We start from the raw sequence: 70202 nt of genomic DNA, 5'->3' as shown, positions 1-70202 counted from the left end.
CGGAAAAGTGTCGTTTCAGCAACTTGAAAAAAATGCGATTTCGCGACAGTGCCGGCACTGTCGAAACGGGTGAAAATCGACCCCTCGGAAAAGTTGGGTTTTTTGCCATCTTTGGGTCCTGCCGGGACCCCCGATGAATGTTTGGGGTGTTTGGCCCACCTCCCGGGGCGGAAAAGTGTCGTTTCAGCAACTTGAAAAAAATGCGATTTCGCGACTGTCGAAACGGGTGAAAATCGACCCCTCGGAAAAGTTGGGTTTTTTGCCATCTTTGGGTCCCGCCGGGACCCCCGATGAATGTTTGAGGTGTTTGGCCCACCTCCCGGGGCGGAAAAGTGTCGTTTCAGCAACTTGAAAAAAATGTGATTTTGCGACAGTGCCGGCACTGTCGAAACGGGTGAAAATCGACCACCTCGGAAAAGTTGGGTTTTTTGGCATCTTTGGGTCCCGCCGGGACCCCCGATGAATGTTTGGGGTGTTTGGCCCACCTCCCGGGGCAGAAAAGTGTCGTTTCAGCAACTTGAAAAAAATGCGATTTTGCGACAGTGCCGGCACTGTCGAAACGGGTGAAAATCGACCCCTCGGAAAAGTTGGGTTTTTTGCCATCTTTGGGTCCCGCCGGGACCCCCGATGAATGTTTGAGGTGTTTGGCCCACCTCCCGGGGCGGAAAAGTGTCGTTTCAGCAACTTGAAAAAAATGTGATTTTGCGACAGTGCCGGCACTGTCGAAACGGGTGAAAATCGACCACCTCGGAAAAGTTGGGTTTTTTGGCATCTTTGGGTCCCGCCGGGACCCCCGATGAATGTTTGGGGTGTTTGGCCCACCTCCCGGGGCAGAAAAGTGTCGTTTCAGCAACTTGAAAAAAATGCGATTTTGCGACAGTGCCGGCACTGTCGAAACGGGTGAAAATCGACCCCTCGGAAAAGTTGGGTTTTTTGCCATCTTTGGGTCCCGCCGGGACCCCCGATGAATGTTTGGGGTGTTTGGCCCACCTCCTGGGGCGGAAAAGTGTCGTTTCAGCAACTTGAAAAAAATGCGATTTCGCGACAGTGCCGGCACTGTCGAAACGGGTGAAAATCGACCCCTCGGAAAAGTTGGGTTTTTTGCCATCTTTGGGTCCCGCCGGGACCCCCGATGAATGTTTGGGGTGTTTGGCCCACCTCCCGGGGCGGAAAAGTGTCCTTTCAGCAACTTGAAAAAAATGCGATTTCGCGACAGTGCCGGCACTGTCGAAACGGGTGAAAATCGACCCCTCGGAAAAGTTGGGTTTTTTGCCATCTTTGGGTCCTGCCGGGACCCCCGATGAATGTTTGGGGTGTTTGGCCCACCTCCCGGGGCGGAAAAGTGTCGTTTCAGCAACTTGAAAAAAATGCGATTTCGCGACAGTGCCGGCACTGTCGAAACGGGTGAAAATCGACCCCTCGGAAAAGTTGGGTTTTTTGGCATCTTTGGGTCCCGCCGGGACCCCCGATGAATGTTTGGGGTGTTTGGCCCACCTCCCGGGGCGGAAAAGTGTCGTTTCAGCAACTTGAAAAAAATGCGATTTCGCGACAGTGTCGAAACGGGTGAAAATCGACCCCTCGGAAAAGTTGGGATTTTTGCCATCTTTGGGTCCCGCCGGGACCCCCGATGAATGTTTGGGGTGTTTGGCCCACCTCCCAGGGCGGAAAAGTGTCGTTTCAGCAACTTGAAAAAAATGCGATTTCGCGACAGTGTCGAAACGGGTGAAAATCGACCCCTCGGAAAAGTTGGGATTTTTGCCATCTTTGGGTCCCGCCGGGACCCCCGATGAATGTTTGGGGTGTTTGGCCCACCTCCCGGGGCGGAAAAGTGTCCTTTCAGCAACTTGAAAAAAATGCGATTTTGCGACAGTGCCGGCACTGTCGAAACGGGTGAAAATCGACCCCTCGGAAAAGTTGGGTTTTTTGCCATCTTTGGGTCCCGCCGGGACCCCCGATGAATGTTTGGGGTGTTTGGCCCACCTCCCGGGGCGGAAAAGTGTCGTTTCAGCAACTTGAAAAAAATGCGATTTCGCGACAGTGCCGGCACTGTCGAAACGGGTGAAAATCGACCCCTCGGAAAAGTTGGGTTTTTTGCCATCTTTGGGTCCTGCCGGGACCCCCGATGAATGTTTGGGGTGTTTGGCCCACCTCCCGGGGCGGAAAAGTGTCGTTTCAGCAACTTGAAAAAAATGCGATTTCGCGACAGTGTCGAAACGGGTGAAAATCGACCCCTCGGAAAAGTTGGGTTTTTTGCCATCTTTGGGTCCCGCCGGGACCCCCGATGAATGTTTGGGGTGTTTGGCCCACCTCCCGGGGCGGAAAAGTGTCGTTTCAGCAACTTGAAAAAAATGCGATTTCGCGACAGTGCCGGCACTGTCGAAACGGGTGAAAATCGACCCCTCGGAAAAGTTGGGTTTTTTGCCATCTTTGGGTCCTGCCGGGACCCCCGATGAATGTTTGGGGTGTTTGGCCCACCTCCCGGGGCGGAAAAGTGTCGTTTCAGCAACTTGAAAAAAATGCGATTTCGCGACAGTGCCGGCACTGTCGAAACGGGTGAAAATCGACCCCTCGGAAAAGTTGGGTTTTTTGCCATCTTTGGGTCCCGCCGGGACCCCCGATGAATGTTTGGGGTGTTTGGCCCACCTCCCGGGGCGGAAAAGTGTCGTTTCAGCAACTTGAAAAAAATGCGATTTCGCGACAGTGCCGGCACTGTCGAAACGGGTGAAAATCGACCCCTCGGAAAAGTTGGGTTTTTTGCCATCTTTGGGTCCCGCCGGGACCCCCGATGAATGTTTGGGGTGTTTGACCCACCTCCCGGGGCGGAAAAGTGTCGTTTCAGCAACTTGAAAAAAATGTGATTTCGCGACAGTGCCGGCACTGTCGAAACGGGTGAAAATCGACCCCTCGGAAAAGTTGGGTTTTTTGGCATCTTTTGGTCCCGCCGGGACCCCCGATGAATGTTTGGGGTGTTTGGCCCACCTCCCGGGGCGGAAAAGTGTCGTTTCAGCAACTTGAAAAAAATGCGATTTCGCGACAGTGCCGGCACTGTCGAAACGGGTGAAAATCGACCCCTCGGAAAAGTTGGGTTTTTTGCCATCTTTGGGTCCCGCCGGGACCCCCGATGAATGTTTGGGGTGTTTGGCCCACCTCCCGGGGCGGAAAAGTGTCGTTTCAGCAACTTGAAAAAAATGCGATTTCGCGACAGTGCCGGCACTGTCGAAACGGGTGAAAATCGACCCCTCGGAAAAGTTGGGTTTTTTGCCATCTTTGGGTCCCGCCGGGACCCCCGATGAATGTTTGGGGTGTTTGGCCCACCTCCCGGGGCGGAAAAGTGTCGTTTCAGCAACTTGAAAAAAATGCGATTTCGCGACTGTCGAAACGGGTGAAAATCGACCCCTCGGAAAAGTTGGGTTTTTTGCCATCTTTGGGTCCCGCCGGGACCCCCGATGAATGTTTGGGGTGTTTGGCCCACCTCCCGGGGCGGAAAAGTGTCGTTTCAGCAACTTGAAAAAAATGCGATTTCGCGACAGTGCCGGCACTGTCGAAACGGGTGAAAATCGACCCCTCGGAAAAGTTGGGTTTTTTGCCATCTTTGGGTCCCGCCGGGACCCCCGATGAATGTTTGGGGTGTTTGACCCACCTCCCGGGGCGGAAAAGTGTCGTTTCAGCAACTTGAAAAAAATGCGATTTCGCGACAGTGCCGGCACTGTCGAAACGGGTGAAAATCGACCCCTCGGAAAAGTTGGGTTTTTTGGCATCTTTTGGTCCCGCCGGGACCCCCGATGAATGTTTGGGGTGTTTGGCCCACCTCCCGGGGCGGAAAAGTGTCGTTTCAGCAACTTGAAAAAAATGCGATTTCGCGACAGTGCCGGCACTGTCGAAACGGGTGAAAATCGACCCCTCGGAAAAGTTGGGTTTTTTGCCATCTTTGGGTCCCGCCGGGACCCCCGATGAATGTTTGGGGTGTTTGGCCCACCTCCCGGGGCGGAAAAGTGTCGTTTCAGCAACTTGAAAAAAATGCGATTTCGCGACAGTGCCGGCACTGTCGAAACGGGTGAAAATCGACCCCTCGGAAAAGTTGGGATTTTTGCCATCTTTGGGTCCCGCCGGGACCCCCGATGAATGTTTGGGGTGTTTGGCCCACCTCCCGGGGCGGAAAAGTGTCCTTTCAGCAACTTGAAAAAAATGCGATTTCGCGACAGTGCCGGCACTGTCGAAACGGGTGAAAATCGACCCCTCGGAAAAGTTGGGTTTTTTGCCATCTTTGGGTCCCGCCGGGACCCCCGATGAATGTTTGGGGTGTTTGGCCCACCTCCCGGGGCGGAAAAGTGTCGTTTCAGCAACTTGAAAAAAATGCGATTTCGCGACAGTGCCGGCACTGTCGAAACGGGTGAAAATCGACCCCTCGGAAAAGTTGGGTTTTTTGCCATCTTTGGGTCCCGCCGGGACCCCCGATGAATGTTTGGGGTGTTTGGCCCACCTCCCGGGGCGGAAAAGTGTCCTTTCAGCAACTTGAAAAAAATGCGATTTCGCGACAGTGCCGGCACTGTCGAAACGGGTGAAAATCGATCCCTCGGAAAAGTTGGGTTTTTTGCCATCTTTGGGTCCCGCCGGGACCCCCGATGAATGTTTGGGGTGTTTGGCCCACCTCCCGGGGCGGAAAAGTGTCGTTTCAGCAACTTGAAAAAAATGCGATTTCGCGACTGTCGAAACGGGTGAAAATCGACCCCTCGGAAAAGTTGGGTTTTTTGCCATCTTTGGGTCCTGCCGGGACCCCCGATGAATGTTTGGGGTGTTTGGCCCACCTCCCGGGGCGGAAAAGTGTCGTTTCAGCAACTTGAAAAAAATGCGATTTCGCGACAGTGCCGGCACTGTCGAAACGGGTGAAAATCGACCCCTCGGAAAAGTTGGGTTTTTTGCCATCTTTGGGTCCCGCCGGGACCCCCGATGAATGTTTGGGGTGTTTGGCCCACCTCCCGGGGCGGAAAAGTGTCGTTTCAGCAACTTGAAAAAAATGCGATTTCGCGACAGTGCCGGCACTGTCGAAACGGGTGAAAATCGACCCCTCGGAAAAGTTGGGTTTTTTGCCATCTTTGGGTCCCGCCGGGACCCCCGATGAATGTTTGGGGTGTTTGACCCACCTCCCGGGGCGGAAAAGTGTCGTTTCAGCAACTTGAAAAAAATGTGATTTCGCGACAGTGCCGGCACTGTCGAAACGGGTGAAAATCGACCCCTCGGAAAAGTTGGGTTTTTTGGCATCTTTTGGTCCCGCCGGGACCCCCGATGAATGTTTGGGGTGTTTGGCCCACCTCCCGGGGCGGAAAAGTGTCGTTTCAGCAACTTGAAAAAAATGCGATTTCGCGACAGTGCCGGCACTGTCGAAACGGGTGAAAATCGACCCCTCGGAAAAGTTGGGTTTTTTGCCATCTTTGGGTCCCGCCGGGACCCCCGATGAATGTTTGGGGTGTTTGGCCCACCTCCCGGGGCGGAAAAGTGTCGTTTCAGCAACTTGAAAAAAATGCGATTTCGCGACAGTGCCGGCACTGTCGAAACGGGTGAAAATCGACCCCTCGGAAAAGTTGGGTTTTTTGCCATCTTTGGGTCCCGCCGGGACCCCCGATGAATGTTTGGGGTGTTTGGCCCACCTCCCGGGGCGGAAAAGTGTCGTTTCAGCAACTTGAAAAAAATGCGATTTCGCGACTGTCGAAACGGGTGAAAATCGACCCCTCGGAAAAGTTGGGTTTTTTGCCATCTTTGGGTCCCGCCGGGACCCCCGATGAATGTTTGGGGTGTTTGGCCCACCTCCCGGGGCGGAAAAGTGTCGTTTCAGCAACTTGAAAAAAATGCGATTTCGCGACAGTGCCGGCACTGTCGAAACGGGTGAAAATCGACCCCTCGGAAAAGTTGGGTTTTTTGCCATCTTTGGGTCCCGCCGGGACCCCCGATGAATGTTTGGGGTGTTTGACCCACCTCCCGGGGCGGAAAAGTGTCGTTTCAGCAACTTGAAAAAAATGTGATTTCGCGACAGTGCCGGCACTGTCGAAACGGGTGAAAATCGACCCCTCGGAAAAGTTGGGTTTTTTGGCATCTTTTGGTCCCGCCGGGACCCCCGATGAATGTTTGGGGTGTTTGGCCCACCTCCCGGGGCGGAAAAGTGTCGTTTCAGCAACTTGAAAAAAATGCGATTTCGCGACAGTGCCGGCACTGTCGAAACGGGTGAAAATCGACCCCTCGGAAAAGTTGGGTTTTTTGGCATCTTTGGGTCCCGCCGGGACCCCCGATGAATGTTTGGGGTGTTTGGCCCACCTCCCGGGGCGGAAAAGTGTCGTTTCAGCAACTTGAAAAAAATGCGATTTCGCGACAGTGCCGGCACTGTCGAAACGGGTGAAAATCGACCCCTCGGAAAAGTTGGGTTTTTTGGCATCTTTGGGTCCCGCCGGTACCCCCGATGAATGTTTGGGATGTTTGGCCCACCTCCCGGGGCGGAAAAGTGTCGTTTCAGCAACTTGAAAAAAATGTGATTTCGCGACAGTGCCGGCACTGTCGAAATGGATGAAAATCGACCCCTCGGAATAGTTGGGTTTTTTGGCATCTTTGGGTCCCGCCGGGACCCCCGATGAATGTTTGGGGTGTTTGGCCCACCTCCCGGGGCGGAAAAGTGTCCTTTCAGCAACTTGAAAAAAATGCGATTTCGCGACAGTGCCGGCACTGTCGAAACGGGTGAAAATCGACCCCTCGGAAAAGTTGGGTTTTTTGCCATCTTTGGGTCCTGCCGGGACCCCCGATGAATGTTTGGGGTGTTTGGCCCACCTCCCAAGGCGGAAAAGTGTTGTTTCAGCAACTTGAAAAAAATGCAATTTCGCGACAATTTCGAAACGGGTGAAATTCGACCCCTCGGAAAAGTAGGCTTTTTTGCCATCTTTGGGTCCTGCCGGGACCCCCGATGAATGTTTGGGGGGTTTGGCCCACCTCCCGGGTCGGAAAAGTGTCGTTTCAGCAACTTGAAAAAATGTGATTTCGCGACAGTGGCACTGTTGAAACGGGTTAAAATCGACCCCTCGGAAAAGTGTGGTTTTTTGCCATCTTTGGGTCCAGCCGGGACCCCCGATGAATGTTTGCAGGGTTTGGCCCACCTCCCCGCTCGGAAAAGTGTCGTTTCAGCAACTTGAAAAAATGTGATTTCGCGACAACTGATTTCGACAACTGTCGAAACAATCAAAAATTGACCCCTCGGAAAAGTTGGGTTTTTTGCCATTTTTGGGTCCTTCCGGGACCCCCAATGAATGTTTGGAGGGTTTGGCCCACCTCCCGGATCGTAAAAGTGTCGTTTCAGCAACTTGAAAAAATGTGATTTCGCGACAATGGCCGGCACTGTCGAAACGGGTGAAAATCGACCCCTCTGAAAAGTTGGGTTTTTTTTCCATCTTTGGGTCCTGCCGGGACCCCCGATGAATGTTTGGAGGGTTTGGCCCACCTCCCGGATCGAAAAAGTGTCGTTTCAGCAACTCGTAAAAATGCGATTTCGCTACACTGTCGGAACAGGTGAAAATCGAATCAATCTAAAATCGACCCCTCGGAAAAGTTGGGTTTTTGGCCATCTTTGGGTCTTGTCGGCACCCCCGATGAATGTTTGGGGCGGTTGGCACACCTCCCAGGTCGAAAAAGTTTCGTTTCAGCAACTTGAAAAAATGTGATTTTGCGACAATGCCGCACTGTCGAAACAGGTGAAAATCGACTCCTCGAAAAAGTTGGGTTTTTTGCCATCTTTGGGTCCTGCCAGGACCCTCGATGAATGTTTGGAGGGGGTATTTTACAAAGCGAGTTTAGTGGGTTCGCGAGCTGTGTTGAGTGGAAAGCAGGCTCGCGTGTTCAGCAAAGTTAGCTCGCTTTTAAAGCAGGTGTATCGCCATGGTAACTTTGGCTAAACTCATAGCCTGGTTGGGACCAGGTTATGTCCAGGCTATCATCTTAAAATCAGCTATAACCATACCACTGTTTCACTGTTTAACTTATTCGGAGATGGCGTCACCATATATTTAGAACCTTCAAGTTTCCTGATGGGACATGGAAAGAAAAAATTAAAAGAGCATTCCCTAATATTATCTATCTATACGTGAGATACATCAGCCGAGGCCATAAGCTAGATATGATCATGCGAGCACCTGAAATAAAATGCAATATGAAATATTAATGTTAGCAGATGTAAATGTCATAGGAGTCCTTGCATGAGTACTGAGCCTGTTAGTCGTCTTATATTACAATATTTGCTGAAGGAATAAACACTCTGAGGCATCAATCAATTGCATTAAAACACTTATTTTATTATAGAAAGGAAAAAAAAATTAAACGTCGGCACAAAATACGTCACAGGCAAAACACTTCCATCTCGTGGTCACAGCGAGATACAGCAGATTAAAATATTTAATGATCTTATGACACCAAAAACGAAAGTATGTATTTTTTTAATGAATAAGTGTTAATATGTCAAAGTTGTGCAACGTTGAGCGTTGATAAATGAAAAGACTATTAGGGTATAGTTCACATCATAGTCAGTGTTAACTTACGCATTCACACGCTGCATGCTGGCATGCCAGCTGTCCTTCCTCGCTGTATTGGCGGCGACAGTGTTGCTTTTAGCATTCATAATCTTTTGGGAAGTCCTCATAACGCTCCATAATAATTACGTGCTCATTTTTTGTAGAATACACTGGCTGGGATTGCTTCACTTTTCAGCGGAAGTAGAATAATATGACGTCAAACGCCCCCTTTTATGTCAACGCGCACTTCGCACAAAGCTGAAAACCGGACTTGACAAAGTAAGTTGATAACCACCGTCGCGGGACCAATTAAGTCTGATTGTGGATGTTTGGTTTTGTCGAGTTGTATCTTGAGCACAAAGCCTGGGTTTGTGGAGCCACTTTCGCCTTATACCCCCATCATCCCGTCATGACGTCAGGGTAAACATGAGAGCACGTGACACAACCAAGTAGTTTGAGGAAGGCTAGGCCGTGTAAAATCACAAGGCTAGTCGCCGCATGAGGAGGAGCCTTCGAACATCTCGCCTTCATCGACTGGGTAGGCTCTTAAATTGGACACAGCCATAGAATATTTGCTACATCTAGCTTGTTTCCTTCGCGAGACCTGGCAACACCGTTTGTATGGCGTCACGCTATATGTTTGGGGGTAGTACCGGCTCGTGAGCACTGCGTCACACGTACTTCCTTCAATTGTGGAAGTGTTGGTCTGAAGCGTTCGTACACTCCAGCTTCCTGCCGATACTGAGCAACATGAATTCCACCGTGAAGACACAGCCTTGTTGTTGTTTACTGAACTCTCCTGTTCTCTGATTCTCCTCCGTCAGCTGCTCCTCCACAGCCGAGATGTATAAAAAGGAGGCCGTGCTGCCAGATGAGCGCAGCTTCTGGGAAGAGTGGTCGCTTCTCTTATGGACCTTTGTGGCCGTGATAGTGCCGGTGGTCATCACACTGTGGTGTAGCGTCCAACGCTCCAAGCGGAAAAGCCACATGAAGGAGATCTTTCGCAAGAGCAGACATGGCTGGCACTACACGGACTTGTTCAACAAACCCACCTACTGCTGCGTGTGCTCCCAGCACATCCTCCGCGGTGCCTTCTGCGACTGCTGCGGCGTGTGCGCCGACGAGCAGTGCCTGCGCCGGGCCGACCAGGAGCTTCCGTGCAAGGAAATAATGGCCCCTTCCAGGGAGGACGAGGGAATGGAGCACCGCTGGGTTAGGGGTAACGTGCCCTTGGCCAGCTATTGTGCAGTGTGCAAACAACAGTGTGGAACACAGCCGAAGCTTTGTGACTACAGGTACAGCATAGTACGCTTTCAATATACGAGTTATTTCATTGTGCAGTCCTATTTATTTACGTTGCATAACTACAGATTAACTAAATGCGTCGCCAGAAGAGATTAGTCGACATCTGCCATGCAATGCTCTTTATTTTGCTCACGTATTTTATCATCTTTGCAATTAAGGTAATGTTGATAATGTTAGTGCCAGTGACGTGCGGTGTCATGATGAAAACAAAAAAAAAAAACAAATATTGTTAATTGAACTGTATAAATAAATTTTCTGTATGATTCCAATCGTTTTAAACAATTTCTTCTGTAAAAAATTCTGATTTTGCACATTTCTTTTTCAAATATAGGACAGAAACCAAGTGCAATTCACTGAGTTGAATCATGGCACTCCAGTTTCTGTTTGTCAGCATGTAGCCAATAATGTATGTTGCAGATACATTATATGCTATGACTTTCTACATGTGTAATGTCTTTAATGTAAGTGTGACATCATTATTGTTACTAATACAGTCATCCCTTGCTACATTGTGGTTCGAACATCGCTCCCACACTTTTTCACACCAATCTGTTACTTTTCCTTACAAAGGCTGCGACAGAGCAGCCTTTGTAATCTCGGTGGTACATTTATGGTGTTTATTGAATAATTGGGTGTGTTTATTGAATAATTGGGTGCTGATACAATTACAGCATTTCAATGAAACAGTATGAGAACATGAGAAATCTATAGTTTTATGTTATGAGACAATTCTTAGTGCAGTTCACATTTTCAAATTCTATCAATGTTTTAATGAGAGCGACAAGGTTAGCAAATGCTGAAAAATGTGGCTTCTCTGTGTTTTTTGGTTGTTTCCTGAACTTTTTTCCCTTTACAAAGGACTAGCATAGTAATAGGTTTCCAAAATACCAATTCGAGCGATTTCCACATTTGAGAACAGCATATGTATGGTTTTGCTCTGATTTTACATGACTTCTAGTTACTCGTGTGCTTATTTGCCCCCCTCCATCTCTTTGTGGCGGGGTTGACAACAACTGAATGTGCCATCATGTGAAGCCCTGCAATTAATTGGCACATCTTTATTTTGATTTTGTGGATTAATTGAGAGTATTTATTGTGCTTTCTATTTTCAAATTGGGACCAAATACTTTTCTCCACTACTTAAAATGTGTGCGTGTGTTCTTTTAACATTCCAGATGCGTGTGGTGTCAGACTACAGTACATGACGACTGCATGGAAACCCTGGTGGACGCGGTCCAGTGTGACCTGGGTGAATTTCACAACCTCATCATCCCTCCTCATTATCTGTACCTCGTCAACAAGCTCCCCCGCAGACACCCTGATGAGTACACAAAGGTGGGTCGTCTTTTGCGCTCATGCAGCAGCTTTAACATTCAAGATTGAAGATTCAAGAGTTTTATTGTTGCATGGCACTCCGAAGTCCCATTTGTGTCAAATGCTTGTAGCTGGCATCCTCATGTGGCTGTGGCTGGACTCCTGTGTTGGTCTTGGCGAACACGCGTAGTGGAAACAACATGGGGGAGGCTCTGCTGGGAGAGTTTCGTAGCCTCCTCAACCCCGTGCAGGTCAGTCAGCAGCTTCTAGTTGCCGACACTTTTTCAGTTTAGCTGTTTTTCTTAAAGCCCACTGGTTTCTTTCCTACCCCTCAGGTTTTTGACCTGTCGCAGCTAGCACCTGCCAAGGCTCTCCAGCTATGCACCCTGTTGCCCCCTGGTTGTGTGAGGGTGTTGGTGTGTGGAGGGGACGGCACTGTGGGATGGGTGCTGGATGCTATTGACACCATGAAGATCAAGGTGAGATGAGACCAAATTACCCAGCAGCTCTGTTAAAGGAAAACTGATTTTTTTTTTTATTATTTTGCCCATCAGCCACAATCCTTATGTGAGACAAGAACATTCGTCTGTCCCTTTTCTGTGCATTTTAAATATTGAAAAACTACATACAGGGGATTCACCTATTCCAGTTGTGAAGCCCTCTAAAAAAAATGCAAAACTTATTGTTTTGCATGTTTGTCACACTTAAATGTTTCAGATCAAACTAATTTAAATATTAGTCAATAACAACACAACTGAACGCAAAATGCATTTTTTAAATGATTTTTTTTTATTATTAAGGGAGAAAAAAATACAAACCTACATGGCGCTGTGTGGAAAAAGTGATTGCCCCTTGTTAAAACAGAACTGAGATTAAGATCCATCAGCCGGAAAAAGTTATAAAGCCATTTCTAACGCTTTGGGACGCCAGTGAACCACAGTGAGAGCCATTATCCACAAATGCCGAAAACATGGAACAGTGGTGAACCTTCCAAGGAGTGCCCGGCCAACCAAAACCAAGCCAAAACCCCAAAAGTCGCCTTTACACTATTATTCTTTGTTTACAACGCACTGCTCAACTAATGCGTAGGCTACAGAATCACTGCAGGGACAGAAGAGACAGTCATGTCTTTAAACACAACATGCTACTGAGCTAACTAGTTAGCCTCCAATTTATATATTCTAAACTTAAAGGGTTTAAAATGGAGTGGGGAAGAAGGACAAAGTAAGAAGCCAAAAATTTACCACATCCACACCAAATGTGAGAACTTTTTTTTTTCCACTATTTCATGTTGGACATGCCATGGCTGATGCCATGCAGTGTGAAGGTAATCTAATCTATTGTCATGCCTCATCAGTGTAACATTACTGCTGCCTAATAGCCAGAATACTACATATAACTTGTCTTTCAATAATATAATATATTTTTGACTAATAATAAATAAGTCCACAGTCAACAACAAAACAGCGGCCATTTGTTAATTAATTAATCTTTGAAAAATCACGACAGAGTGAGGGAGCAATTTCGGAAACGCGATGTAGCGAGGGACGATGGTACTGTATTTTCTAATAAAGAGAAGCGCAATGCAACATTTGTATCAATAGACACATGCAATACATCCACGTAACTGGAGGCAAACCAGTTTTAGAAAGCCAGAATTCAAACCACCAGCACTTACATGAGAAAATGTGGAAAACAAGCAGGCAGTTGGAGACAGCATATGTTATTAAATAATTTCATAAAACAAAACACTAGACACTTGAAAGCTAACACTTAGCCCATCCAACAGTGAAAGTAATATTGCCCTACTACAAAAACTAACTGAACAAGCAGCTTTATTGACTCCAATTCAGTAGGAAAGATTAGCACATGCATAGAGACTGTTACCACCACCAAGTATTACAGGAAATACCCTAATCAAAAACCTTGGATGAACTGTGATGTAAGGGCTAAGCTACGTGCTCGTTCATCTGCATTTGTCACTACCTGTTTTACTGTGCATGTGACAATAAAACTCTTGAATTGAATGCACATTTTCACATCCATAATAACCATCAAAGTCTCTTCTTTGATTCCAAGATCATCCATGTAGACTCTGTACATTCACACAAAAATACAGTCAAACCTGTCTTAGCGGCCACCTGTATATAACGGCCACCTGCCTATAGCGGCCACTGAAAAATCCCCCGCAGAAAATTTACGTGTTATAGACCCTCTGTATAGCTGTCACCTGTCTAATGCGGCCAGCGGCCACCCATTTTGTATCCCTTGGTCAATATCTGACCACATAATAGCGGCCAAAATACCGACTCAAGCAGAAGCTTCATGCATAATAAAGTTTCGTTTTTTAATCAATGAAGCCGTCGTGTGTAGACTTTAATTACTGAGTCCTAGCTCAGACACAATCATTCACAAGATCCACACAAACTGTCAGTTGTTTGACATAAAAAAAAGCCGTCTTCTTTGGAGCTTGTTGCAGACAGTGACACCGTTTATTTCCTGGGGTGAGACAATGTGCACTGGTCAATACTGTAACGCCCCTTGTTGTGGGGAAGGAGAGACTCACGTCGCCGATGCACTTTAATCGCTTTATTAACAGCGGAGAACACTGCAGGACTTTACATCCACGCCAACATCCACACACTTCCCAACTCTCTCAACACTCACAGCTAGCACTCAGCCTAGCTTTCCTGCTCGTGACGTCGCACTGTCACTTCCCGTCATTTCCTGATGAACTAAAGCTATAATGACACTCGGCCGTATACATAGTAGCACAGCTTTGTTCTGTGGGTGGTGTAGAATAACAAGCCTAGTTGTTATTTACAACTTTTATCCGCAGGCCCACAGTGCCCTCTACTGGTCAACATGTAACAGTATAATTATATGTATATGCAAACACAACAAGCTTCTAATCACAGACATGTTAATATGTGCGCGCACAAATTCAAAATGGCCACCAACCTGTCTATAACAGCCACCTGCCTATAGCGGCCACTTTTGCCGTTTCCCTTTAGTGGGCGCTATAGACAGGTTTGACTGTATGACTTATTTAGGATATTTTCTTTCTTTTTCTAGCAGGCATCTCAAGCCGAGGTTTTAAGAGGTTGGCTTTGAACTTAAGTAAAACTAAAATAATGTTATTTGGTAATAGCAGAAAGGACACGTACGACCAAATACAAATAGAGATTGAGTGGACATTGAAAGGGTGAACGAAAATAAAATTCTTGGGATCATAATAGATGAAAAAATGAACTGGAAATCTCACATAAAAATATACAACATAAGGTGGCGAGAAATACTTAGATATTTAATAAAGAAAAATTTGTTCTTGATCAAAAATCACTCCACACTCTTTACTGTTCTTTGGTATTACCATATCTAACTTATTGTGTGGAGATATGGGGTAATAACTATAAAAGCAATCTTGACTCGCTAAATGTACTGCAAAAAGGTCAGTGAAGATAATTCATAAAGCCGCGTATGGAGAACATACAAATCCCTTATTTTTAAAATCACAAATATTAAAATTCGCTGATTATAGTAAATTTTCAAACCGCTAAAATAATGCATAAAGTTAACAATAACCTGCTACCCACAAATGTCATGCAATACTTCTCTGCAAGAGAGGAAAAATATGATCTTAGAGAAAAACTAAACTTGAAACACTTATATGCGAGAACAACGTTAAAAACCCACAGCATTTCAGTATGTGGAATTAAATTATGGAACGGACTGAGTAAGGAGCTCAAACAATGCACCAAGATGAGCGAATTCAAAAAACAATACAAGCAGTTGATGTTTGCAAAATATAAGGCAGGAAATTCTTGAACTTGTTTTGTTGTTTTGTCTCTATTTTGTCTCTATTTATTATTATTTCTTTATTATTATACAGATTATTATATTAATTGGGGAAAAAAATCTTAAACCATGTTAGTTGGAGCATATGTATACAGAAATTGACTCTGTATCATGTTCCCAGTTGTTGTATTTAGAAGTAACTGAAATTGTATATCGTAATATTATCCCACCCTGTAAAAAGAACAGTTGAAATAAATCATGATCATATAACATGATTGAAAGACCATTCCCATAAAAAAAGCTAGTTTAGCATATCTACCCTGACAGGATATGCATCAATCGGGTAGTAGTTTGTGTTGCATCCTTCTTGTTTTCACCCACATGTCACCGCATCTCTTGTGTCAGGGTCAAGACCAGTTCGTGCCAAGGGTGACCATCCTTCCACTTGGCACAGGAAATGACCTGTCCAATACTTTGGGCTGGGGGTCGGGATACGCTGGAGAGATCCCGGTGGAACAGGTTCTTCGCAACATCCTGGATGCAGAGGTGGTCAAAATGGACAGGTGAGAGTATTTGAACGAAATGACCAGTACATAGCTACGTGCTGCATAATGATGCATGGTTTAATCTTAGGGCGTACTCAGACTAGGCAAGCCGTGCCATGCTTGGGCTTGTTTGACACCTAAAGTGGTTTGGCCAGTGGTAGTGCTTTAAGTTGGTACACTTTCCCTTCCGAATCGTACTATAGACATGTCATATGATTAATGCGATTGCAAGTTATTCATGAACTGTCAAATTGCACTCAACAAATACAAAAAACCTCCAGGGAAGACGCACCTCACACAGGCTGCATAAACTGTACAGTACTACTGTAGTGTGCCAGTAGTTTCTAACAACAACAACATGACTAGACATTGTGGTTGTGGCTGTGATTGATCTGTGTTTTTGCATTATTTCCGGTATGGATACAACTTTTTCAAAGCGCCTCTCTTTACGAATGCCTTCTCTGATTTCAGATCAACATTTGCAATAAAAATGACATTATTAAGTTCCAGTTGCAGTAACACTTCCCATCTGTATTTAATTACCACTGTTTGTGGTGTCCAAAGTGCGGCCCAGAGGCCATTTGGTTTTTTTACTGGCTCATGGTACATTGTAGAAATAAAAAAAAATGCTGCAAAAATGGGAATAGAGCAAAATGCATAATCCAATGAGAAAAGGCTGAAAGGATGACACTGTTATTTACCACAAAGCCATGTCTTTAAGTAGTGTATATACTGTATCATGTTTTTTTGTTTTTTTTTTGCCGTTATACAAAATAAAAAAACAAAAATGTCAAAGTGGCCCCAAGCATCTTTTGATTTTTCAGGGGCAGTACTCAAAATGTCTTAAAGGTTGGCAGGTTGATGACAAAAATTCTTATTGAAATGTATTTAACAGCCTACAATAGCTGAGCTTTGCATGACCTACACTAGTGGTTCCCAAACTTTTTACAGTCGCGTACCCCTTCAGACATTTGACTTGAAGCCACATACCCCCTACTCCTTGACACTTAAAAAACATACCCTTCTTTATCTTTATTAACTTGAAATATTGAATGTAATTAATTGGTTAATTCATTTTATAGTAATTCCGAGTCAAAAATGGGCATTTTGCATCATCACATTTTGATAAAGTTTCACATGAGCACTGCTAAATAGACAGGTTACCATCCTGCATATATTTTATTTTAGTTTGATGTTGGCATACGTATGTTTGGCTGTTTTGAATTTGAGCATCCCTTTTTTTTTGTCCACTCACAATGGCTAAGGTTTAAGTCTGTATATTAATTTAATACCAAATTGAAAGGGAAAGTTTTTAATAATCTTGACAAAGCAGTATCTGAAGTACAAAAATACATAAAACCAACGATATAGCCTCATTTTAGGGGGGAATGCCCACTCATAGTGACAGGTTTTGGAACAGCAATATAAATCTTCAAGATGGAACACTCTTAATGTACAAAATAATCATCAAACTTACTTATTTGTGCATGTGATGCACACAGAGCATTTACCAACTTCATGTTGTGTCTCTTTTCTGCTCGTTCTCTTTGCTCCGTGAGACGTTCAGGCGCACTCGTAATTGCGAGTGGCAGGCGCTAATTGTTTTTCATTTGTATTCATGTACTTCCTATTGCAATTGGCGTACCCCACTTTGGGATCCTAGAACCTACACTAAAGTGATTTTAGTGTAAAAAAAAAAAAAAATCTGCATCCTTTTATTTTTCTCTAAATTTGGACACCACCTGCTATAACTATGACATTGTGTCTATTTCTCTGATTATTGACTATAACCATTTTCAGATGGAAAGTGGAGGTATCTTCCAAAGGCCTCTCTATTCGAAAAGCAAAGGTGAGTTTGAAGCCTTGTTGTAATTCAGTTTCAAGTTTGGGGTACTTTGTTTTGTCAAACTAATGGATTCTGCATGTTAGGTTCATAGGAACTCTAAATTGCCCATCAGGGTGAATGTGAATGTTTGTTACATCTACCTTGTGATTGATTGTGAGTGCCCAGTCCAAGGTTTACCTTGCCTCTTGCCTCTCAAAGTCTCTAATAATAGTAAAAATCGGATTTAGAAAGCCAACTTTGCGGAAATGTACTTATCGCAGTCAGGTCTGGAACCAATTAACCACGATAAACAAGGGACGACTGTGTATATTATCATAGTCGTAAAAAATGTTGACAATAATATTGTTTAGCATCAATTGGTGGGACGATCAACATTTTACAATGCACCTGCAGTGTTGTGGGACTCAGTTAAATAAAAGAGTTTGTCCAAGCATATTTTGTCATTGTACTTTTTAAAAAATTATTCATTTTTAAGTAAGTCTCCTCTCGTGGACCCAATCCCATGTATCGTCTCGTGACACCCCTAACTATTATTGAAAAAATCAGTCTCATAAGCTTACATAACATGTGCAATAATGGTTCGTATCTAACTGCAGAGAAAATTCAAAAGATGGGACAGCTTTGATTGCCACGTAACCATAGGCTCCTTTTAAACGTTCAATCAAATTGTGTAATTTTCAGTGGAAATAGACACTGCAGTGGACTTTAATTGAAAGAAGAAGAAGAAAAAAAAAAGAGTCCATACACAGACTCTAGCTCACCTATTACCCTGAAGAGTGTAGGCGGTACAAAATTGATGGACGGATGAATGAATGAAGGCACGAATATCAGGGAGTGTCTGCATTGAATAGACTGCCTGACCTCTTCAGGTTCTGTCCATGAACAACTACTTCTCTGTGGGGGCCGACGCTCTGATGGCGCTCAACTTCCACACACATCGAGAGAAAACACCCTCCTTCTTCTCCAGCCGTATCATCAACAAGGTCAGAGCAGCCTCCACAAATCATAAACACATCTGAATGTGAATACACACTTAACACGCTTTACACGTCTTGCATTCATCTTTCACCAGGCTGTGTATTTCCTGTACGGCACCAAGGACTGTTTAGTGCAGGGATGCAAGGATCTGGATAAGAGCATTGAGGTACTGCTGCTTTGTTCATGCAATGAAATATCATGGTTACTGCGCTTTCACCTTCAGTTTTTGTATGGACTACAGAAGTGTATGTGTGATGGATAGATGGTTGAAGCTTACAGCATTAGGTACCATACACCTACGCTGCACATTCCATTGAGACTCAATACGAGAGCAATATGGAATATTATGCCTTCACCAAGACAATATTCAGTTTTGATATTTTGTGAGAGAGCCACAATATTAATACAGCCTGTTGTAGTGTACTGAGTAAATCTGGACAGACTGGAAAGAAAAAAATGTTTAATTAATTAGTAATTAATTAATTGCAGTCGTCCCTCGCTACATTGCGTTTCAAATTTCATGGCTTCACTCTTTTATCACGGTTTTTAAAAAATAATAAGAAATCATTGCTGTTTTGTGGTTGACTAAGGCCTATTAATATGTGTGTATGAGCAAATATTTCCATATTTTTGGCCTAAATTAAGCATTTTCAAGCATAAAAATGAGTAAATGAACTAGAATACAAATATAAGACATTCAGAAAACCCATCGAAAGACATGGTGATATGTAGTATTCTACATTGGTGACTCCCCCAATCACTCAGGTTAGCATTGGGAGACTCACTATGTCTATACTAGGTCTTTTATTCTTATTATGTCTACTATATTGGGTAACATGAGTATAAAGGTGACTTTAGAGGTGTTATTTGATGTCTAGAGGGCTCTAATAATGTTAAGAATCACATTTATAAGGTCGTAAATAGATTTTCTATGCTATTACTACAAAAATAGTACATTTATGAATAAAGCGGGAGTTGCATCCTGACCGGTACAGCACGTTACCACACGCACGAGCGCCGCAATTTTTGGGAAATTTGTTGGCCATGGCCAGCACGTAGAGGAAGTGGGGTATCAAAGGGGTTGCAAGTGTGTTGTACTTGGGGAGCAAGTGATTTGTGACACCCATGTGCTTGCCGCTCGCCCTCCGATGGTAACCTTTAGATTGTAAGTGCGGCATGCAACTCGTGCGTGCTAGTTGTGCTTCATGTAAGGCTGTCGTATGTTTCACTCACTGGGGACGTACCGTGTGTGGGCATCATACAAGGCTTGTGAAGCCCACTCACTTCGGTTGCAAGAAGGGCGTACTGGCTTCCTACGGTACCTATGACTGTCGTGACCGGGAGAACCAGACTGTACAGCGGGAAGATCTGCCAGGTAAGGCACATTAATGTCGGCTATGTGAGCAGCCGGCGTGCGTCCACAGAGGTTGGGAGAACCAGAGCGTTGACTGGAAGAAGCCGCCCACCGTGGCCGGGCAAGGCGCATTAATGTCGGACATGCTATGTGAGGAGCCGCCGTGCATCCATGGGGGTTGGGAGAACCGGAGTGTACAGCTGGAGGAGTCGCCCGCCGTGGGAGGAGCCGCTGCCGTGGTTGGGCAATGTACGCAATGTACTTTTAAAATTGCGACTCACGCACTCCTCCTCTGCCTTGCACTTGCAACCTGGCTGCGTGCAAGGTTTTCCTGTGTGCGCTCAAAAAATAATTTGCATCCCAATTTGCTTTGCATGCTGTCTACGGGTTTGAAAATCCATGCAGGCATTGTGCGTGTCTTTTGTGATTTTTCCCCATTTTTGCATGTAGCCAGCACGTAGCAGCATGTACCTCGGGATGTAACTCCCCCATAAGTAATCCTACTTCAAGGAAATTCACTTAAATCAACCAATTAACCGCGGTAAATGAGGGATGACTAAATAGTAATTATTATTATTATTCACAACAATATGTAAAATGTTATCATTTTAGGTATGAAAAAAATAAGTGGAAATATAAATTTTGAATATAAACATAGCAGTTCTTCATACTGTATCTTTGAAATATTATTTGTATTATTTGCCTGGGTTTTAACATTGTTTCTGCACACACGCTTGTGTGTGTGTATGCTTTTACCACAGCTGGAGCTTGATGGTGAGAGGGTGCCGCTGCCCAGCCTGGAGGGCATCATAGTTTGCAATATTGGCTACTGGGGGGGTGGCTGCAGACTCTGGGAGGGAGTGGGAGATGAACCCTACCCTCCCACACGGTAAGACAGACATACAGTAAACATATAACACTGTTAGCGCTAGCGCAGGCATGGGAAAACTACAGCCTAAACTTAAGCTTTTTTAATCCGGCCCACCCAACTTTTCTAAAGTATTTTATTAAAACCCATTGACACTGAAGCTGCTGTCAGTGACGGAATTAGCAAAGCTATTTTTAAATTGCCATAAATCTTGAACAATTTGCAAAAAAAAAAATATTCCAGATGTTTCTGAAACTAGATGTACTGCGCTTTCCAGTGATATACATGTCATTACGGTAATACAAGGGACTGCATCACGGCTGCTCGTACAAGACTTCCATACAAAGCAGAATTGGGGTTGTTTTACAAAGGAGTGTGACAAAGACGCAATTTTTATATGACCAAGTTCTGCAGAAAAGTGCTATTTTATCATACATTTGGGTGTTTCGTACTTTTCGTTTTCATTGCCGGGTTTTTGTTTGATGCAAACGTGTCGAGGAGGTCGACGCACAGCTGATTCAAGGAGGGAGGAAAGCATCTGAATCCCTTTTAAGATGTAAAGACTGTTGTAACATTCATAATAGTTCATCTGCTTGGGGCTAGGTCTCCCACCAAATTTTAGAACCCACTCACTTTTGGCCTATCACCTCTCCTCTTCTTTAGCTCACATGCAGTAGTACTTCAACATGGTAACTGTCTCTCCGGCAGGTTGGACGATGGTCTGCTGGAAGTGGTGGGTGTGTTTGGTTCCTTCCACTGTGCTCAGATCCAGGTTAAGATGGCGAACCCAGTCCGACTGGGACAGGCCCACACAGTCAGGGTGAGGCCACATCACACACAATGTTGTATTATCGCTTTGTAGTTCTTGACAATCTCATTTTCTGCTCATCAGATCATATTACCAGTCTTCTAGCTGCTAGCTTGCCTCAAGTCATCAAGAGAAGTGTAACGCTACATGTATTCGTAATCTGATTTTTTGTTACAGAACCTTTTGGTTCTTTACAGAGGTGTACTATATTCCCACGCGGCACACATTAAAAGTGACGGACAGGAAGGGTTGCTTGTGTCGTGTGTTTACTTGGTAATCAAATACGCATATCTTGCAATCTACTACTTTAATTTCTACTATGTTACACTCTTGTGCACTCTGTATGTATGCTACCGGCCCAGCCTCCGCCCACCAAGACAGAGAGAGTGTCTGACTGACAATAGGGTTCACTCCGTTCATGCCGTTGTTCTATGGAACAACCGCGCCAAGGTGCTGAAACTAATGCAAAGAGTGAACCCTCTTCCTGCCTGTTTGGAGGCTGGAGACATGGAAAACAGGCACGTTTGCACATGGCAGTATATTAAGACCGGCAAAATTATCGAGTTCATTTTCATTTAATGTGTGATTAATTTATTTATTATCGTCCGAGGCCTTTTCTCTGAAGGAGAAATCTTGTCACATTTTAATGTTGTGAGATCTTGTAACACCCCTAATGTATTATATTCTCATTCTCATCAACATTTGCCTCAGCAGCTGGTTCTCAAGCGCTCCACAATGCCAATGCAAGTGGACGGGGAGCCGTGGGAACAGGGCCCATGCACCATCACCATTACCCACATGACCCAGTCCCTCATGCTGTACCACAGCGCAGAGCAGACGGACGATGATGATGACGATGACGAGTCCAGCGCCTCTGAGGCGGAGAACACCACCCCTCATGACTCACCCAGGCCTCCTTTGGCAGTGTCCGCTCATGCTTGAACCATCACGTAATATTTTCATTTTTGCTTCCGATGGATTTTACAATAATCATATCTTGTTCGAAAAGCCTGTTTTTAGGGGCTCTTTCAATAAAATGTTAACTTTTTAAAGCGCCGAACCCCAGTACAGGGGGCAGCGTGGTCCCATTTATGTTGCTACGGCAACCACGGGCGCAATGCCTTCATCAATATACACTTGTTACACAGCTCCTTAACCGGAAGAATGTCAACTAAAAGCTCAACCAAACCACTTTTAGAAAAACAGAAAGCATTTCAAGCCACAAGCCACTTAAAGGGATAGGTCACATTTTTTGACATGAAGTTGTATAACTTACCCCCCACTTGGTCTACTAAGTCCAGTTCTGGTCAGATTTCTGTGATGAAGAACGTAGCTCCACTTACTTGCTGGGGACGATTAAGTAAGGAGTTTGACTTCTCAAAACAATATGAGTGGAAAAGATTAATACATTTGCATCACAAAAATGCCTTCTCAAAAAAATCAAATGCTTGGCGTTATATTTGTCTCCCGGCGTATCCCTGCGCACTGTAAGGGGGGGTAAGTCACTGTTAATGGGCTACAGTGCTGATGGGGATGTGATACAACTTCATGTCAAAAAATGTGAACTAGCCCTTTAAATGGACAAATGTCAAAAACTAACAAGCAGCCAAACTTAGTCCTAAAACTAACTGAAGAAGCAACATTATTTACGCCTATCTTATAAAGATATGTACAAAGTCTCCTCTTTACTTGGATCCAAAGATCATCCATGTTGACCTTGTAGATGCAGAGAAATTATTTATTTTGGATGTGTCTTTTGCTAGCAAGACTATCAAGCCCTGAGCTTAAGGGGTTAAAAGAGATGAATACTTGCACTTGTCCACGTGCCACACATAATATTGCTGGCTATATTGTGTTGATTTACATTTTATCGATACAGTCAAACTGCCATTTTAGCTGTGCACATACAGTTTTGGTAGCGCCCACCAAGCTGCAGGCAGTGTTGCTTTGCAGACATGAAGGTCTGTCATGTTGAGGTCTGACTGCACATACTCCTCACACAGTTGCAGTACTAAAAACACAAGTCGTGGCAAATGTGACTGCTTGCATGCATACAAGCATTGCAATATTTAGATGACAAGTGTTATTGTGTGTGTGTGTGTGTGTTTTCAAGCTGAAAAACAATCACTGGATGTCTGTCAACTTCTTGACGCAGCGTATGACACAGCTCAACGACGTATATCTAAGTTTAACACCACTGTTTATGTGACAGAAAACCACCTCACTTGTGGAGTTTTTCAAAAAGTACGGCCAAGTAAAGTTACTTGAGTTATTTATTTTTAACATACAACACTCGCAAAAAGACCATGTGAGGAAAAAAAAAACAAGAGGAGGGACCGCACCGCAATTAAATGTATTTATATCGCGCCAAATCACAACAGCAGTTATCTCATGGCACTTTACACATGAAGGTCACAAATGAAAACAGACAACCAACTGAAACCCCACATGACCAAGCACTTGGCTATGGAGGCAAGGAAAAACTCCTCTCTATCGTAACTAAAGGAAAGGTCCTGATCAAAGATGACGCAAAGGTTTCTGAATTTATTGTGGGGGGTGAGTGCAAGACCATCTAGGGCAGTAATACGGGTATACTGTAATTTGCAATGTTGAGGTGCTGGGAACTAAGGACTATGATTTCAGTCTTACTAGAGTTTAATAGTAAAACGTTTGTGGTCATTGAGACACGTGGTGTTTGGACAGCTGGCTAGTTTTGTTAGGTTTCATTGATAAGTTAGGACAGTTGTGTGTTATCTGCATAGCAGTGGAAGTTATCAGTGGAGTGTTTTCTAATGATATTGCCTAAGGGGGACATATAAAGGCTGAACAACACAGGTCCTAGCACAGAACCCTGTGGGATGCCATGACTGACCTTTACGTATCTGGATTCTGTATTACTAATGGATACAAGCTGCAGGTGATCTGACAAAGACGACTGAAACCATTTTAATGCAGTTCCTTTAATGCCAAGGGTATCCTCTAATCTCTGTATTAGGATTTGGTGATCAATTGTGTCGAATGCTGCTGTAAGGTCTAATAAAACGAATACTGAAACAAGGCCTTTGTCTGATGCGGTGAGGAGGTCGTTTGTAATTTTTGGCTTTTTCTATAATGTGTTGCATTCTAAATCCAGACTGAAAGACCTCATAGAGGTGGTTGTTTTGAAGGAAATGGTGTAACTGATTGGCAATTACTTTCTCAAGGACCTTTGAGAAAAATGGAAGGTTAGATATTGGTCTGTCGTTAGCTAAGACATGTGGGTCACAGTTAGGTTTTTTATATAGGTTTTGATTATAGCCACTTTGAATGATTGTAGTACATAGCCTGACAAAATTACACACATACAGTTCTTACACACAACCACTAACCTGTGAAAGTACTGCAACTTGTTCGATGATGATTATGCCACATAAATATACCACGCCTTGGTCTTTGAATGCATGAGTAGAGTATGTCTTCTGAAAGCCTTATATTTGTATTCCAGTTCACTTAGCCATTTTAATGCTTGAAAGTGCTTAATTTAGGCCCAAAATACATAAAATGTGCATATATTTGACTTATACCAGGCCATATTCAACCACTAAACAGCATAATTTACTATGTTTTTGAAAAACATCAGCGTGAAGCCGCAAAAGTCGAAGCGTGAAATGGCGAGGGATGGCTGTACAGCGCTCTGTGTTTTGTCGTTTTGTGGTTACATGGCACAACCACACTACTCTCAACACTGTACTGTCACAACCATCATTAAGGCTAAAGATGGTAGTGTAGTAGTCTACCCGGATGTTGTGAGGATGGCTAGTAGGTGGCTGATCAACAATCTCTTTATTGCTAAAACAAAACAGGCTGCTGCCAGCAAACTCAACACACAGAGAGCCAGGAAGTTACGTCCAAACACATTTGGAAATAACAAAACTCTTACACACTGCACATAACTGCCAGGTTGCTCCTGTATCTTGGAGCATGTTAGAGGATCTGCGCCTATGAAAGTTACAATATTTAAGCAGTGCAGTGGTCTTATTATTGAGATGGGAAGGTTGATAAGCTTATAAGTTAGCTTTTATTTATTACTGTTTCACTTAATTCTTGTATTTACTGTTTTATTACTGTATTTTATTTCCTTTGTGTGTTCTGTTTACACTGTGAGTGACTTAGGAGTTAATTTAGGTGTAAGATACTTACATCACAGTGGAGCAATGGGGCTCTTTTGCAACCCGGGGACCACCTGTATTATGTTTTCAAGTCTGCTCATTTCAATTGTCTAACATCTGAACCCTGAGTACTGATACTATCTGTGTCATTTTGACTGTGCCAATTGTGATAGAAAGCCATTTTGCCACAGTTAAACAGAAATGAAAATAAAATTATTGTTTTGGATTGTTGCTAAATGACAGCTTTTAGTAAGAAATTTAAAAATGTTCTGTGAATTTGCTACTTTAGATGTCAACAGTTTGACTGAACTGAATGTAAACAGGTGAGGTTTATGGATTTTAAGATATTCCAATAAATATTTTCATAAAAGTCATGTCTGAGCGTCATTATTTACACCTTTTTTTAAACTACAAAATTCTCGCTGTGGGATTCCATCATACTTGTCAATCATTGTATTTTCACCGGGAAACTGTTGTGTTTTGACCATAGACATATGTGGCAGGATGGAATGTCTGTGTCTGTGTGACCTACTACTTACACCTGCTAGAGTCAAACTGATATGTCCTGCACTGTGGAGGGCCAGGGATTACTGCAAGTTTGACTTAGCGATGCTAATATGGTCAGTTAAGCAGTCAGCCGTGTTGAAGACCACAAATCATCATTTGAGCTACTTCTAACATCACTGATTGAAAATATTGTTCTCGTTATGACAAATATAGAGGTGGAATCTTTTGTTTAGGGAAAGTTGGATGACTTGGATGTAGTTGACTCGGGAGCCGACATTGGCTTGCTCATTGCGGCAGGAGTGTACAAATCAAAAGGTGAAGCAGCACAAGCCTTTAGCTCGAACACTGAGACAGGAAGGGCACTATTTTCTGCACTATTTTCAGCCACCATGTCTCTTAAGAGAGTCCAAGTTTTTTCCCCCCCATCTTATACACTTTGGATGACAAACAAGGCAGGACCAATGAGAATTTGGCACACTTGCGGCAGTAAGGGATGTGTGGGACAAGTGGGTGCTGAGTTTACCCCGCTTTACAATGTAGGTGCCCCATGTGACTGTTGATGGATGCATTTTGTGGGAGCTGTCCATTCCAACGATATATGCCAAGAAAACCTGCCAAATACGGCATCAAAATGTGGGCAGCATTTGATGCAAAGTCCAGCATATGCATGCAGCAAGGAAAAATCAGGGACCAAGGGTTGTACATTATATGACTGCAGAACTTTATAGTGACTAACCACAAATACATGTATGTAACAAAACAGGAGTTAAAAATAAATATGTTTATGAGAGGAAAATGGGGGGTCACCAATGTTAATCAATATGGTTCATTCTGTGAGAGTCATGCATGTGCACCCCAAATTGGAAAAGACTTGGATGGAAGCTTTTCAAGTTAGACTAACTCTAAAACTGAAATTTTGACCTAAAAGTGGCGCTGCAGGAAAGGTCAGAACATCACCACAACCAAAACCAATAGGGTTCATACTCTTGTGGTCATTAATGCTGTCAGTAAATTTGAGATTTGCATGAAAATGATAAATCAAAATAAATTAATTCTAAATTAAAAGTTTGGCCTGATGGTGGCGCTAGAGGACAGGTCAATGTTTCATTATCAAGGGCTTATTTATGTATTCAACAAATAAACTTAGTCAACAATTTTCCGTAAATCATTTTCTGGAGGCAAATAGGGTAAAATGTATTATTAATATCTGAGGATAACAGGAGGCCTTTACAGGCGAACTTAATTTTGACCTTCTCTAAACGTTTGAATGCACATGTCTGACTGTTCAGTGTTCCAGTACTTTTTGCACAACTTGCTATTCTCTAACAAGTGCATCAACTGCAGAATTCACAACAGATGAGTGATCCATGAATGGATCAATAAATACCATGGTTCAGTTCTAAGTGGTATTTAAACAGTCCTCTTCATCATGATGTTCACATTTTCACATCATGAGACCAACACGACACCTAACAATAGATTAACAGTACCTCGCCATTGCAAGGCTTCAAACAGGATGATTTCAGAAGGAAGTGGCCACTGAGCTTAGAGTGTCACATAGTATCAGCAGGCTGCAACACAGTATGGAAGAGTCACAGAAAGGCATACTGTATGTCTTTTTGCAGAAATGTATTGGTTATGTATGCATATGTAATGTATTTGCATTAATGCCTTAGCTTCAAACGTGGTCGTGCTCGATCAGCGCTTGGAGCGAACCTTAGCTCCCCGACTCCAGGAAGGAGCAGCCCCACCGCTTAGCGTAGCTTCCGCCAGCCCGTCACAGACATACTCTCGGCAACCTGTCGCATTGGGAGCCTAACATCCCCCATCCGCCACGTTTTTCGGGGGAACCAGTTTCCTGCGAGCAGTTCCTACATCAATGCTCGCTCACCTTTGACCAGCAGCTGAGCGCCTACTCGGCTGATCAGGCAAAAGTGGCCTTCATGATGAGCCTGCTGAGCGATAAAGCGGCCACGTGGGCCGCCACCGTCAGCAAGGCTAAACCCGCCACTCGCTCTTCTTTTTCATTGTTTTTGAGTGAAATGAGAAAAGTTTTTGATCACCCCATAAGGGGCAGGGAGGCAGGAAGTAGATTTCTGGATATGAAGCAAAAAGGACGCTCTGTGTGTAATTGTGTTGCACACATGACTAATAAAAGGAGATGTGTGGTGGTTGTTTGCTCTTTAATAAGTGAATTTGTAACACTCCAACATACATCATATAAAATAGCACTGTATCACCACTTTGCCTCAAAAAAACTGTATCACAGTAATAAGTGCACATAATTATCAATTATGATACCGAGTAGCCATATCCGGTCAGCATTATGTCACCCTCGTTCATATCCGTTAGCTTAGCTACATTCACGAGGTGTAATTGTTTCTCATCGCACATACAAACGTGTAGATAAACGGCCAGCAGAGGGAGCCACAGCTCACTCCATCCTGCTAACACAGGAATAGCGGGACGTGTGTGTTTGAGTGTGTTCACTTTACATTCTTGTGGTTCTCTGCAGTGTGTGTGCGTGTGTGTGTCTGAAGCAGAGAGAAAGGAATCTGCACTTTGTCTAAACACATGATGACATTTGTTAGCTTCTAAGTGTGCCATAAAACAAGGCTAAAGCTGCACGTGTGTCTAGCGTGTGCGGCCCGGGACAAAGGTGAGGCCAATGTCACCTATCCACAGTAATTTGCTGCATCTTAACCCCTTCTGTCATCTCGAGTGTACAATAAAAGTGTTACATTACGTGTTTTGTGTCATGTAGTGCTAATGTTTCCCATCGGAAGTACTGTAAATAATAATACTGTAATCTGTTCTAGTGTCAGACTGTGGCTGTCATAAAAGCTTAATTAAATGTACAGGTAATGTTTTAAGTCACATTTTAACATTCTTAAGTGTCACATAAGTGTAAAGAGAAGTTAACCTTAAATAGTATTGTCGTCTTACTTTGCACCTGTTTGCTCGGTGTCATACATGTCCGTCTTCAGCTGCACACCTGACAGCCACAATAGCTGTTTGGCCTCAGCTGGCACACATGTTTTTGTAAACACTGAAGATAGTGTGGACCAGGGGTCTCACTTTCATCACTATTAAAGAAAATATTAGTGTTTTATTTATATTCGACTGGCAACGTTTAAATTGTACTTTATTTACAAAGCACATCATCTCCACTCAAACAGTGTGCTCTTTATGCTATTTTGTAGTAGTTTGTCATTAAATAGAGGTATAATGTCTGATTTGATCAGTGATAAAATATACTTGTTGAAGCAAATATTCTTTAACCCTTTGGTGAGCTACTCAAAGCTCTCCGAGCTACTGGTTGGAGACCCCTGATTAAGCGCGCTCAACAAACCCCACATACGCAGTCTAAAGCTAAAATATAAATATATATCCTCTTTGTTTCTCTTTTTGTAAAAAACATATGAAAAGGATCTGACAGCTGTGGGCCTGTGGTCCTCCACTGCACCCTGAGAGGATGTTTACATGGTGCTGTGCTTGTGTGTGTGTGTGTGTGCGCGTGTGTGGGTGTGCACGTGTGCGTGCGAGTGTGTGTCATCCGGGTTGAGTAGAGTCATGCATTCTTTCCATTACACCATTCAAATCAATGTTCAACACTCTTCTTCCATCAACTGTCTCTCTAAAGTCTTGTCCCTGTGCTTGTATGTGTGTGTGTTTATAACCCCCCCCCCCACACACACACACACACACACACCCTTCCTCACCACTCTTCTACACCTCCTCGGTTATAATGCACACATAAAAGCAGCCATGTACTCTTTATATCTAAATATAATAGCTTAAAAAGCTTGCCTACAATTTATAAGAATGATAGTGGTCAGGTTGCCATGGTAACCCCAGATCAACAACTCTAGCTGCCAGTGCTAGCATCTTTTGTTTTGTTTTACTAAATCTAAAAACGCACGCTCAGCCCAGACAGTCTGTAAAGGCAGGACTGGTGTCGTGGTGATGCATGAGACCCATCCATACATCCATCCATACGTCCATCCATACATTTTCTATGCCGCTTATCCTCATTAGGGTCGCAGGGGTATGCTGGCGCCTATCCCAGCTGACTTTGGGCGAGAGGCAGGGTACACGATGCATGAGACCAGATCATTAATAAAATTGTGAGTTTGGAATTAGTCTAAATGTTGAGACCAAGACAGTCAGACAAACACTGCTGCCTGCTCAATGTCTAACTATACTGTAGTCTCAGCATGTCAGTCCAGCACCATGACGACTACAATGTAAACGCACTCATCGAGGGCTAAGGGATTTTTTTGCCTTTGCAGGAACTCCAACTGTAGCACGTGAGAACATCGTGAAAAGTAAATCAGGAGTAAATTAAACATGTTTGTGCTTTATTGCCCACATTTATCATGTAAATCAACTTTGTATTCTCTGTCCAGATTGGCAGCAACCTCAGCGCGCTGTTACTGCTGAGGTTGAAGGTAGTAAAACAGTCATTTTGAACTTCTTAAAAGATTCTGAGGGTTATGGAACAAAAAAGTCAAATGGGAGACCCAAGGAGGATCCAACTGGCTGTCTGTCAAGACACGGGACAAAATCTCGGCCCAAATGAAGGTTGTTCCTGGTGCCGACTGCAGTCCAATTACCAGAAGACGACATATGCGAGAGAAGGGTGTTAAGAACAAAACACGTCTTCAAAGGTATCGTCTCCACGCCACAAAATAGCCTGTCTGGAATTTGCACGCGAGCACCAAACATAGGACAATAAAATGTGGAAGAAAGTTTTCAAATACTTTCAAATAGAGCACGATGACGAGCAAGATACATCACTGGGGCACTCTTCTGGAACCATGCATGAAGATGGGGCACAATGGCGAGCGTCTGGTGGCTAGGCCTGCTAGGCCTGATGGATGGATGGATGGATGGATGGATGGATGGATGGATGGATGGATGGATGGATGGATGGATGGATGGATGGATGGATGGATGGATGGATGGATGGATGGATGGATGGATGGGTGGATGGATGGATAGATGGGTTGATGGATGGATGGAAGAAAGTTTTATTCTCTGATGAGAAAAAATGTAACCTTGATGATCCTGATGGCTTCCAATGTTACTGACATGACAAGGAGATCCCACCTGACATGTTTTCCACATGGCACAGTGGAGGGGGTGTCATCATTATCTGGAATGCTTTTTCCTTCAGTGGAACAATGGAGCTTCGTCAGAGTGGTAATGACTGGGTTTTTCAACAGGACAAAGCTGCAGTTCACAATGCCTGCCTGGCAAAGGACTTCTTCCACAGAAATAACCTCACTCTTTTGTGCCATCCTGCGTGTTCCCCTGACCTCAATCCAATTGAGAATGGCAAGGTATGGGAAGGCAAAAGAAGCTCTACTTAAAACCTCCTTAACTCATTCAATCCCAGACATCTTTCTAAATGTTTCCCCCTTGATTTTTACTCATTTTTCAAGGCACACAGATTATTGTGTTCTGTGGCTATATAAACATGGAACCTACCAAAAGAAAGATTAGACTCTCGTCTTTCATCAGAAACAAAAAGTTTGTTTCTACCTTTTTCCGTTCTTAGTAGTTAGTAGCTCGTGCTGCATGACCCAGTTCAAGGGATCCAGCTCCAAGATCCACCTTCTCGGATGGATCTTTGTCAATGGACATGCCCCGTAGCCCTAAAAGAGGTTTGAAGTCAGATTAATAGTGAAGGCAGAAGTAAGAGCACAGGCCCAAGAAGGCCCTTTAAGTTGTCCGTGTTTCTCACATCCGGCTGCAGTACATGGCATCAAACCACATGGCCAAGGAACACTACATGGTCCCGGGCAAGGTGACATTTCCAGGGATTAAGCTTGACGCCCGCCAGTATATGCTAGAAGGCCTCTGGCAGGCTGGCCATGTGCTCCTCAAATGTTGGGCTGAATATTAACACATCGTCCAAATAGACCATACACACCTGCCACGTGAGCCCCCGGGAAAACCAGTACCATCAAGCGCTGGAATGTTGCAGGTGAGTTGGTGAGACCCACGGGCATAGACCTCCACTGATACAGGCCCCTTCCCGTGATGCAAGCTGTCTTCTGGCGATCACTTTAAGGAGATTGAGCGCAGTGATCCAGTCCAGTGCACGAGTCATCATGTTGCGCCCGGCATCCAGGAGAAGGCGAACGTCCTCGCGGATCCAACCAGGGACGCAGGGACTGGCAGACGCAGGGCACTCCACACTGGCATTGACACTGCCCAGGCCTGGAGGAGGAGACCTCGGTGCTCCAGCCACGATACGTCATTCATTCTCATCCGAAAGCCTTCTAATGTCTTTCCTCATTTCTTTCATGTCTTCTGTAAGCACTTCCATGGTGCGCAGCCAGAGAGACTCCTCTGAGATGGCGTTCACCTGTGTGGTGGCAACCCTACCTGCAGGTACGCTTACAGGGGGGCAGGTGTAGTCACTTCTTAAAGTCTCTCAAGCTATGTCACAGCGGCCTGCAACGATTAAGGCTTCAGCCAAATCAGAAGCTCACTGCTCCTGACATTTCGATTTGAGGCAGGGGTCAAGTTCCAACTAAGAATCTTTTCTCCCTTTTGGGCTGCTTCCCCAGTTAGGGAAGGCCTCATCCACGAGCTTCCCTATATCAGCCACATAGACGTCCAGGCTTTCATCCGGGGCACAATGTTGAGCAGCAAGGTTAACTGTAGAGTTGTCCAGGAAATGTCTCTGTCGAAAAGCTTCAAACACGTGGAGCTCCGTGCACGTCCTAACGGCACTTCAGCAGCTAAGCTAATCGCAAGTTAGCAGGGTGGCAAACTTCAGTTGTCTGAACTTCCCACTTTACCGTTACAGGAACAGCTTGGCTTCCGCACTTGATAAATCCCACCACTGCCACCAATGTAACCGAGCAGGTGAGGATTTCCACCAATATTGTGGGAGTGCAGAGTGAACAAAAGGACAGGAGCCAAGCTGCAGGAGGCACGTTTATTCTTAGCCCGCTGGTCTCTCCACTGTCTTCTATCAAGTCACCTCAACATATTACAAACCTTCTGGCCTTCAAAATAACGGCACATCCTAGGGGGGGACAAAATAAGGGCATCACAAAAAATAGCTTACATTAATAAACAGAATAGCATAGAAATAGCATAGAAAATAGCATAGAAAATGTGTTTATGACTTTCTAAATGTGGGTTTTAAGCCCTGTACACATGAATTAGCACCCTGTACTTATTATTATTGGTTGTTTCCGTCACATTGTGCAGGTTACGGGATCAAAGCGGGGCAAAAAATGGCTGCCGTTAGCGTAGCAAGTTACTGAGCTAACACTCCAATTTGCTTATTGTAAACTTAAGAAAGCGAGGAAGAAAGACAAAGACGCTAAAAACAAAAAACATATTTTGCAGAATCAGACAAAATTTCATCTGCAGATAGATGAAGAAGTCAATTAATATCCTAAATACCTTTTATCTTGTGCTGAAGCTCTGATCTATGTATTTGAAAGGCTTAAAGTTGTACTTAACTTTCCAGGCACTCTTTTAACTTGATGTGGTCCACTCGATGTGAATACGATACGACACTGAAGATGAAGAAGTAATCTACCTAACAAACATGTATACAAACAAAAATACACCCAATATCATATGAAAAAATTGCATTTTTAAGGATGTTCGCACAGACTCTCCTAACAGAGCACACACGCTCAGTGTCAGATTTTTGTATTGCTGAAATACGGGTTGTGTAACATTGATAGCCATGACAAGAATACGACATATAACTTGTCTTTCAATATTTTTTGACTAATAATAGGCCATAGTCAACACGAAGCAACGATCATTTATTAAGTATTTTTTTTATTTAAAAAAAAAAATGCAATGTAGTGGGGGAGCGATATGGGACGACTGTACATTAAAACTTTATTCAGTGGGATGTTTACATGAAAACTGAACAAAACCAAGGCATATAGTTCTTAGGCAAGGCCAACCAGTTTGTTTACCGAGCATCCATGTCATGTCATGTCAATTAAGGACATTGTTCTGTTTGTCATGTAAACTACCTTTCATACTGGACAAAAGAGAGGAAAAGGAATAGGCAAGCATGAAAAACAACTATTTAAAACTTGTTTAGCTATTAATAAAAGTAAGAAAACAAACTATATCAAAATGTGGTAGTAAATGTTCTTCCACAGTCCTGCGATTGGCAGTAATGTGCATCAACTACCAAATAACTGTAGGAGATGAAGACATGGCAATTTAAAAAAAAAACTTTTCTTAATATAATGGTCTGTTCCTGCCACAGCCCGCCACAAAGATTTGTGGAGCTGTTTTTGGAGTTTTGCTGCAAACAAACAGAAAGTTACATCCACTTGTTGACAACCTCTTCACTTTGGGCCGGTGATGATCCTTGTCAGTTTTTCTCCTGCTCTCACAAGCAGCAGTAAGTCACCTGATTCTTTCTTGCCGGTCATGGGAAGCGTCCTGCTTTGATTCCGGACGTTGATTTCCTCAGAGGACGGCCAGATTGTGGCAGCTCTTGGAGCGCACTTTTAGGGCCATGCGCTGATTGTTGCGGGCCACTAGGCGGTCCAGGAAGCGCCGAGCCTTCTGGGTGATGCTCTCCTTGTGTTTGGATATGGAGCATCTGCGCTGAGAGGCGTCTACACCGTTGCGACGCAGGCGGATTTGGCGCACCACTCCCTCGAAGAGCTCAGTCACGTTGTGTTGCAGCGATGCAGACGTCTCAATGAACTTACAATCAAAGACCACCGCACATGCTCGACCCTCTGGGGAAAAATTTTGCCATTTTATGATGCTTTTTGTAATGCTTTTCGACATGCTAACAAGCAACAACAAAGGCAGCGAACAAGAGTCTCCTGTATTTACACAGTAAGGAGGGCAGTGAGAAAATAGAAACCTGCAGCAAAGAGGAGACTATGGAGCATAATACAGAAGAGCTACGGTTGTATTGACAAGGCTCACAAATAATAATAGTTACTGTGCTGTGGACAAGGGACATCAGAAAGCGACAAAATTACGTTGCTCTTCCTCACCTTCAACCGCCACCTCCCTGGAGCGCACCAGGTCACTCTTGTTGCCCACGAGGATTATGGGAAGGTTCTCGGCCTGGCGGATGCGTCGCAGCGTGATGCGGAGCTCAGCAGCGGCGTCAAAGCTGGAGCGGTCAGTGATGGAGTAGACGATGACATAAGCACTCCCCACCTTCAAGCAGTCGTCCTGACCAGCACGGCCATCTTCCTCCTAGCATGAGCACGAGAGTGGACTATCATGCGAGTGACATTAAGAACATTTACACACAATTTAATAACATTTTTTGTGGAAAAATTTGATTCTAACTTAGAAAGAGAAGAGAGAGGCAAGAAATTACAACAAAAGGAGATAATTTCTTTGACAATTGACTGCCAGCGGCCAGTTTCAAGGCCCCTACTGTTCTTCATACCTTACTGGGGCGACAGTGTCTGAGGACCAAGCCTCAGGCCATCACCCATCCCAAACAAGAATGGAATGTCAACTGATATGTTCTATTAGATCAGTGCCGGTGTAGCTATTGATCAGTGCAGGTGTAGCTATTGACTTTTTGCTGCACACAAGACAGAAAATTCCTCAAAATATACCAGCTTGTCGCTGCCCCATGTATCCATGACGATGAGCGTGGTTTCCTTGCCGTCTACTGTCAGTGTTCGCTGGTAGGCGTCCTCTGGAAAACATAACAAAAACATCTTTAATATTGGTGATAGTTAAAGGACCAGCGTGGAACAGTATCAACTATAACTTTTGTTGAATTTTAATCATATTCTGTTTCTTGCTGTGTTTTTCTTTCGCATGCACTAGTTGCTGCAGTGTTGGTGGTCAGCCATATTACTGTATCACTTAAAAATGTTGACACACAGAGATGATGTCATTGCTTATTATTGAATAGCCGTGGGAGATATGTCAGACGTGTTAAACTTTTGTTTATTGACTTGTTCACACGAGTGCGAAATGATACTCACGTCACTTCCTACTTTTTTTTGAAAGACACGTTAGGAGATTAGGAAAATAAATTAACATAACCCCAACAAGGAGAAGAGGAATAGTGACGGTTAAAAACAACACAACAAGCGACACACTTTGCCAGCACGCATCACATCAGACAGTAGCCAGGTCAGTACACATGTCAATTAAAGCCTCGGGCCAATCAGCATGGAAGCCCATCAATGAGGTCATTCAAGGTTGTGACATCCCTACAAAGTCAATCGCAACCAGACAAGTCCACTTCGATTAAACGTGATTGAAATCGTCACCCATCTGGCACTTGGTTCAAGCGCTCCAAAGTCGACCCAATGTTTTTAAGACACGATTAGATAGCAGCACAGAGATTTGTTGGTTAGCAGGATAGCTAGTTAGTTAGCATCCCAGAAGGTTTAGGACTGCTGCGTGAAATACGTACATTCTTCCTTAGCTGATGTGAGCTCTTTGTAGCTCCCTCCCACAGTCTATAAACATGTGGTCTTCATTGTTTACAAAATATATACATTATGCTAAGTTTGTTATAGGCCACATTATCACTCTTATAAATACAGGTACGTGAAGTTCATTGAAGATGGTAAATTTGTCGCCAGGGTTTATGACAACATGTACGTTATATTCATTTGTGACCTGAAATCACCTCCGATATTTAAACGAACATGGACTTTAGTTGAATTGAAGACTCTCAATTATCTTTGATGTTTACATAAACATGCACGTTAGCTTCACTGAAGAGATGTCCTTAGTGTGTCTGTCCAGCCTATGCAAAGTGGTGCCCTAAGCGACATTTTATATGGGGCCCTCCTTCATTGGGGATTTACATAGCTTGCAAAAGAAATAAAATGCCATTGTTTTTACCGTTGTCTGTTAACGACTTACAAATAAATACCAAAAAATTTGAAATATCATTTAATATTGTTACCAATAAATTAAAAATACATGAATAAGTAATAATAGTAAAAAATTATAAATCAAACAGTCAACATCAAGAAATTTAAATAACCACACAGTTTGCACACTATAACTCTCTGTATAAGCTACATTTACATTATGCGAGAACTATATACAAAAGCTAAATAACCATAATAATAACAATAACCAATACAAATCATACAAAAATCTCTATAAAATACGGACAACTATATGCAAAACTATATGTACAAAAATAATGAGACCAATTTGTTATCATTTGTACTAATATTAATTGAGCTTTGCTTTACATTTCAATCAATGTGAGCTTTTCCATTTTAACAATTCATAGTAATTACTAGTTTTAATGTCATTATATTAAAGGAAAATTTTTCCCCAATTTTCTGGCGCCCCCTGGAGGCTATAGCGCCCTTTGCATCCACTTAAATTGCCTAATGGGTCAGCCGGCTCTGAGCAGTGTAGACAATAAAGGACTCGAAAACATCTCACCTCCAGTTTGTTCCTCTTTCTCTGTGACACCCGCAAAGATTCCGGCAAGACTGCTCTTCCCCACTCCTTGGTCACCTAGCAACATCACCCTGTAAACACAATCTGAATCGCTCTGCGAGTCGTCGTCCGAGTCTGAGCTCCATTGTGCTCGGTAGTGGAGGGACTTGTCTCCAGGGTGGTAGGATGCGGACTGTCCCAGAGGAGGATGCCTGCGCTGGGGGCGTTGCTCATCTGGGTGGAGTTGACCACCGCCGGTGGGGATGCGGGGCTCGCGGATGCACAGAGGCATCTGTACGAGGTGAGTAGGGCGAATTGGTGTGCTGCCTCGCCGCCGCAGGACTTCCTTGTCTCTTTGGATTTTGAGGCTCATGTTGCTATGGGGACAGCATCCGGACAGAATGAGTCTGAGTAGACGTCGGTGGGACTTTGTCACTTTTTCACACTTTTTCTCAACTCCTCCAGGGAAACAGCGGCTCTGCACGCTTTTTACAGCCACTTTGAGGCTCCAGGCGCCTCATAGACAATCAGATAAGAACAGTTACTAGTAACTAATATTGCGCTGTTCATGTGGTAATTATGTGATCAGTAAAATAAGTTGTAAAGTTCCCCAATAGGCTCAGTGTTGGTGCCTATTGAGTTTGCGATCTACACTCACATTATGGACCATTTCAACATTTCTTATCATACATATATTATCCATTACACACATGGTTTAAGAACTGTCCAATGCATTATTAACAAGTGGAAGGACAGTGGGGAACCTTAAAGCAGTGGTCAGATTCTTCTGTCATCCATACAAGATCTTGGCGAAAAATTAATGCAACTCTGTACAGAAATAAATGTTGTGACATTGCAGAAGCTTGTGGAAACGATGCCACAGCGACAGTCGGTCCAACGAAATATTAGAGTGTGTGACCTTTTTTGGCCAGGCAGTGTATATTTTTACCTGCTCCATGCATCGTTTGTTGGTTATGAGTTAGTTACAAATTTGAAGAATCTGAAGGATTTTCTTTATTTTCCATCACATTTTGTCCCTGTCCCTAAATAAAATATCACAAATCCTGTGGAAATTCAAATGATGCAGTTTTATGTGCCCAATTATTTCATCCAGCTTCTTGAATTTTAGTGTGCGATTACGACATCGATATCTTATCAATTATTGTATGCCAAAAAGTCTCAGCAGGCGCACAAGACTTAAAAGGTCGCTAACACAAAGGTCAAAAGTCGCTCATGTGCAGTTGATGATTGTTAGTTCAACGTTGCAAAGAATGAAATAGAGCAATAGCAAGCGGCAGAACAGACACTCCATATGAACAAAAACAGCATACAATACACAATATGTGCAAGTTAACTTTCCAGGTATTATCATGCATTCATCAACCTACCTGACACCCCTTGAAAAATCCGTCCAGCCTCGGGATACACCACCACTGCACTCAAGCTGCTGTGTGTGGTTGTTTGTTTGTCTGTCGTTGCATGTAACACAACTCCCACCACCCCCCGCCCACCATCACAGCGACCCGGCTGGACAACAAAGTTCCACAACAGCTTTAAAAATTCAACAGTGGAATCACGGAGATATCTACCTCCCTCACTGTGTGCGTGTGCATGAGTGCGACAGCAGAGGAGAATCAGATATCTGAAGAGGGAGTGTGCGTGTGTGTGTGTGTGTGTGTGTGTGTGTGTGAATGTGTGTGTGTTCAACAGTGTGGAGTTGGGTTAGGAAAAGTTGTGGTCACTTCCTGTGACAAAAAAAAGTCAGGCGGGATTAGTTGACATGTGAAACATTAATTGATAACATGTTTTTTTATTTCACAACATGCAACACAAAAATAAAACTGATATTGGCGTCATTCAGTCAGGAGGGACTTGTTGACATGTCAAACGTTAATTAAGAACATGTTTTTGCTCCATCCATTCATTTTATATACCACATTTCCTCATTCGGGTCAGGTGAGCTGGAGTCGAGACGAGAGTCGGGGTACACCCTGGACTGTTCACCAACCAATCGCAGGGCACATATAGACAAACAACCATTCACACTCACATTTATGGACAATTTCAAGTTTCCAATTAACCTAACATGCATATTTTTGGAATGTGGGAGGATACTTGAGCAACTTGCGAAAGCCCACTCATGGGGAGAATATGCACACTCGACATTGAGATGCCCTAACGGAGATTCAAACCCTTAATCTCTTGACATTCTAACCACTGGGCAAGCACTTTTGCTTCGTGCTAAATTAAAACAGAAAACAAAGAAAGAAAAAAAGCACTATCCAATGAATGTAGATTAGCTTTAAACAAATACTGATTGGAAAATGAAATTATGACGGTTTCCTTTATTGAAGATTACACACAGCAAACAATTCATTAGATACTCACTCTAATAGGTTTCAGCCTTTTAATGTTTACTTTATAGTCCCACTGTAAGAGAGGTGCGTTGAGGGTTTGGTGACATCATTGAGCGACAGGAGAGCTGTAAAAGGTAATTATATAGTTATATATTTGTCATTCCTAAATGAATATGTTGCTTTATTTTCCATTGCCCAGCAATGACCTGGAAAACGAGATGATGGTGGAGGAGAACACGTCACTTCCGGACTGATCTTCATGACAACCTAACAAAAGTTTTAGATTCATCCACCCACTCGGGTGAAAAGTGGAATATTTATTTGCTCCCGAATCTGCTCTTCCACTTTTTACTTCTCTTATAATCATCTCATGAAATACAGTATATTTTGGTTTTCTTAATATTGTGTCTTTACAAACCTCATATAATTTATTTATTTTTTATTTATATTTTATTTACCTCAGAGATTTTTCTTAGACTTCAGTAATCACAGTTACCAAAACCAATCAAAACAGACCATGTGTAATTTTACTGAGTTTTTATTAGCTAACTTTACTAACGTTTTATTAACAAGCCTTCCCCTGAGATCCATCACCATCAGGCTCAATTTGTTTAAGTAATAAAACACCCTTTTGTGGATGTACATGTCTCATACTGCCCCCATGTGGCCGGTGGCATGCGCCAGCGATCCAATGTATGTTCATTTACTAGATGACGGTGTGTATGATGAGATTGAGATTAACAGAGCGATGGGGATTTGACAGTATTCCCTAAAACAATATGTAAATGTTATATGTTTCATAGTCCACGCATATACTGTGATTAAATAACCTCCTTGGTGTATGGAAGTAATAGCAGGCAGAACGAATATTCGTCTGGTCATTGTTTCCGGCGGAGGGCTCTCATTGAAGCTCCAGGCGGAAGCGGCTTCTCTGGCTGTTGCCACGTCGGGATTGCGAGAGAACCCTCTAATTTCTCTCAATTTAATCTCGAAAAATATAATTTGGAGGGTGTGCGGACAGTGTGCAGTCATGGTGAGTGAGCCAATATTTATTTTAAATCCCATATGGACTTCTATGTTTGTCTTTGTGTCTTTTTCAGCCTTGGCGCTGACATAGCTAACATATTAGCATAATGTATAAGTGGTTTTGGACCAGCACCAGAACGTAAAATTGTTATTTCTGCTATATCACAATGAAAGTTTGTCATTTACAGGTTTCTGTTATCAACACAGTGGACACGTCACATGAGGACATGATCGTAAGGAAATGTTTTTTGTCCACTAAACACTACATTTGGCAGCGTTTTAGTGCACTCTTTACATAACATGAGAAGAGTCTTATTTAATTATTACTAGGTTTTATGAAAGTTATAATTTCCAAAATATGTATTATTGCAAGAACAACAAACAAACTAATAGACAAAGAAAGAATGATGCCATGACATCGCTTAATTAATTGAATCACTGTCTGTGTGTTGATGTGTTGCAGCATGACGCTCAAATGGACTACTACGGCACTCGACTGGCCACCTGCTCCTCTGACCGAACCCTCAAGATCTTTGATGTCAGGAATGGGGGCCAGATACTCGTAGCTGACCTCCGGGGGTGAGAGTCTCTCACCAGCCAAAGTTTGAGGATGTAATCCCACTTCGACTAACAATCAGGTTGTGTTCCTCTTGTAGTCACGAGGGTCCTGTGTGGCAGGTGGCATGGGCACACCCCATGTTTGGCAACATACTGGCTTCTTGTTCCTATGATCGCAAAGTCATCGTCTGGAAGGAGGAGAACGGCGCCTGGGACAAGATGTATGAATACATGGGACATGAGTCGTCAGGTGGGTACTCTTAGCTAGTGCCCCTGTGAGCTTTGCGTCTCCTTGTTTGAGACCAAGGGGGTATACCGCGAAGCGAGTTTAGATGGTTAACGAGCGGTGTTGAGTTGAAAGCCGGGCTTGCTTATGTAGCTCTCTTTTAAAGCAGCTCTATCACCATGGTAACTTAGGCTAAACTCATAACCTGGTCCCGACCAGGTAAGGTCTGAGTTTTTTTTGAGGAGGCGTTTTTATGATGCAAATGTGTTACTCTTTTAAACAACATATTGTTTTGAGAAGCCAAACTCTACTTAAATGACCCAGCAACTAAGCAGAACTGCATTCCTCGTCACGTAAAAATCAACCAGAACTTGACTCGCACGACCAAATGGGGGGATAAGTCACTGTTGAAATAGACCCCTGCTGATGGGGATGTCATACAACTTCATGTAAAAAAATCTGAACTATCCTTTTAATAATTAGGCCAACATTAGCAGACATAAACGTCACCGCAGTCCTTGTGTGAGTACTCACATCTGCACTGCCATCTAGTGGTCACAAGGAGATACAACAAAAAGACACACTGCAATGATTAAAAAAAAAAAAAAATTTTTTTTTGCTCCAATGTATTTGTTTTTTAAATGGATAAGTGTTAAAATGTCAAAGTTGTGCAATGTTGGGCATTGATAAATGAAAAGACTAGTAGGGTATAGTTAATAAATCAGTGTTAACTTGCCCATTACAGGCTCAACAATAATTACTTACTAATTTTTTGTAAAATACACTGGCTGGGATCGCTTCACTTTTCAGCAGAAGTAGAATAATATGACATCAAACGCCCCCTGTCATGTGAACGCACACTTAGCACAAAGCCGAAAACCGAACTTCACAGAGTAAGTTGATAACCACCGTCACGGGACCAATTAAGTCTGATTGCGGATGTTAGGTTTTGTCGAATTGCATCTTGAGTCCAAAGCCTGGGTTTGCTGAGCCACTTTCGCCGTATACCCCCTTAGTCGTCTGTCTTCTTCCAGTCAACTCAGTCTGCTGGGGTCCGTATGAATTTGGTCTGATTCTGGCGTGTGGCAGCTCCGACGGCGCCATTTCCCTCCTGACATTCACGGGAGACCAGCAGTGGGACATCAAGAAGATCAACAATGCACACACGGTGAGTCCAGTGAAGATTGGACAGAATACAGTGACTGAGGCCATTCCAGTGTTTACTGATTTGTGTATGACATCCCCTCAGATTGGCTGTAACGCGGTAAGCTGGGCCCCTGCCGTGGTCCCAGGCAGCCTGATTGAGCAGCCATCAGGACAGAAACCAAATTACGTCAAACGGTTTGTGTCCGGAGGCTGCGACAACCTGGTCAAACTCTGGAAGTAAGTTATTCAATCAGTTAACAAAGTTAAGACTGGAACAGAGAAAGGTCACATTCAACAGAATGGGAAGACTTCTGTACTTACACTTCAATATGTACAGTATACTATGTTCACTGCGTACATTCCTGAGGTTGTGAATTTTAACTGTAGTGCTGTCCAAAAATCAATTATGAGCATTGTGCACTTGCCAGAAATGACAATCACAATATTTATCCGCTTCTTCTTATCTCTCATTTTTAATTGTGAATTGCAACCACTTTAGTTTTTCCATCCTCTTCCATTAACACAGCCGAGATGGCGATGGTTGAGGGTGGTTAGGGTCGATCACTGCATACTCACCATTTGGAGCGGGTTGAGTGCAACATTCGGGTACAGTATTTATGATGCACTGCATTTTGCGGTACTTCTAGTTGGAATGCACTTATGCACTCAAAATTCAAAGTGTAAATGTGGAAGTGCGCTAATTGAAACAAAGCCAAATAGCAAGAGGAACTTTGGCACCATACACTTTCACCACACTATAATGTCACACCTCGTCAGTCTCACTCACTCACTCATTTATGTCACTTCCTGCACAGAGAAGAGGATGGCCAGTGGAAGGAGGACCAGAAGCTGGAGGCTCACAGTGATTGGGTGAGAGACGTTGGCTGGGCTCCTTCTATTGGTCTGCCCACCAGCACCATCGCCAGCTGCTCCCAGGTTGGATATCACCGCTCTACCACATCCACCTCATTTCTCAAATGTTACATAGCACTTCACATGTTGCATACCAAGCTGCTTGGAATTCACTTTACCGAGTCGGTGTTCAGAAATGTCCAACTTTCCATGAATACAGCATGAGCCTGCATCTAGCCTCATTCCACCAGAGGGCGCCAACTCTAAGAGACACTGGCTTTGTTTACATGCAGTCAAATACCCTATCATAACCGGAATATTGGCAATAACCCGGTTGAGCACCGCCATGTAAACACCAATAACTCTATTGAAAAGGTTTTTAAAAATCCGAATATTACCCCTGGGTTACTCCTTTTCTAACCCGTAAATCGGGTCATATATATAGGATATCCCGATCAAAAGGAACATTAATTTGTGCTCTGCGCATGTTCTATTCGAAAGGAATCTTGTGCCTTTGGCAGGAACTACTTGTAAACATGACGACGCGCAAAACCCCACACTTTTGGAGCGAGGGGAAAACAAGCCACCTTGTTAGTGTGGTGAAAGACAGGAACATTATGTATTTTATTGACGGTAGAAAGTACCGTAGTAGCGAAATCTATCAGAAGGTGAGCAAGTAGTTATGCAAAGCAGGGTCTTCAAAAGTGTCTGAGGGGCTCTGGGGATATATAGCATGGATGTAGATGGCACAGCTCTGGCTCCATTTCCTATTTCTTCACGTTCTCGCCTTCCATTAATGAAGAAAGTGAGAAAGAAGTGAGACAGTGTCATGTACTGGTGGTGGGTCTTTACCAGCACCAAGACGCAAACAAATGCGTTCATTATCCGCCATGCCGGTGGTGTTGTTGTTTTTGGAAACGGGAAAAAGAAGCGGAAATGCATTGCGTCATGACGTTTTCCGTGCCTTCAGACGTTGTCTGTGCGGAGGTTTTTTTTGTTGTTTTTTTCATGTCGTGCATTTAAATGGGTTATTCCCAATGTTTCAGAAACTGGAATATTGACCTTAACCCCAATATTGACTGCATGTACAGTAAACATAGTCATTGTCATGTTACAGCTGCACTTGTTCCGGTGGTTCTTAACTTATGGATGACCTTGCAGGACGGACGTGTGTTCATATGGACGTGTGATGACCCAGCTGGCAACACATGGACGGCCAAACTGCTGCACAAGTTCAACGACGTTGTCTGGCATGTCAGCTGGTCCATTACGGGAAACATCCTGGCTGTGTCCGGAGGAGACAACAAGGTATGACACTTTGCTGCTCACTGCCAAGGAATGAATCCTTACCACACTTTTCTGTGTCTGTGTAGGTGACCCTGTGGAAGGAGTCGATGGATGGCCAGTGGGCGTGTATCAGTGATGTCAGCAAAGGCCAGGGAGCAGTCTCCACCATCACAGACACGCAGCAGATTGAGCAGTGACACACACAGATGCATGAAGTTCTCAAGAGGACTCAAATGATTGTTTGGATTTTTGCATAAATACAAATATCATGAATTACTATTTTAAATCAGATAAACTGTTTGCCCTCCTGTCCCTCCCAGATATCCCATCATGCTCTTGTGCCCAAACATTCCTCCTCCTACAGCGGAGACCATGTAAAGTTTAGATCGCATGATCTATTATTGGCTCATTACACCTCTTGACTTTTGAACAAAGCTTTTGTTTCAGGTGCGAGCATTTTTCAGGAACCACAAATGTTTCATACTTGTATGTAATTAAAAAAAAAAAGAATATCAACAATAAATTTGTGTCAGTTTGTTGCTTCTAGAATAATTTTGTGGTAATGTCATGAAGCTCCGATGTCTGGAAAGTGGATATCTGACTCCATAGTGCCTCCTCCCACTAGCAGCAGCTATAAGAACACCTGATACACCTGAGTGATGTCACACATCTCCCTTAAACCTCACACACACGCGTCCACTCCGCTACCTCTTTTCCTTCATCATGAGCCTGAGTCGCAACAAGAGGATCAGCTCCAGCACCTCCGTCCGCAGGCTGAATGGCTTAGGGACGCCGCCAGCTGGCTTCACTGGCGTCTCCCTGAGCAGCAGCTCGCTGTCTGCAGGCACCAATGGCCACCTCCATGGCCCTGGGTCCCCACTGGCCTCGCTGTCAGTCAACAAGAGCCTGCTGGCCCCTCTCAACCTGGAGATCGATCCCAGCCTCTCCATGAGCCGAGCGCATGAGAAGGAGCAGATCAAGAGTCTCAACAACCGCTTTGCATCTTTCATTGACAAGGTAACACCATAATATCTATTGTCTGTTGACACAGAGAATTTACCAATGCACTATATGACCTGGTGACCTGACAGTATTATGTACAAGAGAGACAAAATATTGGGAACAGTTGTCCAAGCACAATAATAAATTAAAAAATGAATATATGAGCATCATGTATTCATGCAAGTGTACAAAGGAAGAATGATAGTTCATGTGTTGGAACCCATGAGATTGTGTACCTAATGAATTGTCCAATGGTGTAGCATAAGCAAGCACTTTTAATGTATAAACTCTCTGGAAAAAAGTGTCTCAAATCAATAGGTCAATACCAACAGAAGCAAAGCAGCAAATTTTCCATTAGATGTGAAAGTGTTGATGTGGTCAGTGATGGCACTCATTGTGGTGTCAAAATGAGCAGTCATCTGAGTCCACATTCTCTCTGGCACCATGTTTCCCACAGAGGAAGCTGAGCTCAAATAAAGTCGGACATCAATATCCTCGATAGCCTTTCTCACGGAGTCTGTGACATGCTGCCACAATGGCGCCATTGTTACCTCCTCCCATCAGCACGGATACATTTCATCCCAAGTGGACCTCAGATTTTTATCAGAATTAGAACCAAGCCAGCATTCTTGTGATTGTTATTATTATTGTTACTATACATCTCTTAATCAGCTCTTAATCAGTGAGAGGTTGGACAAGACTGAATCATAATTCTTCATTTAGCAAGACATTTTGGACAATTGTATGCTTCCAACTTTGGGGAAGGTCCTTTTCTGTTCCCAATGCACAAAGCAAGTTCCATAAACACATGCTCGGAGCAGGTTGCTGTGGAAGAACGAGAACAGGCCTGAATTTTGTGACCTCTGACCTCACAAATGGACACAACATTTGTCGAGAATCTTCCCAGATGAGTGGAAGCTGTTACTGTATAGTTATATTAGCGTGAGAGCTTAGAAAGCAACAGTATGAGTTCAATGAGCCATTTAAGCTGTCATCATTGTGTGGACATTTAAGCTTCCTGACCCGCTTCACTGAGCCCAGGTTGTAACTCGATGACCCGGGGTCACAGACGGCCAAGTCACCTCTCACAGGGAGATAATTCTGCGAATAACTGAGCAGCCTTTGTGTGTCTCTCTGTGAGAGAAACTTGAACTGTGCAGACATGAAGCTGCAATGTGATCCATTATTTGAGCTAATTGTCTGAGAAATGATTTCTTTTTACCAGCAATACAAACCAGCACAAGTTACATCAACATACATTTTCAACATCCCATTTTCCTCAAAACACATTGTAATTTATAATTCCTTTTGGAATGTTTTGTTAAAGTACGTTGCCTGTAAATGTCTGAAATTGTCGCTTCAAAGTAAGATTTATGAGGACATTCGGTGTTAAGTAGAAATTCATGATATCATGTTCCCTGTCCCAGGTCCGCTTCCTGGAGCAGCAGAATAAAATGCTGGAGACTAAGCTGGAGCTGCTGCAGGGTCAGGGGGTGGGCCGCTCCAATGTGGAGCCGTTGTTCGAGGCCTATATGGCCGGCCTGAGGCGCCAGATGGATCTGGTCAACAACGACAAGATCAAGCTGGACGGCGAGCTGAGAAATATGCAAGGTCTGGTGGAGGACTACAAGCACAAGTCAGTATGACTGACCTATTGGTAATTTGAGTGTATACTTGACAGCACAATCTATTAGCACTCATCTATAATATACAAGATACTTTTCCAAGGGCAGCTTACTGAAAAATGGTGTTGAAAAGTGGTGTTGACCATTGTGATATTTTAAATCCTGTAAACATGCTAAAACCAATACAACAATGATAATGCTAAGAAGTTATAGATATTTAAATAAAAAAAAAACAGACTGCATCTCAGCTCTATTATAGGTTATAGGTACATTTAAACTTTTTTTGTTTTGTTTTGTTTACCTGTTTAATTGTACCATTAATTTTAATTTTATTAATATTCCTATTTTGGACACTAAAGGGTGAAAAACAAAAGAAATTATTTTGGGCAGTCAACATCATGTTATTATTGGAAAAATATTAAACTAAACTAATAACCTAACATTATTTTAGTTTAAAGTAATAATAACCTAATGTTATTATTAGTTATTATGATTAATAATCTAATGTTATTCTTAGTTGTTATTATTAGTTGTGTAAAAGTGTCCAGTGTATCCATAGATACGAGGATGAGATCAACAGGAGGAACAACCTGGAGAATGACTTTGTCCTCCTAAAAAAGGTCAGTGTTCTCTCATACACATACACACACACGGTACAAGTACAGGTGTGGCTCATATAGTGAACCCCTTCATTGTATGCGTCTCCTTTGTCTCTAACTTTGTTGCCGTCTTTGACTCCTTCCCACATGTAACTAAAGCTGTAAAGTATAATGAACAAGAAAAGTGAAAATAATAGGGCAAAAATTGGAAAAATGACACTTGAGATGTTCTCCATATTTTTTTTATGACTTGGATTGTAAAGCTGAGCTGTGCACTATAAGAGGAATGCAAGAATGCCAATTAAATGCAAGTGTAAATGTGACATTAAACATTAATTTAACTACAAATAGTCATGTTAAATATTTTTTTTCTGCCATTGTTGCCAAGGATGTGGACTCGGCATATCTGGTGAAGGCTGATCTGGAAGACAAAGTGGGTGGTCTGACTGATGAGATCAACTTCCTGCGTAATGTCTATGAAGAGGTATATGGAAAACAACTACTTCCTGCTTGGTGGTGTGCAAATCTAGGACTATTCACCTTCTGGACTTTGTTTGCACTGTTCACAAAATCACAAGCTGTAGTCAAAATAATCGAAAAAGGCATCGAGAAGACCTGCTGAGAACCTCTACTCTGATGTTTGCCTTTGATGTTTTCATGAACATGAATATGGAAGACTTCAAACAACAACAACATGCAGTGTTGCACTTTTGTGTGTTTTGTCTGCTGTCCCAGGAGCTGCGTGAGCTGCAGGCCAGCATCCGAGACACGTCGGTAGTGGTGCAGATGGACAACAGCCGCAGCCTCAACATGGAGCAAATCGTAGCCGAAGTCAAAGCTCAGTACGAGGACATTGCCGCTCGCAGCCGAGAGGAAGCTGAGGCCTGGTACAAGAACAAAGTGCGCAATTATTTAGTCACCTTGAATTCTCTTCATCCATGTCTTATCATTTCCTCATTTCTACCAGAGCATGTTTTAATTAGGTTCTCCAGCCACCAGAGGCAACTGGGTTCTTCTAGTTCAGGGTTGTATAAAGTGCAGTCCAGGGGCCATCTTTGGCCTGCACCTTGATTTGTATTGACCCTTACTGTAAAATTAAATGAGATATACTGTTAGGTATTACACTGATTTGGTTTGTCACCTATAAGACAAAGCAAACATGTGGATGTTTTGTTCGGATAGCTTAGCATATATGGTAACGGTGATGGTTTAATTTAGGGATGCTCTCGATCGATCGGGCACCGATCAGTAAAATCACAAAATCCGATCACCTGTGACTAGTACTATTGCAGTCTGCAGAAATCCATGCGTGCAGTGTAGTGTCTTGCTCTAACTAAAGTCTTGGGCATCGTGTTCCTCCCAATTTCCTTCACAGTGTGCAGGCCCGCCAAAACAAAAACATCATGTCTGCCGTGTGGAACTTAACTACCAACACATGCCACGAAAACTATCTTGACGGGGTAGCACGTTAAAAAAAAGATTCTACGCCATTTGAAGAACAAACACTTGACGCAGTATGGTGAGTTTTTGAGGCTCACGGTGTGATCATCAATCAAACGGCAGCTAACGCAGCTATGTGGACGCTCACCCGTATGTGCGTGACACTCAGAAGGCTAAACTACAAGTAATAACCAAAAAAAAAAATTAAATTCATTGGATGAGATTACCAGCCTTTCTCAGTGATGGAAGACACCGGGTTCGCTGAGTGCTCTCACATCCAAAGTCTCCTTAAAGTCTCCTCATCCTCTCTAAGTTTCATAAGTGACATATGTTCTCTTCAAAAAGTCAAATATGTTTTTGTCTAAATTAAGGTGATTTTATGGTTCCTTTCTTCAGATTATATGGCCAATAGCACTTATCATAAAAAAATTAAGAAATGTATAATTAATCCGTGTGATTGGTATTGGCCGATTTCAGTCATGGATGATCGGTATCGGAATCTGCGACATAAAACTCTGATTGGAGCATCCCTAGTTTAATTTATTTTGAACATGCATACAGGTTACACTGGAATACATCATGTTACATTTCACAGTTCCACATGTCCAAAAAGGAGCAGGAAGAAACAAAGCTCATTTAATACTACCTCCTCTCCGTTTCACATCAATTGCTAATACATTTGTTCACTTCCTTTTTTCAAACGTATGCTTTACCAATTCTGAAATAAGATAAGAAAATTATAAGGCAGTATAATAATGTGGTACAATAGGCGTTAAGGTTTTGAAGGTGTTTTAAGTTAATTTTTTCCCTAAGGTCATATTTCTCCTCTCTTTTTTAGAAGAATTGTATTACGTTTTTGGGTAGCAGGTCACTGTTTGCTTTATGCCTAATTTTAGTAGTTTGAAAGTTTACCAAATCAGCAAATTTTAATAATTGTGATTTTAGAAATAAAGTGTTTGTGTGTTCTCTATAACCTGCCTTGTGGGTTATCCTAACTGACCTTTTTTGTAGCACAGTTAGCAAGTGAAGTGTACTTTTGCAGTTATTTCCCCATATCTTCACACAATAACTTGGATATGGTAACACCAGAGAACAGTATTGAGTGATTTTTGGCCAGAACACATTTTGCTTTATAAGTATTTCTCTCCACTTTGTTGTATAGTCTTACTGTGGGCTTTCCAGCTCATTTGGTCATCTATTATAAAGCCCAGAAATGTATTTTTGTTCACCCTACAAATGTCTATGTTGTATATTTGTATTTGCACATAAATGTCCTTTCTACTATTACCAACTAACATTCTTTTAGTTTGAATTAGGTTCAGGGATAATCTGTTTTTATCAAATCATCTTTTTAGTATAGTCATTTCATCTGTGGCTTTTTTTTATTAGCTATTGTGTGCTTTCTCCAGAACAAAATTCAGCAGTACCGTTATGTTAACTTTCGGTCTTTCGTAACTTTACTGATGTCATTTATATATAGGGTGAAGAGTTTTGGTCCTAGTATTCACCCCTCGGGTATGATGCAAAACCTACATTGGATTGTTTTTTAGCATCTTTATTGTACATTCTTTATGTATCAGAGTGGCCTCTGCATTCTTCAATTTTTTCTTGTACTTTCTTGAAAAAGTTTGGACAACCCTGTCTTAGCTTTACATTCAGTGTTCTCTATAATTCACATTTCCACCAAGCGGTCCAGTCCAGTTCACAAGGGTGCGGTTTGTAAGGGTAACGGAAGGCCATTTGGTAAACAAAAGACAACAATGGAGGGCATCTTTTTTCTTTATTACAATGAGAAGACAAGCTTTGTTTGTTTGATGTCCCATTTTATTCCCATCTCATCATGACACACCAAAAAGTACCAAACTGAACTGGACTGTTAGGTACTGTATACATGGAGCGATGTCCTCCATCTTCATGAAAAGTCAAGAAGTGATTTTGTCGTTCCACAGTTCGACCAGATGTCGGTGCAGGCCAGCCAGTATGGAGACGAGCTCCGCATCGTGAAGGGAGAAGTGGGCGAGGTCAACCGACTCATCAGCCGCCTGCAGAGCGAAATCGAGGCGGTCAAAGCTCAGGTAAAACCTCTTTGTCTCCTGTCACGGTTAAACGGTTTCACCTTCATTACGAGCCGTCTTGTGTCTCGCCCAGCGTGGCAGCCTGGAAAATCAGCTGGCTGAGGCTGAGGAGCGTGGAGAGATGGCTGTAAAAGAGGCCAAAGCCCGCACCAGAGACCTGGAGGACGCCCTGCAGCGAGCCAAGCAGGACATGGCCCGGCAGCTGAGAGAGTACCAGGTACGGGACAGGACAGCACCACACAGTCCAGGTCCACTTTGTGTCCTCACATTTACATCCTGAACTCTTTACCTGAAGGACCTCATGAACCTCAAACTGGCTCTGGACATCGAGATCGCCACCTACAGGAAGCTGCTAGAAGGGGAGGAAGACAGGTGGGGCGGTGTGGATTTTGTGTCATCTTGACCTTTGGGCTTTAAGAACGACCATGAATTTGTCCTTATGCTCTCTCAGAGTCGGACAGCAGTCAATTATCAACATCCAGGCCGTCTCTAACTACAGTAAGTGGCTTTGCTGTCATGGTTACCAGAGCGCAGGCCTCTGCTAAGGACCAACATATTTGTCTTTGCCTGTCTAGCCGATTGTTATTTACACCCTGGTTTATGTACAGTACCTGTAGGTGCCATATTGATTCTGTGGTGGACTGTACCAAAGTAGCTCAGTAAATAACCTCTTTGCCAACTGAAAACACAAATAACGTCCATCTAGCCATCCATCTAGCTAGCAGGCTACTTCCTAGTTCATGGAGGATGATGTAAGACATGGTTAGACAATTCCATTGGCTCTGACGGTGACTGTGATACTGAGGTGGACTGTTCCATTCTTGCTATAGTCAAAAAAGTTTTAAAAAGTACATTTATCCAGATCTGCACCAAAATGGAATATCTTCTCCTGTGGGTGTACATACACCACCTTCACAGCTGAGAAATGTAATCCCACCATCCTCCAAAACAAACATATCTGATGGTCCCTGCTCATTCCTCTCCAGGTAGCAGAAGTTCCAACGGCCACTACCATGGCGCCAGCGGCGGCTCTCCCACTCCAAAGCTGCTCATCAAGACCACCGAAACCAGAGACCACAGCAGATACAGCACACACTGATCCATTTTTGTCATCATGGTGTGTGGCGGGGTGTTTCATTAGCTACTGAGATTTACTAGAATTATTAGTGATAAAACTTCAAGATATGAAAAAAGTGTTGTTGTTTAGACTAACTGAACTTTATTAATAGCACAGAAGCAGGGATGCTGTACATGGGGAAATTTAGGACAATTCAGTGACAAAATGTGTCCAACAACAACAACCTTTAGTTTTCCCTCCTCTTTATTATTTGATAGGCTTAATAAGTATCATAGCAAACATAACATTCACATAGGATAATACTCCAACTACCACCCCTCAGTTTTATTTCTTTAAACGTAAATGTACTCTAAGCTGTGATTGCCTTGAACCAACTAACCTTCATGTCCATCTTTATCTGATTGTGATTTACAAGCCCGCTGTTAGCTCACTTAATAATTTTGCATTAGTTACTGTATTGTCAAAATCAGTGATACTCATAATTAGAGACTGTTCATTTTCTTATTTGCTTTCAAATCATAATAAAAAGAAATAAACAAAGTGTATTTTTGTGTGTTTTTTAAATATTTTGTGACATGTGTGGCCAATGTGTTCTTTACCAAAAAATTAATTTAAATTAATTTGGTTAAAAAGTATTTTTTAACGTGTGAAAGAATGCTGCCTCTTTTTTCGATAGTAGGACGCATCTGCACACTATTAATGATCAATAACGTAATATGATGCACTTGCCAGCCATTAAACCTATCTGGCAACCCAGAACGGGCGCTTGGCGATGACGTCAGAACTCCGCGACTTTAGTTTTGGTGAACTTATTCAGACGCAAACGTGACAGTAGAGCTGGCATGTTAAGAGCATATTGATTTTATAAATAAAAAACATCAGTTGAGAGTTATTATTGAAGCCAAGATGAGTGCGTCAATGCCGCAGAAGCGTTACTACAGGCAGCGAGCACATTCAAATCCGATGGCGCACCACACGTTTGATTAGTGAGTTAAGTCAATGGCCCATTGGTGTTATCATTCAGCACCGCGTCTTGCTTTGTCATCTTCATATATTTGAACAGTTTTCATAATTGTTCCCAGCGACTTACTGCTTTGTGTTGGTGTCCTACCAGTCCTGTGTGTCCAGAGGAGATGGACTGGGCCACGCTGTATCCGCACTTCTGTTCCGAGCACCAGTCTAATGAGGAAAGGACACCACAAGTTGAGTTTGCAGACATTGGCTGTGGATATGGTGGACTTTTAGGTACTTTTGTCATAGTCCTGTAGAGATTTATTATGTGTTGCCCTCAAGACGTTTGTGTTACATATATGTTCTCTCAGTGGAGTTATCTCCACTTTTTCCAGACAAGCTCATGCTGGGCATGGAGATCCGGGTGAAAGTGTCTGATTATGTCCAGGATCGTATCAAGGCTTTACGTGAATCCAAACCAGGAAGCTACCAGAACATTGCTTGTATTCGCAGCAACGCCATGAAATACCTTCCGAATTTTTTTTTCAAAGGACAGGTAGGAGTATAATGCATTACCTTGTAATGCAGTTCAGCCTTATACTCACTAATCGGTCGCTGGGTCATTGTGTTCCTTCATTATTTCATGATGTCATGACATTTTTGGAATAGGTATGAATGGATCTTTAACATATCAGAAATTTGACTTTAACAAATACAATATGTGAATATTAATATGTTTATTTTTGTAGTTGTAAATTGCAACTTTGTAGATTGTCGTGTGGAACCACACACTGTTATATTGAAAGAGCTTGATGAAGGTGCATTTCATTGGAATATCGGGCAGAAAATGTTTTATTTCAAGAGTTCAATTCAGACTAAGAGACCCATTAAAGGTGAAGGAAGTTTTTTCAAATTTTATTCCTACTGAATATATTTTTTATAATGATCAAAATTATTAAGAAATACATTCCTGAAATGGGCCGCATGGTGGTCTAGTGGTTAGCATGTTGGCCAACACAGTAACAGTGTGGAGATCGGGAAGACCTGGGTTCGATTCTCCCTTGGGCATTGGGCATTTCTGTGTGGAGTTTGCCGTGCCCCTTGTGTGCGTTTTCTCCGGGTACTCCGGTTTCCTCCCACATTCCAAAAACATGCAGGTTAGGTTAATTGGCGTCTCTAAATTGTATGAATGTGAGTGTGAATGGTTGTTGTCTATATGTGCCCTGCGATTGGCTGGCGACCAGTCCAGGGTGTACCCCGCCTGTCGCCCGAAGTCAGCTGGGATAGGCTCCAGCATGCCCCCGCGACCCTAAAGAGGAGAAGCGGTATAGAAAATGGATGGATGGACATTCCTGAAATATTTCACTTTATGTGTAGTGAGGCTAAAGACTAAGAGTTTCACTCTTTTAATTGAACTCCTGAAATATATTAACTTTTCAAAAATATTCTCCTTTATTCAGATGTACCTGCTTATTGTCCTATGTACCTAAATAAGGTAGCCAGCTCAGTATGACATAGTGCAGCTCTACTCCACTGCAAATTACAACATATTCTCTTGACAGTGTCACTCAAACTGAAAAAGCTTGGAAATTGACACTGTTTGCAAGAGAAGTTTGCTTTTTAAGCACTGCAGATGGCACTAAACACAAGCTTGTTTGTCACAGAGATTCTGCAAAATAGTTGTGTCCGAGCCGTAGCAGTAGGCAACATTTATTTGCCCGTGCCTTATACACAGACCCTGGTAAAGAGAGCTATTGCTGCATCTGTGTCTCCACAGTGACAGATAATTTTCCCTGTCCCAACGTTGTGGAATACCTTTAAACACAGTGTTCCACGTCTGTTACTGATACTGACTGCAGAGGTTTGTGAATTACAGCAACTGGTAAATTGCAGCTAACACGGAACGTCTTGTAGCATTACTTTGATGTTGCACTATGCTACCCACACAGTCCCATGCACTTATTACAGGACTGTTGAAGGCCACATAGTCAAGTATGTTTTGATTTGTATTACTAGAGTAAATATATTTCATCTATTTTATTAAAGTTTCTCTAGTAATAACATACATCAACCCCTAAATTAACATGACACGGACAAAGAGGATATTATACAGTATATTGTATTTACTATATACAGTATTACATCTATTTCACATTCATGTTTTGGATCAGTGTTGTAAATACCGATATCTACCGATACCAATATGCATAACATCACATATCTGTCGTGGAATTAACACATACAGTATCTGTTGTGAGACTAATGGATACAGCATCAGCAATTACCTTCTGGCTGTAAACAACATCTCGCGTAAGCAAACTACTGCGTCTGCCTGCTGCTATTTCCATGTTTTTTTACGGGCCGCTACCCCATAGACCAGGGGTGCTCAAACTACGGCCCGGGGGCCACACGCGGCCTGCCAAGCATTTGAATCCGGCCCGCAAGTTGCTGTCAAAGTAATTAAACCTTTAACATACAAGCTGGAAACATGACTTGCTCGTAGTCAGAGTCAATCTGTGACAACCTTTTGATGGTTTAAGTAGCTTTTCACAAGCAGCGATCCAGACAACTACCTCACCCAGTAAAAAAATAGGTGTAACTTAACTTAACCTACCCACTGCACTGTCTGGGAAGTCAAAAAGGAGGGACGTTCACATACTCTTTGCCCAGTTTTCCCACCCCTGCCATAGACAGGTGAATAAATGATTTGTGCGCGGGAATACAGTGTTTTCCACAACGTCGGCAAATTATGCTCTCAAAATGATGTTATAATAGCCAAATCATACAGTCTATGAGCCAAATACTATCAAAGGTAATTATTAAGTCTTACCTGTGAGATGTTCCCTGGGATTTGGGTTGCAGCAAATGAATGAAGCATCTTCTCCGCTCCTACTCTTGCCACATCCAATATGGTGGCGACGTTGACGTACGACACAACGCTCGATGTGGTGTCTACATATATATGTCTATGAGCCCACTCATTAGCGGTGTTTTGACAACCCACCACGTCCTGCCACCCCGAACACGGTTAAGCAAAACATAGGCTCAAGTATATGCTGCGTGTTGACTGTTATGGCGAGGGCAATGTTGCTTGCACTGTGTGTGAGCTCCTGGCTCGTGCACTGCTAATGCTAGCTAATGCAAGTGCTGCTAGCGCTTCAGCCATGGTGACATTGACATAAGCCAATAGCTAGAAAGCTGTTCTTGGCTATGCCTACCGTTAACTAGCTGCTCGTAACCAAATTTTAGCTTGCAGTTCACATCAGAAAATCAGTCGAGGACGACTCGCATTTAAAAACCAAAAAACATTCGTTAGTTGGGCCTAGGGCTGGATGATATGGACAAAAACTCATATCTCGATATATTTAGGTTGTAGGTTGCACATCGGTAAATGATATACATCCTGATATTTTTTCCGCAAAGTGAGTTTAGACCCTAATGAGGAGAAGCGGCATAGAAACTCAAGGAGATATAATAGTCTTACATGAACATGTCAGTTAAATTCACTTAATACAAAACAATGAAGGCCCCCACACTGATGACTCAACTAAATGCAGCTGAAAGGATTTGTCCATGAGTTCCATACTCGACTATTAACATTATCACTAAGCTTGATATCTGCTTCACTAATATGCCTACATTTCTAAATTAAATAGACAGAATAGACTGCTAATGTGATTTGTCAAACCACCTCAATTAAGTTTTGTTTTATATATACAGTACATAAAGGTGCCAGAATTGTGTCATGGTCCAATCACATTTGGACCAGACTGTATATAAGTAACTACTAAATGTGACATTAGCGTGTCTGTACTGCTGCTGACAGCCCCCATCCCCTTCACCCTAAGTAAGAGTTTCTTTACAAAAGCCTGCAGTTTCTCTAATAAGCTTAAATGAATGCTGACAGTCTGTCCTGGCACTGCCAAGGTAATAAGAGTACCAGGTACCAACTTTTTAAACTAAAAATAATTACGTTCCTTATGTTTAACATATGGACTGAATTACGGATTGCAGAAAGGGTGGGAAAAAATCCAGGATTTCACAACAATGGAGGGATTGACTAATGTGGGGGGTATCGCATCAGCTGAGTATAGAGCAGTTTTTATCCCTTCTAATTAGCTGCAGTAATCTATGACTTGTTAAAACTCCCATTAGATTACACAGTGGTCTTATTGTGCCAAGGTCATATTAGTTACTTTGGATTAAACGTTCACCTGAAATGGCCTGAGCCAGTATAAACAAAAAAACAAAACAACGGGAGAGTAGGATTAAATCTACCTTCTTAATGAGTACACATCTACAAAGTTGTATACAACTGCCAAGTACAACCACAATAATAAACATATAATCAATCCTCAGGTTTTGAATGCCCTAGTTTTTGTCTGATTCGGTTTTCGTCAAATTTTTGCACAAATTTGGTATAGTCTATTTTCGTACAATATTGCACTTGACAAATTTTGTTCGTTTGCCTTGTACTATATCGTTATGCGAAATCAAATTCCCATACAAAGCCCCCTGTGCAATGTTGACTCACTGTCCGTGCATTTCTTGTTAAGTGCAACTGTTAAATAACCACAGAAAGTTGCGAGTGCCTACAGTGTGATAAAGAAGGTGAGAAACACTATTGAATTAGACCTTGCCAGGATGTACGGGCAGTCCGCATCAATAATAAGCTCCATCCATTTGTCATTTATAATTATTTCCCATTGTTTTCTACATGTCAAAATAATTATTCGCTATAAAATGTTTTTGTTTTTTTTTTAAATGGGTGTTTGGAATGGAATAAATGGATTTACATTATTTTCTATGGGAGAAATTGCCTCGGCTTTTGAACGTTTTGGTTTTTGTTGGACCATTTGGAACAAATTAATGATGAAAACCGAGGTTACACTCTATTGTTTAATCAGCATCCCTATGACATATCTAAATGTGTAAAGGCACATTTCTCAATACAGCTCTTGTTTTGGTGTACCTAAATAATGTGACTGAGTATATACCTGTGTATATATATATATATACATGCACATGACTTAATCTATTTAACATGTTTCACACTAGTTGTCTCATTCCTACTGCAATTGTTTGTAATTTTTGTCCACTACGATTTAAACCAGAACCAGTTACATTTGATGGTCTAATGCCAAGGTCACCATGATATCATGAATGCTATATTTACATTACAAACCACATTCCAAGCAGATTTGGACATGGTGACAGTTCAACTTAATTAGTGGTGACTTTACACTGTAATGCAAGTTGACTGTAGCATGCTCAGTTCCATTCCTCCTATTATTTTAGACTTGACCATGTTGTACAGAGTAACAAAGGCCAAGACAATACGGCTGAATCCTAATTCTACCCCTTAGCTCTTCCCCTTTGTCTTACCCCTTGTATTACCCCTTCCCCTACACCTTCAAACCTAGGGCAAAGGGGAAGAAGCCACTAAGAAATGGGACACCATTTAATTCTCATTACATCATCACACTTCACCGCTTGCTGGCTGTGACATAGGCAGATGAGATAATTCAATTGTTCATAATAAATCAACAAATGTATAAACCTTAATAACCATTCAAGGTTTAAAAACCTCTATGATTTGCCCTCGCTCTCCTCCTGTCGTTGATGTTCTCTCTCAGATTCTTTTGTAAGAAAGTTCAGAATGGCATTTTGTTGCATTTGATCTTTCCATACTGGGATTGCAGCTTTTGAATGGTCCTGGAGTGCTGTGTGCGTAGCAGAGGGTTGACTTCAGTTGGCTCAGAAACTCCTGCACAAATGCATGATTGATGGGCTACAACTATTAACTCATTGGAAATACAATAATAGTAATAGTAGTATAGTAAGTGTGCTGAAAGCCAATATAGAGTAATGGGGGGAAAAAAATAGATGGGGCAACGTTAAATTCCAAAAGTTGAATAAATTTTTGATAATCTGGTGTGCAGTCCACATGTGGCCATGTTGTTTACGTCTTTTATTTTCCTTACTATCCACACTGTATGGTGAATACAATAAACATCTCTCACCATCAGAATTGTTGGTGGACTATGGTGATAATAATTCGCAGCAAACAGACATCACTACGATGTGCTGCATTACATGAGTGATTGCAGTTCAGTAATGTAGATTCCCCTCACTATCTTGCTTGCGAGCGATTTTAAAATACAACGTACAATTAACAGGCTAATGTGGTCGCTAACTAATCATTGTCTAATCATTTATGAAATGCAGTAGATTGCGCTGAAGTTAGATATTAGTGTTAGCCGGCTAGTTATGCAGTAACTAGAGACAACCAACAATTAAAAACAGGGCGAATATTTACGTGGAATAGCAAATGATTGAATATGTAATAAAATGAGTGACTTTACCTTGAAAACCAATAATTTTACTTAATTACTTACATTTATATGCTTCTTTCATTCTCCGCTCTGCCGCTGGAGTGTTGTATCTGCGAAGACTCCGCCTACCCCATCATTTAAAGTCTGGCCCCTTAGCACGTACTGTACGCCTTAGCACGTACCCCTTAACCCTTGATTTAAGGAGAATTGGGACACCACTTGATTCATGTGAACATGCAAAACCTAGGGGTAGGGGGTAAAATAAGGCGTAAGGGGTAGAATTGGGATTGGGATTCCTTAGTCTCATTATGGGGTCTGTGGTCGTCATCACAGTTTTTCTCTTTACTAGTGCCCCTCTGTGGTGGTCTCTAACGAAAATGCAAAACACACTTCTGGAGTTAATCCTTTAGACACTCTCTGAGCTGATGTCTTGCAAGACTTGCACATCAGGTTTTATGCATCTTTTGAGGCATAGGGTTGAACTCCAAGTTGTGCAAATTTTGAGGTACCAGCAAGGGTACATAAGAAGCTCTATTTTGAATTAAACGCAAAATGAATCTTTTAACCCTCCCAATGCAGAAGGTGGTCAGAGATCTGTCAGAATTCTCTACAGACCTCTAACTACTTTCATTAGTTCTTCTTGGGTTGTCTTGTAAGCTAAAAAAAAAAAAAAAAAAAGACATAGTGTTTTGGTTTTTCCATTTTGCTTCAGAGGCTGCTGCTGTGTCCATAGCTGACAATAATAATTTTACTTAATAAAAAGTTGCTTGAATATTTTTTAATGGATCTGCCAGACTAGTATCAACAGAGGCTGTGCTTGTGTACGTGACTTGAGGAACTATAGGGAACTTTTATTAAAACAAAAAAATAGGGGGAAATTCCAGTTTTGCAAGCCACAGAGCTTTACAACAAACCACAAAGTGTTATTGCTGCCATGTTTAAGAGATATTGTAAAAAATAGAAAATATAAGTGTGTGTGTGTAGGAGTGATTCAAAGGTGTTCGGTCTTCGGGCGCACGTAAGCCTTTCTGACTGATTATTTTCCCCTTTCAGCTCAGTAAGATGTTCTTCCTTTTCCCGGACCCTCATTTTAAAAAGACCAAGCACAAATGGAGGATCATCAGTCCCACATTGTTGGCAGAGTATGCCTATACCTTGAGAGTTGGGGTATGTACAGCACTAATCATTTGATACATTGGATACAAATTTATTTTTGGTTTTAGCAAACATACTTTTTTGCTACTTTGTTACTTGTTACATGAATGCTGACAAATTGAAGGACTTAAAGATTAAGGATGTTGCGGATTTATATGGATCTGCGCCAAAATTTTATGGATTCTTTTTTGTTACGTGGCCTACCCTTCCACAAAGATTTGTCAACAAGTGATCTTTTTAGCAAACGAATAACCAAACCTCCTGCTTCGATGCATTGTTGTATAAGCTGCCTGTTGCTATTATAAGGCAGTCCATTCTTCTTCACCCGTTGTTGGTAGTTGGCAAGCTAATATTGGTGTGACACCCATGATGGAGTTTGCTTCTACTTTGCGTTAATGCTTTGTCGCAGGCAGAGCTAAGCACTAGTAATAGGGATGTCCCGATCCGATCTTCAGGATTGGGATTCGGCTGCCGATCCGCTGTATTTGTGAAGATCGGATAATATCGGCTACAGCCGTGAGACTGGTCCGATCCAGTTGCCATATTACGTTCGTAACTCTGAGCCACACTCCAACATGGTAGGTGCTGTAATGCACCTCAAAGCTGGTTGCCACTCGCAAGAAGACGAAAACGCAACACCACCATGCAGACATGTCCGCGGTGGACCGTGGTGAAGTTAGTTTCACGTTGGACGTAGGATATTCAGCTTTGTAGTTACAACGGTAGTTCCCTCTCACTCTGCCCAGACTGCTGCGTCATGGTGCAGGGAGTTCGCACGGGAAGTGCCGCTCTGACCACTGGTTGCTTATTATAGGGACCGCACAAACACTACTAAACGTGTTGAAACGGCGAAAAACCTTGGGAACTCCTCTTTTACGGAGCGTGAATGGAAGCTAGCGGGGTTTGCTTAGTTTAGCTAGTGCATCTGTGTATGTGCGCGACTTCACCGTCTTGTGTTTTACTGCGTTAATGTAAGAACCATTTTACAATGCCCACTGACAACGTGCAGGTTCTGAGTGAAAAAAGACGAGAGGCTTGTATGCACCCAGCGCGTATCAACCGTCAATTGCCATTCTCAACACACACAACACATTCTGGCCTTCAAAATAAGAGCGCCCTTTGTCACATTTGTCCTAATTGTGTAAACAAAATAAGGGTGTCATTAAAATATCTTACATTAATAACGTGATTGGAATGACATCTGTGACTACATCTTCCTTAAACACAAGCACGGGCATTACAGTTTGTTGAAGACTTTGTAGCAATATGTGCTGAGGCTGACATCCCATTAGAAAAGTTAGCCAAGCTACAGTACATCCATTTCTCAACGACTGGACAAAATGGGCCAATTATGTGTTGCATCAATAAATGTAAGGATTTTTGCATTTTATTCACTAACCCAAATAGCGCACACCTTGTGCTGGTAAAATAAGTGGAAAAGGTCATTCTAAAAAATTAAAACAGAAAAAACGGAATTTGGGAAAAAAATAAAACAGATTTCATAGTGCCCTCAGAGAGTTTGTTCAAAAAAAAAAGTCAGATATTCTAAATCACACCACAAATTGATCTATAACCATGTCAAATAGTCCTACCCTAGAAGTTATTTGCATACCCATTTTTTCCAATTTTATCTTTTATTGGATTAGGTACATGACTCACAGAGGTTTGTTACAAAAGAAGCTTTGAAGAGCTATTTTCCATAACCATATTCAATTCCCCAAATTCGTGTTTATAACAAAAGCTTATTATATTAAAAAAAAAAAAAATGATCGGCATTAGATCGATGAGACTATAAAAAAAATCTGATTGGATTGGAAGCCAAAAAATGTGGATCGGGACATCCCTAACTAGTAAGTAGGGGTGTCACGATACAACTTTTTAACTTCTGATAAGGTACCAACATTGCCGCCTTGACCAGCCGATAGCAATATCAATCCGATCAGATATCAGCGCAAATCATATATACTGTTGTTACCGGTACTTAGTTTGTGGTGTGGAATGTTTGAAAAGGATTGGTCAAATGATATTACTCACACAGAAAATGTCAGCAACAGATGTTTAGGACCATGTTGGTTGTTTGGGGTGGCCAGAGATTTGTTTTTTTCCACCTCTGAGGATCATCATGCAATTTTTTGTGGTGCTGCTTGGGATGAGCGATGGGGTTGGTCGTGTTGAACTTCACTGGTTTTGTGCCACTGCTCGGGACTTGTGTGTGGCGGCGTTTGCACTCGGCTGCACCATCTTTTTCTGACTTTGTGCTGGAGCAGAGCCTGGAATGAACTGCTTGTATTGGCATGCTAATGTCAGAGATTTTTGATGCAGACCGATATGATCCGATACTCGTTTTTTGCTGATATTGGACCGATGTCAATATTGCATTGGGACACCCCTACTATTGAGGAATGCTGATGTGTTGCATGATGTGCTCATAACCGTTTGACCTTTGAAGTTTTTGAGGTATATTTTTCCGGAAAATTATGCTTGAATATGAACATGTCAACACTTGGTTATTCAAGCTTTGCAGAAATGCAAACCTTTACCACACATATTCAATGCCATTGCCGGAGGACTCACACAATCTCACACAATCCTTTGCAATTTGAGCAGTAAGCATGCACAATTAGCGAGAATTTTCCGATTTACTTGTTAAATGACGTGATATTTGGAATGATACAAGAATTTACCAGCAGTCTGAAACGGGTTTTTAATATCCGTAAAATGTCCTTGATTTGGAATTGGCAAACGGAAAAAAACATGTCCCTGATGAAAGTCTCAAAAGTTTTCAGAATATTGCAAATATTACAATTCAAACAGGGATATTCTGTGTATCTTGCAGCTGTATGCGTTCCCTCATGTCAAAGCAGGATATTCTTTGTTGTAACAAGGAAGGCTTTGTCCCAAAATTAAGCTTTATTGTGTTTCTTTTGGCTCGTGTATGTGCTTGCATGTCTGTATGCGTGTCTGCCTGCCCAAGGCCCGCTAGGGCCTTCACTTTTGGCACCCAGCCATAACTGCGTTAGTGGGGGTACAACTGTCATAAATGTTTTTAGAGACTGATTCTCCCTAAAATGAACTTGAAGTTAATGATTGATTTTTCTTTTGCATTTCTCACAAGTCACATCTGAGACATTTGAGCAGAACATGCACCAACAGTCTCTATTCCGCATCTTCACCGCCCTGGAAAAAAGAAAGAAATTGAGGTGCAAGTGCAGTGCTGTGGAAATGTGTGCCATGGCTGAGTTTTCTAAGAATTCGTTGTTCTACTAAAACTATCTGTGCAGCCTCCAAAGTAAACTGCAGTGACATAGGGGATTAACCTCTGTGTTGTCTCTGGGTTATTTTTGTCTTTCTACCAACAATCATTGCTCAGCACATGTGATGAAACCGTCTAACGAAATTTTAAAATGAAACATTAAGTGGAATGCTCTTCGTTGAGCTAAGTTTGCATAAACCTAATTTGGATCATATTGTACAACTTCGTTGCGGCCCACCTCCTGCATTCATATTGAAGTGCAATCATTCTCTGCTTTCATAGAAAAGACTTTTGTAAAGTTTCATTTGGTTTTCACCCATACGAATAAAGGGCTAGAGAGGGACATCATAATGAATTGTAGGGGTGTCACGGGACATTGTTCACGAGACGAGACGATGCGCGAGATTCGGTCTACGAGAACGGGACAAGATTTTAAGAAAAGTACAATGAAAAATATATGATAATATACTGCAATCTACTAGTTTAGTTTCTACTACATTACACTCTTCTGCACTCTGTATGCTGGCAGCCTCACATCCACCCACCGAGACAGAGACTTGATGACTGACAAAAGTGCTCACTCCTTTCTTGCCGTTGTTCTATGGAACAAACGCGCCAAGGTGCTGAAACCAATGCACAGAGTAAACCCTCTTCCTGCCTGTTTGGAGGCAGGAGACGGGGGTTGGGGGGAAAAGACACGCATGCACATGCACATTTATTGTCGTCCCAAGCCTAGTGCCCACAAGACAAGAAATCTTACATTTTAATCTCGTGAGATCTTGTGACACGAGAGCTTGTGACACCCCTAATGAAGTCATCGTTTGGAATTGATTTATTGATCGCCCCTTGCAACTGAGGCAAAATGTAGTGTGCTTACTTGGCTGCAACCAGCAGCGGCGTAGCTATCTATTGATCTCGCTATCTAGCTATCTATCTTGCTAGCTAACATAATATTTGAAAAAAAAAGCAATTGATTCGTTCATTGAGTCGATTCAAGTCAATCAAGAACATCAAGATCAAGATAGTGTCTATATAGCCACCTACTGCACATGCCTACATTGTGTTATTAACTTTCATTCATTACCCATTAAGGACCTGCACTCGTCTTCCTTGGTCAGTACAAACTCTTGTGGAAATCGCTTAGAAGTTTTTGCTTAAGCCTGCCAGAACTAGAAAACCAGAATGAAAATGTACATCATTTTTTGAATAAAAACACTTTTTTCAATTATTTGACCTTGCTTTGTTTGTCTTGTCCAGGGTTTGGTCTACACCATCACAGATGTGGAGGAGGTCCACCTTTGGATGGTGAAGCACTTCAGTGAACATCCATTATTCACACGGGTCCCTGATGAAGAGCTGGTACATTGTCTCATAACTTTTTAACTCATCACTGTCAACAAGCCTTCAACAAGTCTTGTTCAAAGCAGAGGGAAAATATTCCATTCCTAAAAGTCTCAGTTTATCTTTTGAGTGAGAAATGTGTAATTATAAATATGAATACTGTATGTAAATCCCTCAGCTGTAGTGCAGCCTTTCAGAATAAAAGACATGCAGTGTGTTTATTATGCAAAGTTGGTTACAGTAATCGTTTTTTGTTTTGCAGGCTGATGATGTCATCGTGTCCCGTTTGGGAACTTGCACAGAGGAGGGAAAGAAAGTGCAGAGAAACAGAGGGAAGAATTTTCTCGCTGTTTTCCAGCGGATTGATTCAATGTCATGCTAAAACATCTGACCATTTGACTACAACGACAACGGAATAACAAGACTTTTGCCTTTATTTAAGCGATAGTTTGGATTTTTTGACATGAAGTTGTATGACATCCCCATCAGCATTGTAGTCCAATAACAGCGACTTACCCGCCATTTGGTCTCCTAAGTCCAGTTCTGGTCAGATTTCTGTGATGAAGAACGTAGTTCCGCTTAGTTGCTGGGGACAATTAAGTAAAGAGTTTGGCTTCTCAAAACAGTATGCTTTCAAAAGATGAATACATTTGCATCACAGAAATGCCTTCTCAAAAAATCAGAAACGCTCTGCGTTATATTTGTCTCCCGCCGTATACCTGCGCCCTGTCGCCTGTGCGTTCATGTGTATTTGACGAAGACAAATATAACGCGTGTTTTGTGAGGTCTGATTTTTTTGAGAAGGCATTTTTGTCTTCTGATGGGAGATGCCATACAACTTCATGTCAAAATATCCGAACTATCCCTTTAACACTTTACAACAGCAACAACACAAAGAATGCAGCCCTTTTGCTCTGACAGAGGTCGTCACACTGTTGTTGCAGCATGAGACTGTCATAACTCAACTTGTTTTGTGTAGTGTTTTGCTTTTTAAATGATTTTTAAACAAAAAACTTTTTTTTTTTAAACTGCTCTTTCTGTTTTTTTGTTAAGTCAGTCATTTAGTTTAATCATTGTAACACACTCCCATCAGTGAGCAATAAAAAGCAGGTAAATCATAAAAGTCAGATTTGAGTTTTCTGGCAAAGTTTTTGGCGTTTATCACCTTAGTGAGAAACCTCCAATACTGATACAGAGATACTACTTGTCCATCCCACCACTTTTCTGACAATTTCTGTCTTGCCACATTGGATCAAACTTGCACGCTGAATATAAGCATGCCATGTTAGCCTATGTCTACCTTTATGTTGTAGTGCAGCAGACAGAGCTTGTCTGAAGTAGCTGATCTCTGAGGTGCTCTCCGTAGACATTAAATAATGTCTGTGCTATTTTACAGCTTGGTAATTTTGTCTGTCAGGAGTTTGGAAGTATTTGCTGCTGCAGGCGATATGATTAAGAACGGGACAGCACATGCCACACATAGAAAATGGTGCTTTAGTGTTAAATTGAATATTGTATCATCATAATGCAATATTTTCTTTAATATGTCATCTTTCATTCTATAAAATTGTGGAATTGCCATTTGTGACATGTATTTTCTCACAGACAATTCATACTGTAACGTTTGCAACATTTCTTGAAATGCCGGCTTTGCAACCGTATTCAAGAGCAGCATTTCTATTGCAATGACTTTCTGTGAACACACCCCATTTTGCACTGTTGGCATTTATTTTGCCAACCAAATGTCTCAGTGAGTGTTGACTGTCAGGACAATCCCAGATGGGAAAACTGGGTCAGGTGGATATGTTTGACGTGGGCAAGTTCATTTTGTTGCCTATTATGCTGCTACCAATTTAGAGCGCTAGCAACTTCGCTAGCACATCTCTCTTAGGGCCCTATGAAGTCTGTTTTATTTTTCCCAAATTCTGTTTTCTCCATTAAAATTTTTTAAAATTCAGTTTTACCTTTTCCACTTATTTTACCAGCATAGAGTGTGTGCTTTTTGGGTTCGTGAATAAAATGTCCATGAATGAAATGCAAAAATCCTTACATTTATTGATGCAAGACATCATTGGCCCATTTTGTCCAGTCATTGAGAAATGGATGTAGTTTAGCTAACTTTTCTAATGGGATGTCAGCCTCGGCACATATTGCTACAAAATCTTCAACAAACTGTAATGCCCGTGTGTGTGATTAAGGAAGATGGAGTCACAGATTTAATTCCAATCGCGTTATTAATGTAAGATATTTTAATGACACCCTTATTTTGTTTACACAATTAGACAAATGTGACATTGAACGCTCTTATTTTGAAGGCCCGAATGTGTTGTGTGTGTTGCAAATGGCAGGTGACGGTTGATACGCGTTGGGTGCGAGAATAAACGTGCCTCTCGTCTCTTTTTAACTCCGGGCACAGTGAGAGGGAACCACCGCTGTCGCTACGGAGCCGAATATCCAACGTGAGACTAACTTCACTACGGTACACCACGGACATGTCTGCATGGTGGTGTTGTATTTTCTTCTTCTTGCGGGTAGCACGGGTCGAGTGGCAACCAGCTTTGAGGGGCATTACAGAACCTACCATGTTGGAGTGTCGCTCAGAGTCACGAACGTGATACGGCAACCGGATAGGCCCGATCTGGTGGCGGAAGCCGATATTATCCGAGCTTCACAAATACAGTGGATGGGACCGGGACATCCCTAAATAACACCTTTGTAATTAATGTGTGAGGTGAGGTTGGTGACACTTCACTTCACAGAGGTGAATGATTGTGTTATAGTTTCTTTTTGGTGTAGACATTTGTAGACGGCCCCTGCTGTCTGGTCTTGCTGCTGGCATCCATGTGTGTCCTACTGCACAGAGGACTGCTTGTTTTGATTTTTTTTTTTTTAAATGATTGTATTGTTTATTGTTCAATAGATTTATTGTTTGCTGTCAAACGTTTGTTTGGGATTTATTGATCTAATCTGTGAATATATTTCTAACTTTATCGCAGTGTGAATCTGAAAGTATTTGTGTGTGGCTTTGCAAGGTGGGAAACTAGTGCCAAAAGTCACGTGACAGTGGTAAGAATGTGCCAGGATATAAAAAAGGATATTTTTTTGTAATTGAAGAAATATGTTTCTATTGTATGTGTAAAACATGCTGTATTTGTTTCTGAAGCCGGATGTATTTTTTTTTGATAGGTGCATTTCTTATTTGAAAACAAAATGCATTAGTCTGTGATGGAAGTTTTGTATTTGCAAACCACACTGTTTGTTTATGAACCGTTGGGTGTGAGTAAAACATATTTTGTGTGTTTGTGAGGTTTTGGCATGATTTTAACTTATACAAGCCCCTCTGTTCAGGCTAACGATGTTGCGCTACCTACCAGTCTGCGTCCGGACTTGACACACCTTCCCCCGGCATATCCATGCATAGTTCTCGCTTGCAATCTTGTGTCTCTTTGGTTTCGTCATTTCTGGTTACCATGAAACATTTTTATTCTGTGATCGCCTTCCTTGTGGAGACTCTGCCTTGTTCAAGACAGTAGCTCCACCTAGTTTTTAAACTAAGAAGTATAAAACAGTTAAGTACATGTTGTGCACGTACAATAGGCAATTATATATTTGAGACTTTGATACAGGCCAATTAAAAAAGAGATGGGGGTCATGTTAGGCCTGCGGGCCGTAGTTTGGACACCCCTGGGCTAGGGTTTAAACCAATGCACAGGGTGAACTCTCTTCCTGCCTGTTTGGAAGCAAGAGATGAGGAAAACAGACACATACTGTATGCACATGGCAATATATTGAGGCTAGCAAAATTATCAAGTTCATTTTTATTGTGATTAATGAATTTATTATTATTTTTTCTCAACACTTCTACTTATTTAACAACAGAACATTTGGTTTCATTTCGAGCAGTGGTAGACGTGTCTTGTAACAGGCACGGGCACTTAAAAAAAACATTCATGATGTTTTCTGGGATTCGTGTACGTGTGTGCTGATTTTAAAGAAAATGTACACGTCACTGTACCACTAATATCTGACTGTATTGATGAACAGCTGCATTGTAATGCACGGCCAAGTCGGTTGTGGGAGTGTAGTGTGTGCTATTAGGGTTAGTGAATAAAATGTCCATTAATTAAATGCAAAAATCTTTACATTTATTGATGCAACACATAATTGTCCCATTTTGTTCCGTCATTGAGAAATGGATGTAGTTTATCTAACGTTTCTAATGGGACGTCAGCCTCAGAACATATCCCACAGAACCTGCACATTGTCAGTGGGCATTGTAAAATGGTCCTTACATTTGAGCGGTAAAACATAACACGGTGAAAATATACTCATCCAGCTTGAGTCATGCATACACACACACACATACAGCTGCACTAACACTCTAAACTGCTAAACGAAGCTAACCCCGCTAGCGCTCCATAACAGTGGAGTTTTGAAGGTTTTTCGCTGCCATTTCAACATGTTTGGTAGTGTTTGTGA

General features: G+C 42.5%; 5 protein-coding genes and 1 long non-coding RNA gene across 11 annotated transcripts; 4 read left to right on the top strand and 2 right to left on the bottom strand.

Annotated features, from left to right (window-relative positions):
• Positions 1 to 8685: 8685 nt before the first annotated feature.
• dgke (diacylglycerol kinase, epsilon) lies at positions 8686 to 22644 on the top strand. 3 transcript variants are annotated; one of them, XM_054785249.1, is made up of 12 exons: positions 8686 to 8816; positions 9362 to 9832; positions 11018 to 11177; positions 11288 to 11407; positions 11492 to 11635; positions 15360 to 15517; positions 17300 to 17348; positions 18215 to 18328; positions 18418 to 18489; positions 20439 to 20566; positions 21254 to 21365; positions 22068 to 22644. In XM_054785249.1, the coding sequence occupies exons 2-12, from the start codon at positions 9381 to 9383 to the stop codon at positions 22293 to 22295; spliced, it is 1737 nt and encodes a 578-aa protein (XP_054641224.1). In that variant the 5' UTR covers positions 8686 to 8816; positions 9362 to 9380; the 3' UTR covers positions 22296 to 22644. The 3 variants fall into 3 exon arrangements, with proteins under 3 accessions (XP_054641224.1, XP_054641225.1, XP_054641223.1); XM_054785250.1 differs by lacking the exons at positions 8686 to 8816; positions 22068 to 22644 and adding exons at positions 8846 to 9075; positions 21438 to 21869; XM_054785248.1 differs by lacking the exon at positions 8686 to 8816 and adding an exon at positions 8848 to 9075.
• A 10373-nt stretch (positions 22645 to 33017) lies between these two features.
• rem1 (RAS (RAD and GEM)-like GTP-binding 1) lies at positions 33018 to 39005 on the bottom strand. Of its 2 annotated transcripts, XM_054785720.1 has the most exons (5): positions 38806 to 39005; positions 37421 to 37794; positions 35608 to 35690; positions 35026 to 35233; positions 33019 to 34758 (listed from the first exon to the last, which is right to left on the bottom strand). In XM_054785720.1, exons 2-5 carry the CDS (start codon positions 37788 to 37790, stop codon positions 34481 to 34483), a joined length of 939 nt encoding a protein of 312 aa, XP_054641695.1. In that variant the 5' UTR covers positions 37791 to 37794; positions 38806 to 39005; the 3' UTR covers positions 33019 to 34480. The 2 variants fall into 2 exon arrangements, with proteins under 2 accessions (XP_054641696.1, XP_054641695.1); XM_054785721.1 differs by lacking the exon at positions 38806 to 39005 and having other exon boundaries at positions 33018 to 34758; positions 37421 to 38796.
• Positions 39006 to 40678: 1673 nt separating this feature from the next.
• sec13 (SEC13 homolog, nuclear pore and COPII coat complex component) lies at positions 40679 to 45381 on the top strand. Its single transcript, XM_054785719.1, has 9 exons — positions 40679 to 40807; positions 40989 to 41033; positions 41264 to 41379; positions 41457 to 41608; positions 42619 to 42752; positions 42834 to 42967; positions 43546 to 43666; positions 44744 to 44890; positions 44956 to 45381. The coding sequence occupies exons 1-9, from the start codon at positions 40805 to 40807 to the stop codon at positions 45064 to 45066; spliced, it is 963 nt and encodes a 320-aa protein (XP_054641694.1). The 5' UTR covers positions 40679 to 40804; the 3' UTR covers positions 45067 to 45381.
• Positions 45382 to 45592: 211 nt separating this feature from the next.
• si:dkey-222f2.1 (keratin, type II cytoskeletal 8) lies at positions 45593 to 52709 on the top strand. The gene is made up of 10 exons (XM_054784765.1): positions 45593 to 45886; positions 47299 to 47507; positions 48056 to 48116; positions 48484 to 48579; positions 48831 to 48995; positions 51485 to 51610; positions 51684 to 51827; positions 51906 to 51982; positions 52062 to 52108; positions 52597 to 52709. Exons 1-10 carry the CDS (start codon positions 45593 to 45595, stop codon positions 52707 to 52709), a joined length of 1332 nt encoding a protein of 443 aa, XP_054640740.1.
• On the bottom strand, positions 51315 to 54045 carry LOC129186466 (uncharacterized). Its single transcript, XR_008572243.1, has 3 exons — positions 53779 to 54045; positions 51652 to 51962; positions 51315 to 51577 (listed from the first exon to the last, which is right to left on the bottom strand). It is a non-coding gene; the product is annotated as an uncharacterized LOC129186466 (long non-coding RNA).
• mettl1 (methyltransferase 1, tRNA methylguanosine) lies at positions 53459 to 69759 on the top strand. 3 transcript variants are annotated; one of them, XM_054784766.1, is made up of 6 exons: positions 53460 to 53674; positions 53803 to 53933; positions 54011 to 54195; positions 61028 to 61141; positions 65640 to 65741; positions 65986 to 69759. In XM_054784766.1, the coding sequence occupies exons 1-6, from the start codon at positions 53595 to 53597 to the stop codon at positions 66103 to 66105; spliced, it is 732 nt and encodes a 243-aa protein (XP_054640741.1). In that variant the 5' UTR covers positions 53460 to 53594; the 3' UTR covers positions 66106 to 69759. The 3 variants fall into 3 exon arrangements, with proteins under 3 accessions (XP_054640744.1, XP_054640741.1, XP_054640743.1); XM_054784768.1 differs by having other exon boundaries at positions 53520 to 53674; positions 53771 to 53933; XM_054784769.1 differs by lacking the exon at positions 61028 to 61141 and having other exon boundaries at positions 53459 to 53674.
• The last annotated feature ends 443 nt before the right edge of the window (positions 69760 to 70202 follow it).

This window comes from Dunckerocampus dactyliophorus, chromosome 8 (genome assembly GCF_027744805.1).
Source record: "Dunckerocampus dactyliophorus isolate RoL2022-P2 chromosome 8, RoL_Ddac_1.1, whole genome shotgun sequence".
NCBI classification, from domain to species: Eukaryota; Metazoa; Chordata; class Actinopteri; order Syngnathiformes; family Syngnathidae; genus Dunckerocampus; species Dunckerocampus dactyliophorus.
Note: the sequence above shows the minus strand (reverse complement) of the source record. Positions and strands in the feature narration are given on the sequence as shown.

Coding starts and splice junctions, on each gene's coding strand:
- dgke (XM_054785249.1), top strand. CDS start 9,381: ATGTATAAAAAGGAGGCCGTGCTGCCAGATGAGCGCAGCTTCTGGGAA. Junction 11,636..15,359: donor TTGACACCATGAAGATCAAG/GTGAGATGAGAC, acceptor CTCTTGTGTCAG/GGTCAAGACCAGTTCGTGCC. Junction 20,567..21,253: donor GAACCCTACCCTCCCACACG/GTAAGACAGACA, acceptor TCTCTCCGGCAG/GTTGGACGATGGTCTGCTGG.
- rem1 (XM_054785720.1), bottom strand. CDS start 37,790: ATGAGCCTCAAAATCCAAAGAGACAAGGAAGTCCTGCGGCGGCGAGGC. Junction 35,691..37,420: donor GAAAGAGGAACAAACTGGAG/GTGAGATGTTTT, acceptor TATGTTTTCCAG/AGGACGCCTACCAGCGAACA. Junction 34,759..35,025: donor CAGGGAGGTGGCGGTTGAAG/GTGAGGAAGAGC, acceptor ATTTTTCCCCAG/AGGGTCGAGCATGTGCGGTG.
- sec13 (XM_054785719.1), top strand. Junction 41,380..41,456: donor CTCGTAGCTGACCTCCGGGG/GTGAGAGTCTCT, acceptor TTCCTCTTGTAG/TCACGAGGGTCCTGTGTGGC. Junction 43,667..44,743: donor CCATCGCCAGCTGCTCCCAG/GTTGGATATCAC, acceptor ATGACCTTGCAG/GACGGACGTGTGTTCATATG.
- si:dkey-222f2.1 (XM_054784765.1), top strand. CDS start 45,593: ATGAGCCTGAGTCGCAACAAGAGGATCAGCTCCAGCACCTCCGTCCGC. Junction 47,508..48,055: donor GTGGAGGACTACAAGCACAA/GTCAGTATGACT, acceptor GTGTATCCATAG/ATACGAGGATGAGATCAACA. Junction 51,611..51,683: donor TCGAGGCGGTCAAAGCTCAG/GTAAAACCTCTT, acceptor TGTCTCGCCCAG/CGTGGCAGCCTGGAAAATCA.
- mettl1 (XM_054784766.1), top strand. CDS start 53,595: ATGAGTGCGTCAATGCCGCAGAAGCGTTACTACAGGCAGCGAGCACAT. Junction 54,196..61,027: donor ATTTTTTTTTCAAAGGACAG/GTAGGAGTATAA, acceptor TTCCCCTTTCAG/CTCAGTAAGATGTTCTTCCT. Junction 65,742..65,985: donor GGGTCCCTGATGAAGAGCTG/GTACATTGTCTC, acceptor TTTGTTTTGCAG/GCTGATGATGTCATCGTGTC.